The sequence below is a fragment of the Azolla caroliniana genome, unplaced genomic scaffold (assembly GCF_043228905.1).
Source record: "Azolla caroliniana isolate FFs.n. ecotype wild unplaced genomic scaffold, voAzoCaro1.0.p SCAF_15, whole genome shotgun sequence".
Lineage (NCBI taxonomy): Eukaryota > Viridiplantae > Streptophyta > Polypodiopsida > Salviniales > Salviniaceae > Azolla > Azolla caroliniana.
The window spans coordinates 20162073-20234161 of record NW_028230450.1 but is presented as its reverse complement, the minus strand read 5'-3'; the positions used below and the strand labels follow the sequence as shown (position 1 = coordinate 20234161).

The window sequence follows — 72089 nt, the reverse complement described above, 5'->3', positions numbered from 1 at the left end:
ATAGTTGTAGTTTCAAACAATAGATTTAAAGCATTTTATAAAAATGTTTTAAGAACACAAGTACTTGTTTTGAACTACTTGAAGATTACTCTATAAACCTTTGCGTTGACGAGAGATGATGTCACACTAGGTAATCAAATGAGCTAATGGTTGACTTCATGTTAGATCATAGCAAGGAATTAGGTGAACATACACCCTTTTGCGGGTGAGGTAGGACAAAAGTGGGTGTCAACCGTTCTTGAGTATATCTAGTGAGATCACCTAGTTTGTTTAGGCATGAACTTATATACCAATTCTATAGCTAATTTTAATGGGTTAAGGATACATATTTAGGAACCCAATTATCCTAGCATTTGGGACAATTTCTCGACTATCCTACCCTTAACCCATTAAGATTAGCTATAGGATTGGTTTGTAAGGTTATGCCTATAATATAAGCTATCTAAGCAAACACCACAATAATGTACCTCTATCAAGTAAAAAGATTACCTTACTGGATCACTTAACTCATGCGTAAACATTAAACTAAAAGAGAAAACATAAGAAATCAAACATAGAGATTAACTAACACATCTCTGTATATCTACTAGCCACACTTACATGAAATGGAGCACAAGTGTTGGTTAAAAGCTTAATACTTACGCTTGGGCACAAAGAGTTCAACTAAGATGAAGACTACGAGAGGGAGAGCATAGATTTTAAAGGAGAGCTCTAGCTTAAAGGGTAATCTCTCAACATGAAGGAAATATATATATAAAGTTTATATTTCCATCTTTGTACTTCTTTTGCATTTCACTATTTACAATACTGTCATAATCCTATTTCCTCCCCTAAGCCTCAACTACTCTCCTTATCACACAAAAAGAAAAGGAGTGGTTGTTCTAAGTTGTACCAAACATAGAAGGGAACAATTACAAGCCAATGAGTTGAAGTTGTGGGGAAGATGAGGTGATGGAATTGGGTGGAGGTGAAGTTGGAAGAGATCGACATAGGTCATCAACAAGGAGTATAGACTATAGTGGTGTGTTGTTGCTCTATTGAGTTGGTGGGGAGTTGCATTGGGGGTTGGTTGTGGCAAAGGTATTGGACGGTAAAGGAAGGCGTATGTGTCTCTAGTAGTCGTGCTAAAAGGGATAGGAAATTAGGGATTTTGGGCGAACGGGCTTGAAAGATGTTTTATCTAGATGAAAGGCATGAAGATTGCCCACCAATATCACAATAAGCTTGGACAAAACTTGTATTCAGCATGGTCTCAAACTCACACAAATATGAAGACTAATATGATTTGCACTTGAATTCCAAGGATGATTCATTTCTTCCAAGTTGGTCCATGATTGAGTCAAATTCCTAACCCTATTCAAAATTATCAAATTGGTGGTAATGAGAAGATTATTTCTTCGCCCGAGAACTTACAGAAAACTCAATAAGACACTTGTTGTTACGGACATGACCATATAATATCCCGTGGTAAGATTATACCATAGTATAAGATTATACCATAGTGTGAGGGTTAAACGAGAGTGTAAAGAAGGGAATTATTACTTTTAATCACTGGGATTGAGACAACCCATTAAGGCCAAGTGTGAACTTGCCCGGGGGCCTTAGGTCTAGCTATAAATATGAGGCCTAGCTACCCTCATTTGGCACATTATTGACTACATCGAGACTATGTCCTTGTGGTGATCAACTCTTGAAGCGAGCGTGCCAATATCATGTATGACTCAATGCCACAACGGTGGTATGGGATGCCAATCGAGGCTCGAGTCTGTCTCGATCCCTTTGCTCGGGGGTGGTCGGGTGGATCAACACCCTTCTTTATCTCTCTCCTCTCTTATCTAGTTATATTATATTTCCATATCATATGCTTACATTAGGATCAAGCTCTAACAGTTGGTATCAGAGCTTTTCTTCTAATGTTTCATTTGTTGATGGTTTTTTTTTGTTGGATGATGATCGATCGATGTGCGATCAAGCTTGATCCAAAACAGCATTAACAAGCAAACGTCGGTAACTCTTTCTTCTTCTTTTTCTATTCTTTCCTCTCCCAATCTAATCATGTATACTCAAAATGTGATTTCTTTTTTCATTGATTCAATTATGTTGTAGTGGTAAGCGATTGGTTGTATAAAACGTACATATGTATGCGTATGAGGTCAATACCTCGATTGCTATATATTTATATACGATTTGTGTTGTATGCGTAAGATTTCAATACCTCGGTTGCGTATTACATTCACTTACATATGTTACGTATATGTATGAGGTCAATACCTCAATTGTTATATATAGGATATACAATTTGTGTCGTATACGTAAGAGGTCAATACCTCGATTGCGTATACGTTCACCCTTATTTTGGATGTTTCGTGTGCATAGAGGCTATATGCCTCAATGATGTATCTCGATTACATCATTCGTTGGCTATGTTATGTTAACGATTCTTTAATATATACATATGTAATCACGTGTATACGTATTTGATCGTATACATGTGATAAACATATCTATGTTAGAACACATATATATACATGGTATCCAATTGTCAAAGATGATCCTAATATAACTAGATAAGAGAGGAGAGAGAGAAAGAAGGGTGCCGATCCACCCGCCCACCCCCGAGCGAAGGGATCGAGACGGACTCAAACCTTGATCGGCATCCCATACCACCATCGTGGCATCGAGTCGTACCTCGTACTGGCATGCTCGCTTCAAGAGTTGATCACCACGAGGATATAGTCTCGATGTAGTCGATAATATGTCAAATGAGGGTAGCTAGACCTAAGGCCCCCAGGCAAGTTCACACTTGGCCTTAATGGGTTGTCTCAATCCCAAGGATTAAAAGTAATCATTCCCTTCTTTACACTCTTGTTTAACCCTCACACTTTATCCACGTGTATAGAATACTATGGTATAATCTTACCACAAGATATTATATGGTCATGACCGTAACACTTGTGGACATCAATCTAACCCCCTATTAGTAGAACTAATATCATGTTGGTTCAACACAATGAGATATTACATATTGGTCAACTTCATGTTAAATCATTGCAAGGGATCATGCATATGTGCACAGGTTTGGCAAGTGAGAGGTGGGTGTAAACCAATCTCAAACATATTATATGAGATCCTCTAGCCTACCTAAGAAAAATCCCTTATCATGTACTTCTCGCAAATAACAAATAAAATAGAAAGATTAACATAGTGGATGACTTAATTCACACTTAAAGCACTTAACATAAACACAAGAAACCAAACACAATGGTTAACCACCAACATCTCCATATTTCCATTAGCCATACTTAACATGAAATTGAGCTTTAAGTGTTTGAAGCTAAAAACTTAAGTCTTAAGGTTGGACATAAAACAATTCAACTAAAATTAGGTTTGAGAGAGGAAGAGCACAAGAGATTAAGAAAACGCTTTAGCTTAAGTGTAGACTCCAAAATGATGAAGAAGTGTATAAAGACCTTATATTTTCATCTTTGCACTGATTTTGCATTTGAGTATTTAGAATTACGTCCCTTTTCACATATTTGGACATCAGCTCTCCTATAATGTTCAAATAGGATGCTTATTGGTGTGTCCCATACTTGAGTTACATGTCTTCATCTTCTTGATAAGAATTATGCCTCATAGAGCTCGCTTTTAGGTTTGGATAGTGAACTACCCTATTGGCAATGTATCATGACCCAAACCATCAATGCACTTGTTGTCCAAGTATGATGGGGTCCCTCCTTGGTTGACGTAGTTGTGAGACTTGGCAATGGGAGTGGGGTGGTGAAGGTTGTTGGTTTTCGAACATGTGTAAACATGACAAGTATGCCATAATATGTATATGTATGTATGTATGTATGCATGTAGGATATATGCTATATTAGGAAAAAAGGTCTTTAAATAGGAAAGTTCCCATTGAAGATAAAGGTGATTGATGTTGGGATGTTGACGTGCCTAAAATATATAAATATTGATTTATGTAACATGAAAATATAAAAATATTGATTCTTATTAACTCCAAAGCTTTTATTGTGTATAGTAGGACCTATATACATTTTTGTGTAATATAATTTGATCACGAATCGTAACCAAGGCCCCACCTAACCAGGGTCACATTGACCACACCCAAATTAGGCCCCTACCAAGCCCCCATAATTAGAAGAGCTAATTGGAGTGGGAAAACACCCACCATGCTAAGAGTAGCCTATAAGATGTAACTTAGAACGTAATGGAAAAGGAGCTATTTTGAGAGCATTTCACATCTTGGTGGAGAAGACGGACAAAACAACCCCAATTCAGGACCCCAACAACACACGCCACGATGTAACACGACAACAATAGCGGCAACGCAAACTCCATGAATCCAAAATTCCTACAACAACAAACTCAAGAACATCAACCCACATCACCAATCGACCAACTAGTTCAGGCCCTATCCAACATTATTTTACAAGTTAACCATACTAACCAAGCCATGTTGTCATTCCTCTCAACACGATCCGAGCCACAATAGAATCTCCCGGACCACCGAGTTCGCCCAAAACCATTCTTCGGCCTACCATCGGAAGACGTCCTCTCTTGGCTAGATCATTTCGAAATGGTGGCCAGTTACCACTAGTGGCCACACCCCCGGAAGGCAATGGAAATGAAGACACTCCTCGAGAATATCGCTGCAACATGGCTCTTACAACAACCCGAGGAGACACGCAACGACTAGGATCTGTTACGGGCAGCCATGATTCAGAATTTTGCTCATCAGAACTCCCATCAAATGGCCCTACAACAACTCGAGTCAATCGCCCAACAGCCACGCGAACCCATCACCCAGTTCGCGGTTCGGTTTGTACAGATCCTACATCGGGCTGACACCAACATGTCAGAAGACATGAAGTTGTTTTTCTTTTGGCCACGTATCCGACACGACCTTCGCCGCCATGTACGCGATCAAGGCCCGAAGACACTACATGAAGCCATCCTCACCGCTCAACACATCGAAGTTGTAAACACACATGACCTGCACACACCAAGTAATCTCAGTCACGATCATACAAACACTATGCCAATCGCCACTCCCATGGACGTCGACATCCAGAACGCGCAGTTACGCACCAAGTGTGCATTGCCCGAACGAGACAGCCAGGGACGCCCCAAATATTTCTACTGCAACAACTATGGCCACATCCGGCGTCACTGCCAAAAGTGGCAAAATCAACAACAGAAGCAAAACGTCCAATTAGCCGACGTTGCCTCCCTCTCTGAGCTCTCGGAAAACTAATGCGCGGGGTGCCGCAGTGAGAGCCGCCCCCGCATGTCCATGCCTCCACATCATCTTCTCCCGTTTGTACCACGATCGCCCGCCTCCAGCACATGAACCAAGAAGTTCTCCTCGACTCCGGCAACAACATCTCTTCCATCAACGCAAATTTAGTCACCCAATTGCAACTTCCCACGAGCCACACACCGCCCATTAAAATCCTCTTCGGCGACCAGCAGCGGTTGTACCACTCACATACACAAGTCATGTGCATGCTAACCATCAGTTCCGCCTGGATCCAACATCGTTTCTACGTCCTCCCGCGCCAATGGTTCCCAATCACCCTAGGCTGCGATTGGTTCCTCCATAGTCAAGCCTGTCTCAATTTCTCCTCGCAACAACTCGTCCTCCCCAATCACCTTCCGATCGCGCTCTTCACTAATCCGCGAGATACCACCAACATTAGCAACACACAGTACCTAGTATCACCGACAGAACGCATCCACGACATCTGACGGCTCCTAGCCACCTTTCCCTCGCTGTTTACACCACCTGCAAAACCTCCCTCGGTCCGCTTTCCGATCCACCACATGATTCCTACAGGCAACGCCCGCCCCATCAACATAGCTCCACGACATCGCTCCCCTCTCAACCACGAGCGCATCGACAATGCCGTCAAAACTATGCTACAATAGGGGATTACCACACCTTCCAAGAGCGAGTGGATCTCGGAGCCACACATGGTAAAAAAGGGGGATGGCTCTTACCATTTTTGTGTCAACTTCCGACAACTGAACCATATCACCACCCATGACTGATATCCTCTCCCTCGTATCGACGACCAGCTCGGCAAATCAAAGTACTTCTCCTCCCTCGATCTGGCCTCGGGATATTGGCAGATCCCTATGAATCTTGAAGATGCCCACAAAACTGCAGTCCGCACTAGGAAAGGCATTTTTCAGTTCACACGGATGCCCTTCGGCATATCTGGCGATGGGAGCACATTCCAACGAATGGCTAACGCCATCTTCGACGATCTCATCACCCGCCGCGTCGTCATCGTCTATCTGGATGATATTCTGATACATACAAGCACCTGGGCGAAACACCTCCAAGTCCTTCAAGAGGTCCTAACTTGTGTTCAACGAGCCTATCGATTGCAGTTGCAGTGGAAGAAGTGTCGTTGGGGTAGTACGCGCCTCCGCTTCCTCGAGTACGTCATCTCCTCCGATGGAACATAGATGGACCCAAAGAAGACGGAAGCAGTCCAAAAATTCCCACGCCCCACCACAATCAAGCAGCTTCAACGTTTCCTCGGCCTCCTCACGTTCTCTCTCTGCTTCATCCCACAGCTAGCCGACCTGTCAGCCCCACTACGCGTGCTCCTGCAAAAAGACACACCCTTCCTATGAACCGACGCCTGCAAATCCAACTTCTTGCAGCTCAAGCGAACGCTCCAAGCCTCTGACCACTTGACACACCCTGATTTCACGAAGCCTTTCCATCTGCAGACGGATGCCTCCAACATCGCCCTTGGCTCAGTCCTGCTCCAATCCGACGACAACGACCAACTACGCCCGATTGCCTACATAGGCCAATCACTTACCAAAGCCGAACAAAATTACTCGACAACCGAAAAAGAGTTGCACGCCATCGTATGGGCATTCCATCGTTTCCACCCATATGTACACGGATCAAACACATCAGTTGAACCAAGATGTGAAATGCTCTCAAAATAGCTCCTTTTCCATTACGTTCTAAGTTACATCTTATAGGCTACTCTTAGTAAATCTTATAGGATACTCTTAGCGTCATAGGTGTTTTCCCGCTCCAATTAGCTCTTCTAATTATGGGGGCTTGGTAGGGGCCTACTTTGGGTGTGGTCAATGTGACCCTGGTTAGGTGGGGCCTTGGTCCGTGGTAATACCACAATATTTATGTCTTTATTATTTTACTTCGCATTTCTCTACGAAACATCATCACTAGTGAAGAGTTTATGAGAGAGACTAAACTAGTAAATATTGTGTGTGTGAATGTGAGAATTGGGGGCAACAATGTGATGGTTGTAAGGGCTTGTGATACCATCATTGGGGCACAAGCAAGATCTATTAGGACTCAATACCAATGAAGGTAAGACTACTAAATCTGTTTGTGAAGTTTGCTAGAGCTTATCATCACTTCAAAGTTCATAGGTTTCATCAACTAAATGAAGTTTGTGATGTAGGTTCACCGTCAAAATTATCCTTCGACACAACGAAAGTAGGCATGGTTGGAACTTTGCTTGCATGAATTGCCCTTCCTTGGTTTGCTCTATTGATCTATTAGTCTTCTCTCCTCAACTATTTCAAAGCCTTGTTGATCGAGATGGTGTCCATTTTTTGCACAAATGACAACCAATATGCATTTGCATATAAAATATGAAACCTTTGTCGAGGCAATCGGCCAATTCCTATTTTCTTTGTTGATTTTCAACATTTGTTTGCAATCATGATTGGAATGAAGAAGTTATAATATCCTAGTTTTCAACTGGTTTTAGGACGAAATCAAGAATTACTCTTTATGTGTACTTCTTCAATGTGTAATTTCTACATCCATTCAATGTGATAATCATCCCTTTGAATGCTACAAGGAGTGGAGGAGAAACCAACCAACCTTCACCTACACATGCACCCTCTATTTATTTCACCATCAACACCATTAGATGAACAAGGCCCCATGCAAATTGATGTTAGGAAGACACATAGACCCATCTTAAAAATGGAAAACAATGACGCCACAACCAAATCCATTGTCCTCATTGTCGAGAGCCTAGCCAAATTGTTCGTACCTACGCAATTAAGCAAATAGGAAGAATCAACCATATACAACATTGGTTGAGAGTTGGATTAGGCAACTTTTAAGATTTAGGTAATTAACTATGGGTTAATTAGTACCTAATTATGTGATTAAGCAGCTGTGAAAGATTAGGTGCTATGTGTGTGTATGTGTGTGAGAGGAAGAGAGAGAGGAGGTTAACACTTATGAACAACGAGACAAGCTGGGGGATGATTAACTATATTAAAAAGCATCTCATGTGCAAAGGTGCACATGTGTGAGTCGAATATAGGTACAAAGGTGTAAGTCCTATATTAAATGAACATGGGAGTGAAGGATCTACAATGTATCCCACTCAAGTACAAAATCCTATTTAAGGCTTTAAGGTCAACACACTAACTAGATTCTATCTAGGTAACTACTAAGTTACGCGTGTTGACTAAACGACTAAACTAAGTTGAGCTTGATATCTCAACACGCCCCCTCAAAATCAAGTGTGAGGTGTCCGACATCTGGTGTTGCTTTCGGCATTGTCTAGTTTTCGGTATCGATATTTTCGTGCCAATTTCGCTTCCTCCCCCTCAAGCCTGTGACGAAGGCTTGGGTCAACTACTTTCACCCATCGTGGGTCACGAGCCACTTCTGTAGAGCTCTCGGGCTCTTGTTCGGCCGCTACCTTCATTGTGAAGGCATAATAATGGGCCATATACTTGTTGTTGAGATACAAGCTCAACATTGGCTGGATCGGTTGTGCAAGCCGGGAACCGGATTGGTTAGGACCGATCGATTAGGCCGGACCAGTGCGTAAACCGGTGCGTAACGAGAAGCCACACCGGTGCGTAAACCGTGAGGCCGTTGGAAAGATATTTTGCATAGGAATATATTTTGGGAGTTAGTGTAGAGCTCATTTATGAGCATGGAAGTGCGTGTCAATACTTCTGTCAGTCCATATGGACTTGTATAAAAGTGCTCACTGAGCACATCCTATGTACAGACTAAGTATTATTTTTTAATTGAGTTGTGTGTATTGTCTCTCTCTCTTTGTCTCTACCACGTACTCAGTGTGTGTGTCCAAGCTCTCCATTAAACCTGTGTTTTCCTACGTTCTGCTTTCTGTTGCTTCCGCATGTTGTTCTTTTCACATGGTATCAAAGCGCGAGGGTTGAGAACCTCTGTAGCCAACCTTAGTTCGAGAAGAAAACCTAACCTTCGTAAAGAACAGGAAAAACAAATGGATAGAGACATGGCTAGCTCGCTTCCGACCGAGAAGCTTGACAGAAACAACTACGCATCTTGGTCGTACAAGATGCACCAGTACCTGCTCGGACATGGATACTGGAGCTATGTCGATGGAGCAAATGACACAACACCCAATTCGACACACAAAGACTTCCTGGCTTGGGAATAGTCGGCAAGTAAAGTTCTCTATTACTTCACGTCTTGTGTGGGCGAATAGCTTCTAAGCTATATTCGGGATGCAAAAACGTCGAAGGATGCTTGGGGAAATCTGAAAAAGATTTTTGCCACAAGCACCATAGCCAGAAAGCTCCAACTCCGACAGGAGTTGAGCAACTTGCGACAACGCGATTTGTTGGTGGCTGATTACATCTCGAAGATCAAAGATATATGCGACTCCTTAGCCTCCATCGATGTGAACGTCAAGGAAGGCGAGATGGTGCAGATCTGTCTCGGGGGACTGGCATCGAAGTTCGGAGCATTCCGAACTGCTATGTGCACACGGGAGAATACGTCATCGTTTTTCGACCTACAGTCGATGCTCCTTATAGAGGAGAACCACGCGGGTGCGTCGAGGAGTACGCACACCGATAGCAAGATGTTGTACACGGAGGAAGATAGGCCCCGTGTTCATGGCGGACAACGTGAATCGGTGCGCAATGGAAGTGGCCGACAGGATCAAGGAAGAAGGCACCGAAGTGATACAGACAGCAATTCCGGACCCTTTGGAAACAAGGGGAATCGAGGCGATGAGAACCAGCAAGGGAAATCAGTCGCGGAATGCTGGTATTGTGGCAAGAAAGGCCACAAGGAGTGTGAGTGCTGGAAGAAGCGCGCTGATTCTGAGAAAACCAGATCCGGATTCAGACAAACCGACAAAGGAAATCGGCAGCGATCGCACTACGCCGATGGATCCGAAAAAGTTGGAAAGGGGGCAGCCTTTGTGACGAGACACGAAGCGAACTCGATGAACAAGAGCACCCCGAAATTGAACGAGGTGTGGTACGTAGACTCCGGCGCGTCAAACCACATGACAAGCCATAAGGAGTGGTTCTCATACCTTGAGAAACCGATGCAACCGGGAGTAGTCGCAACAGGAGACGACACTCCGCATCCGATCAAGAATGTCGGTGAAGTTCCCCTGAGCCATGTCGGGCAAAAAGGGAAACTGATGAACGTGTTACACGTCCCGACAATCACGAAGAATCTGGTGTCGGTCGGGTAGATCGTCGACTAGGGGATGCAAGTCCGGTTCACGCATCTCGGGTGCTTCATCGAGGAGGAAGGCCAAGTTATTGTGCAAGGGCGCAGAGACGGGAGGATGTTTATCCTCAACACAAATGATATTGGCACCGCAATGTTCGCAAAAGGACAAAAAATCGTGTCGGACATCGACTTGTGGCACAAGTGGATAAGCCACGTCAAATATCAAAGGCTTCACGACTTGCATTCGAAACAAGTTGTGTTCAGATTGCCCAAATTAAGTGGCCAGAAGGCCCAAATTGTGAAGCCTTCTAGCTAGGGAAGCAACACCGACTTCCTTTCCCCAACAAGCATAACCGGAGCCGGAACAAGCTCGACTTGACACATTCAGATGTATGCAGGTCGGCACAGAACGTTATCTTGGCGGGAGTCGATATTTTGTTTCCTTCATCGACGACTACACGCGACACACGTGGATCTATCTCATTGAAAAGAAGAGTGAAGTCTTTGACTGTTTCCGGGACCTCAAAGGCTTCGTAGAAAGGGAAACATGGAGAAAGATCTGCGGTCGGATGGCGGAAAAGAGTACTTTTCCGGTCAATTGAGCAGTTATCTGCAACAAATGGGAATTCGGCGCGAATTCAGTTCTAGGTATACGCCAGAGCAAAACGGTGTAACTGAAAGGAAAAATTGGTCGAGTGTGGAAGCGGCGCGGGCAATGCTGGAAGAAAAGAGCTTGCCCAAGTTCTATTGGGCCGAAACGGTACGAACCGCGGTCTACATCCTGAATCGGATCGGAGACAAAGTGTCGGCGCATGAGTTGTACTTTGGAAGAAAGCCGAATCTACAACGGTTGAGAGTTTTCGGTAGCATTGCGTATGTGCATGTGCCGAAGGAGAAACGGAGGAAGTTGGACGCGAAAGCCGAGAAGTGTATCTTGGTCGGCTATTCGGACAAACAGAAGGGTTATAAGTGTTATAACCCCCGAACCAAACAAGCTCGCTTGAGCCGCGATGTTGTGTTTGACGAGTCCGCGTCCTGGTACTTGCCTCTGACTCCGGACCTCAACTCCAACTCCGGATCTCCGGACCCGAGTTCCGATGATGAGGTAAACGAGGTTGAAATGCCTCCGAATGACCGCGAAATTGAGACCCTCAATGAGAGTCCGATTTCATTTCGGCTAAGTGGACTGAACGAGCGACTAGGTCGGTTTGACCAGTCCAAAGAAGAGCCAGATTCCCCGCACAGGAAGCCGAGGAGACAGTTTACGTGCAAGGAAAAAGGGAAGAAGAAGATGTCGGAGTATGGCACGAATAAGGGCGAGTCGGATCGACGTGAAATCGACTCCGAGAAGAGCGATGACAGGCCTTCGAGAGTGAAGTCCACGTCAGTCAAAAAAGCCTCAACATCGGCTAATGAGCAATTACGCTGATCTACCCGCCAGAAGAACCATGTTGTGTGGTTCGGATACAACGAGTACATGGCCCATCATTACACATACATGACGCGTGTAGGGGAAGTGCGTGAGCCCGAGAGCTACGCAGAAGCGGCGAAGGACGCAAATTGGCGTACCGCAATGGAGGAAGAGATGCACTCCTTGGCGAAGAATGAAACCTGCGACCTGGTTGACGCATGGATGGGTGTGAAGCTGATCAAATGTAGGTGGGTGTACAAGGTCAAGTACAACACCGACAGCTCGGTCAACCGATACAAGGCATGGTTAGTAGCGAAAAGCTACGCGCAACAACACGGCATCGACTACGATGAAACATTTGCGCCGGTCGCAAAGATGACGATCGTTCATGTCTGGCTTGCGGTAGCTGTGCCGAAGGGGTGGTTTTTATATTAGATGGATGTCAAGAATGTGTTCCTGCAAGGCGAGCTTCAGGAACAGGTGTACATGGTACAGCCCCCCGGATTTCACTCCGGAATGAACACCTCGGCGGTCTGCCAGTTGAAGAAGTCCCTTTACGGACTAAAGCAAGCCCCACCTACTTGGAACGCGAAAATCACGTAGCGATTGCGTCGGATGGGATTTGCGACGTCCAAATCAGACTCTTCATTGTTCATTCGGAAAGCTCGCCTCAGGCCGGTTAGTATTTTACTTTATGTTGATGACTTGATCATCACCGGCGCCAACCTAAGTGAAATTGACCGCGTCAAGCTCTAGCTCACGGCATCATTTGACATGAAGGACCTGGGGCACCTTCATTACTTCCTCAGGATCAAACTAATCCGTACCCCCGAAGGCATACTGATCACCCAACGGCATTACGTGTTGGGTATGCTCTTCAAGTTTGGGATGGCAGATTGTAAGTCTGTCTCGACTCCTCTAGATAGAACCGTCAAGCTTCGCCCCGACTCCGGAAAGGTTTGCGACCCGAAGAGGTTCCGACATATTGTCGGAAGCCTCATCTACTTGACTATCACTCGACCAGACCTCAATTACCCGGTCGGTGTGATTAGTCAGTTCATGGCGCGGCCAACCGAGGAGCACCTTCAGTGCGCACAACGCGTACTCCGGTACGTCAGTGGCATTAAGGACCAGGGGCTACTATATCGGACTGGTGTTTCCGCGCAGATAGTCGGTTACTTCGATATTGATTGGGCCGGAAACGCCAACGACCGCCGATCCACATCTGGATTCACGTTCTCTCTTGGGAGCACTATGATCGCGTGGAGTAGCAAGAAGCAGCCGACAGTTGCACTGTCGAGCACCGAAGTCGAGTATAGAGGAGCAGTTTTCACCACATGCGAAACCATCTAGCTGAAACGGCTATTTAAGGATCTGCAAGTGGAGGTATCCGATCCGACGATGATCTACTACGACAACCTCAGCAGCATCCAGTTAGCGAAGAACCCTGTCTTCCACACCTGGACTAAGCCCATTGAGGTGCACTACCACTTTGTCCGCAAGCGTGTCCTCTCCGGTGAAGTCGAACTTGAGTATGTTCCGACAGATCGGCAGACCGCCGACATTTTCACAAAGCCCCTTGGTCTCGACAAGTTACGGCAATTCTCGGGTGCGCTTGGGTTACGCCACCTCGATGTGCCGAACTTGAGGGGGAGAGAAGTCTCGGATGACCACGGAAGGGAGCAGGAAAGGAGCGGAAGATACCGTGACGCCGAGTCGGATGACGAATTCAATTTCGGTTCGGCTGAAGAAGCCGAGGGCGGATCCGCGAAAGAGTTCGAAAGCGGACGTGAGGGTAGCAGCCGAAAGGAAGAGCCGGAGCCAACCAAGCATGGAGGAGATGAATCCAACTCAGACAAGAGCGAAAACCGATCAGAGGAAGCTGATTCGGTTCGCATGTTTGATTCGGAGACGCCGAATCAACCGAGGGCCAATTGGAAGAAAGGGCAGCCAAAGAGGGGCCAACACTGCGATAGCAAGCGAGCTGAGAAGGGCCGCACGAGCACACAAACCGACCTCGACTTTCAAGGGTCGAGGCGGGCGGAATCGAACAGATCGAGGAGCGCGAGCAAGGCGTGAAGTTAGAAGAAACCGGAGCGGTGACCCGGAAGAACCAGAAGAGCCTCAAGTTGAGCTTGAGGGGGAATGTTGAGATACGAGTTCAACATTGGCCGGATCGGTTGTGCAAGACGAGAACCAGATCGGTTAGGCCAGACCAGTGCGTAAACCAGGTGCGTAAACCGGTGCGCAACGAGATGTCAGGAATAGTACTAAAACAGAGATGGAATTAGTACTAAAGAAGAGCAGTACTCTTAGTACTAAGAGGACGGGACTGCGTAAGACTCCCGAGAGAGGAAGTGAGAAGAGGAGAGAGAGAGATAGCGAGAATGAGAGAGAGAGAGAAAGATGATGACAACAGCTAATATATTATGTGAAAGATAAGTACAAAGCGGCTAAGAGGCTTAAGACTGGCGTTGAACCAATTTGGTTCAAAACAATGCCTTGTGCCTCCTTTTATAGTGTTTTTAGGAATAATCCTGAAGCTTCTAGAATGTTCCAGAGAGATCTAGAATATACATCAATTTTCTATGATAAAGCATAAATGAAAATAATATCTTACAAATTACAATTCATAGTCTAATGGTAAGAGCTCGACCCATGTAGCATAAGTTCATGGGTTCGAGTCTTGCCATATCATGACACTATCTCCCCCTTAAAGACGACGAGTGGAACGAGTCGGTGCTGATTGCGGACCGGGTTTGTCCGGGTACTCAAGGCGGAATGTGACATCATTAATCTTACCCGTAATACGGAAGGGACCGAGTCGTCGATAATCCAACTTGTCGCACGGTCGAGTAGTCTTGATGTGACGAAGTAAGAGCCATACTCGATCTCCGATGGCAAAAGAGGAGAGAATCCGATGACGATCCGCATAAGTCTTCTATGTGTTGAGCATGACGAAGGTGAGTAGAGAGATCCATCTGGATCTTGTGTAGCCTCTCCAAATGATCCTCGGCACGAGGGTTGGTATGTAGCTCCGGGGTGTCGATCACCGACCAGCGAGGATGGAAACCGGTAGAAGCGAAAAATGGGGAGACCCGAGTCGAGGAGTGAATAGCATTATTATACGCAAACTCCGCAAAGTGGAGAATCTAGGCCCAATCGTCCTGTTGATAACTCAGGAAACACCGGAGATATTGCTCCAGCGTTTGTTTTGTTCATTCCGCCTGCCCGTCGGTCTGAAGATGGTAGTCGGAGGAGAGGTTGCAGGAGACCTTGAGCATCTTGAAGAGATGCTGCCAAAATTTGGAGACAAATTGCGGTCCTCGGTCACTGATGATACTGTTTGGGAGGCCATGATGCCGAAATACCTCACGCATAACAAGGGCGGCGGTTTCCTCGCTAGTGATGGCTTTAGTACACGGCACAAAATGTGCTATCTTCGTATATCGATCGACGACAGTTAGGATAGCATCAAACCCTTTCGAGACCGGCAGATCTGTGATAAAATCAAGACAAATAGACTGCCACGGCTTACTTGGAATCGGTAAGGGTTCCAACAAGCCATATGGATGGTGTCGTGGCATCTTTGCTCGGTAGCAAACATCACAGGTCCAAACGTAGTCGTCGACAAAACGGCGCATGTGGGGCCACCAAAAAGATCGTTGCACTAGCTCCAACATCTTAGTACTACCGAAATGTCCCGTCGTATGGGTGTCATGACAATGCTGGACGATTTGAACGCGACAGGAGCAATCGGGGACATATATGCGCTTTTAAAAGAATAACAAACCATCATGATATTCGAATTGTCGGTAGTCAATACCTGGTTGTTCAGACTGAGAACAGGATGCCCGAGAAGTATCAATGTGCGCCAAGATGTCTTGAGCAAAACTATCCGTCTTCAAGGTTGCACGTATGTCATCGGTAATCCGTGAATCCATCGGGGTGTGAAAAATCTGCGTCGTGTGCAATCGTGTTGGTCCCAAGATTACTTGCTTTTGATTATCAAATGTTGCATCACCAGGACGAGGTGCAAGATATGAACGTCGTGATAGTGCATCTACTTTTCCTTGTTGGTTCCCCGGTCGATATGTGATTTTGAAGTCAAAACGCGTGAGGAATTGCGCCCACCGAGCTTGCTGTTGATTTAGTACATGAGCATTCTGAAAATAAGCAAGATTTTTATGATCGCTAAAGACAATGACCTGATATGGAGAGCCCTCTAAGAAATGCCACCATTGCACAAATGAATCCACGATGGCTAATAACTCCTTGCCATGTATTTCGTAGTTGATTTCTGCGACATCGAATTTGCGCGAATGGAAAGCCACCGGATGCAACTCTTCTTTATCTCCTTGTTGAGAAAGGATGCTACCGAGGGCGAAATCTGATGCGTCGGCCTCCATGATGAATGGTTTGCTTGTATCCACATGAGCTAGAATCGGTGCTGATGTAAAGGCTTTCTTAAGATGCCGAAAAGCCATATTTGCTTCGATGGGCCAAAGAAATGCTTGGCCCTTCTTTGTAAGTTGTGTGAGAGGTAAAATAATCTTCAAGTAATCCTGTATAAACTTACGGTAGAAGTTAGCAAAACCTAGAAAACATTGTACATCTCGTACCGACCGTGGAATTTGCCACTCTAGTACAATTTGGATTTTAGCTGGATCCATGGCGATGCCCTTTGAGGAGATGACGTAGCCTAGAAATTCCACTTGCTTGCAGTCAAAGCTACATTTTTCTAGCTTGGCATAAAGACCATTCTCGCGGAGTCACTTTAGTACTAATAGTACATGAGAATCGTGCTCTTCTTGGGCCTTCCAATAAATCAATAGATCATCCAGATAGATGATCAAACAGATATCCAAGAGGTCTCTGAATATATCATTTGCCATGTGTTGGAAGTCTGCGGGTGCATTGGTTAGGCCGAACGACATAACAGTATACTTGAAATGCCCATACCACGTGCGAAAGGCAGTCTTCCATTCATCTCCCGATCGGATCCGCACGAGGTTATACGCTCCTCGTAGGTCGATTTTAGTAAAAAACTTGGCACCATTAACTCGCTCTAAAAGACTTGATATAAGAGGAAGTGCATACCTATTCCGGATGGTGACTTTATTCAATCCGCGGTAATCAACGACGAGACGAAGTGAGCCATCTTTCTTCTTGACAAAGAAGATGGGTGCACCGGCCAGAGATTTCGAATGATGGATGAACCCGCTTGCCAAGTTCTCCTCTATGTAGGCTCGAAGGACTTCTAACTCGGTAGGTGACAAGTTGTAAATTGGTCCCCATGGTGGCTCGGTTCCTGGTTGTAAATCAATGGGACAGTCATAGGGACAGTGATGAGGAAGGGTACCGGCTTTTACCTTGTCAAATACATCGGCATAAGGATGATATTTTGCCGGAAGTTGTACTGAGGAGTCCTTCTTAATAGTGCTGGAAGGATGTACTGATATTGCAAATAGGAACACTGCCTCCTTGGGTCCTTCTTCGCGTAGTTGATGGAGTGAAATGGTCGAAACTCGGTGAGTTGATTCTTGGGGTGGTCGATATCGGACTTCTCTTGTTCTCCAATCTATGGCTGGATTATGTAATTCAAACCAAGGTAATCCTAGGACAATGGGATGCTCTGGACTACTAATTATATTAAATGATATTATACACACAAAACTACCTAGGACAACTTGAATGGGTTCTGATTCTTCTACAATATTCCCGGAAGCAATGGGACGACCATCAATGACTACTACAGATGCGGGACAAGGAAGTTTTCTTAAGGATATCTGAGAAGCTTGGGCAAAATTTCGATCCATGAAACAAGAATTAGCTCCGGAATCTAAAAGTGTTGGGACGGGTACTGGGGGAGTACTTTTAGTACTAACAATGACTTGGGCTAGGAACACATTGCTAACTTGCTTGGAAGGAATGGAACCACTAATGGGCTGTACAGATCTAGGGCTGTTGTCCAACCAAACGGCTCCTATTTTGGCTGGACTCAATAGTTTAACTCTTCATCTAATTGACTAAGGATTTCAAATTTATTTGAGATACTTGGGCTATTAGTACTATGAATACTATCTAACACTCTATTAGTACTATTAATACTATCAGACACTCCAAAGGGATGAATTGGCTTGGGTTTAGTACAGGTGATGATTTGATTTACCTGTCTTCTTGGCCTATGGGGACAATTGATGGCAATATGCCCTGGTCCACCGCAATAAAGACATAATCGATTGGCACGTCGTCGCTGCTTTTCTTCTTCCGATAACGGGCCGCGTCGACGCATGGTGTCGATCTCCATCGGTGTCGGAATATTGGCTTGAGGTACATCGCGTGCAAACGGTTTAGCCGTGACTGAGGCGTATGTGGGTTCCGGCCGAGAGCGTGGTATTTGTAACTGACGTTCCGAACGTCGTTCGAAAAGGCGGTTGTCGCATCGGACCGCTCGACTGATTGCCTCCGTAAGAGACTTTGGTTCTTCGGGGAAGGTTAAAAGCAAGTCTTTGACATCGTTGCGCAAGCCGTAGCGAAACTGCTCCATGAGGGCCTGATCATCCCAGGGGATATCTGAGACGAGTAGACGGAAATCTGCCGCGTAGGCAGAGGCTAGACGATCGCCTTGACGCAATCTTCGGATCTTGTTGATCATTGTCCTGATGTTGTCAGTATCTCCAAAGCAGGCTTTAAACTCACCAATAAAATCTTCAAAGTGATTAAGCAAGGGCAATTGTTTTTCTAGAAGCAGAGCAAACCATGGCAAGGTTGAGCCGCTAAGTAGCGTGCCTATTAGGCCGACTCAAGATGCATCAGTGGGATATCAGGAAGGATGCATCTGGATGACTAAGCGTACCTGATTAAGGAATCCCCGGAATTGCGATCGCGTTCCATCAAATTTCACAGGAAGTCCAATCTTGGGTTCTTTATGAAATCCTTGGGGACTTGATCCTTGTTGTTGCAACGTTGCTTCGAGTTGTTGTACCCGTAACACTAACTCCCCATGTTGTTGTTGCGTTTGTTGTTTTTCTAGAGCGATTTGTTGCAGATCCCCTATCAACCGTTGGTTTTCTTGTTCCAGGGCAACAAACTTTTCTTTTAGGCATTGTAGCTCGGAGAAAACAGATTGGTATTCTTGGGCGCTAACAATAGCCATAGTATAGGGAAAAGGGTAGGAGGATCAGGGAGAGTGACAAGTAGGCTGGAGGAGAGCAAATTGGTTCAAACTGTCAGGAATAATACTAAAACAGAGATGGAATTAGTACTAAAGAAGAGCAGTACTATTAGTACTAAGAGGACGGGACTGCGTAAGACTCCCGAGAGAGGAAGTGAGAAGAGGAGAGAGAGAGATAGCGAGAATGAGAGAGAGAGAAAGATGATGACAGCAGCTAATATATTATGTGAAAGATAAGTACAAAGCGGCTAAGAGGCTTAAGACTGGCGTTGAACCAATTTGGTTCAAAACAATGCCTTGTGCCTCCTTTTATAGTGTTTTTAGGAATAATCCTGAAGCTTCTAGAATGTTCCAGAGAGATCTGGAATATACATCAATTTTCTATGATAAAGTATAAATGAAAATAATATCCTATAAATTACAATTCATAGTCTAATGGTAAGAGCTTGACCCATGTAGCATAAGGTTATGGGTTCGAGTCTTGCCATATCATGACACGAGAAGCCGTAGTGGTACATAAACCGCGAGCCCGTTGGAAAGATATTCTGCGTAGGAATATATTTTGGGAGTTGGTGTAGAGCTCATTTATGAGCATTGAAGTACGTGTCAATACTTCTGTTAGTCCGTATGGACTTGTATAAAAGTGCTCACTAAGCACATCCTATGTACAAACTGAGTATTATTTTTTAATTGAGTTGTGTGTATTGTCTCTCTCACGTACTGTGTGTGTGTCCAAGCTCTCCATTAAACCTATGTTTTCCTACGTTCTCCTTTCTATGGCTTCCGCACGTTGTTCTTTTCACACTTGTTACGACCAAGCTGAGTGACAGGATTCTTCTCTCTAGAAGAATGTCGAAGTTTTTCGCCCGCCGATGTGAGCGCCTTCTTTACTCCGGGTGTCCACATGATGGGTACACCAAAACTCACTATCTAGTGAGCGCACCGATACATCTGAATCACTGTCGTCGGGATGGTTGACTTCATAGTCGGGCATCTTCCCTTTGCCTTTGTCCAAGGTCGTACTTGGCCGCAACGTGCTTGGAATGCTTGAAGGCTCAGGAGGGCTTGGATTGTCCTTTGGTAGAGAACTTGTCCAAATATCTTCCTCTGAGTTGACGTTCAACTCTTCCTCGGTCAAGTCAGGTGGAGCAGAATCAGGCTTATACCATGATGTCGATTCGTCAAAGACTATGTCTCAACTCACCTGAACCGGTTGAGTCGAAGGGTTATAGCACTTGTATGCCTTCTTCTCGGACCACTATCCTACGAGAATACATTTCTCTGACTTCACGTCGGGCTTCAATCAATTTTCGTTCAGGATGCGTACATTCGCAATGCTTCCGAACACCTTGAGGTGCGACAGGATCGGCTTCCTTCTGACAAGGAGCTCGTAGGGAGTTAGCTTATGCACTCCACTAGCGGTGCATCGATACATGAGATAGACGACCGTGGATGCCGCTTCAGCCCAATAGAAATTCGCCATGTGCTTCTCATGCATCATGGCGCGTGCTGTCATGATATGGCAAGAAATGAGCCATCTTCGTGTATCGATCGACCACCGTTAGAATCGCATTGAACCCCTTAGAGACTGGAAGATCTGTGATGAAGTCTAGAGCAATGGATTGCCACGGCTTGCTTGGAATTGGTAATGGTTCTAATAAACCATATGGATGATGCCTTGGCATTTTCGCTCTGCAACATGTATCACAAGTCCGAACAAAATCCTCGACAAATTGTCGCATACAGGGCCACCAGAATGATCGTTGTACTAAATGTAATGTTTTAGTACTACCAAAATGCCCAGCTATATATGTGTCATGGCAGTTTTGAACTACTCGAAGGCGGCAAGAACCATTAGGAACATACAAAAGTTCTTTAAAGAAGAGTAATCCATCATGGTATTTGAATTGTCGATAGTCCGTACCTGGTGGTTGCGACTATGAACACGACGCTCGAGAGGGATAAATTTGTGCTAGTATAGCTTGGGCGAACGCATCTGTCTTCAAGTCTTCACGTATGGTATCGATAACGCGGGAATCCATGGGCATGTCAAAGATCTGTGTTGCTTGTAGTCGTGCCGGTCCCAAGATGACTTGTTTTTTGTTATCGAAAGTTGGCTCGCCGGGACGGGGTGCTAGATACGAACGTCGTGATAATGCATCTGCCTTCCCTTGGTGCTTCCCCAGATGATATGTAATTTTGAAGTCGAAACGCGTGAAGAAGTGGGCCCACCAAGCTTGACGTCGATTCAACACACAAGCATCCTGAAAGTAGGCAAGATTCTTGTGATCATTAAATACGGTGACTGGATGAGAGGATCCCTCCAGAAAATGCCTCCATTGCATAAAAGAATCCACTATTGCCAATAGCTCCTTATCATGAATTTCGTAGTTAATTTCGGCGGCGTCAAACTTGCGTGAGTGAAAAGCCACTGGATGTAGCTTCTCATCATTCCCCTGTTGTGACAGAATGCTCCCCAATGCAAAATCCGATGCGTCAGCTTCGATAATGAATGCTTTTTCCGGATCGACATGAGCTAGAATTGGAGCCGATGTAAATGCCTTTTTAAGACTCTCGAAATCCATGTCCGTTTCTTCAGACCAGATGAACGGTTGTCCCTTCCTGGTAAGTTGTGTGAGAGGTAGAACGATCTTTGAGTAATTTTGTATGAACTTCCGGTAAAAATTGGCAAAGCCTAGGAAGCATTGCACATCCCGCACTGAACGCGGAGTCTGCCATTCTACCACCGTTTTGACCTTAGCTGGGTCCATGGAGATGCCTTCTGACGAAATGATGTAGCCCAGAAATTCCACTTGGTTGCACCCGAAACTACATTTTTCCAGCTTTGCATACAAACCATGTTCTCGAAGTCGTTTTAGTACTGATAGTACATGAGAATCATGTTCTTCTTGGGTCTTTGAATAAACTAGTAGATAATCCAAATAGATGATCAAACAATCATCCAATAGATCTCGGAATATATCATTAGCCATGTGCTGGAAGACTGTCGACGCATTAGTGAGGCCGAACAGTATGACCGTATACTCGAAGTGCCCATATCTGGTGCGAAACGCGGTCTTCCATTCATCTCCTGGTCGGATCCGTACGAGGTTATATGCTCCCCGTAAGTCGATCTTCGTGAAGAACCTGGCACCATTGATCCGTTCTAAAAGACTTGAGATAAGGGGAAGAGCATACCTATTCCTGATTGTAACCTTATTCAAGCCACGGTAATCTACAACAAGACGAAGCGATCCATCTTTTTTCTTGACGAAGAAAATGGGCGTGCCGACTGGAGATTTCGAATGTCGAATGAAACCATTTTCCAAATTCTCCTCGATATAGGCCCGAAGGACTTCCAGCTCGGTTGGTGACAAATTGTAGATCGGTCCCCATGGCGGCTCTTTTCCCGGTTGTAAATCGATGGGGCAATCGTACGGTCGATGATGAGGAAGTGTGTTGGCTTGTACTTTATCGAACACATCGGCGTAATGACGATACTTCTCGGGAAGTTGAACAGTGGATTCTTCTTTAGTGGTGCTGGAGGGGTTTACTGATATTGCAAAGAGGAACATTTCCTCCTCGCCCCCTTCTTTACACAACTGACGTAGCGAAATGGTTGCCATCTTCTGAGTTGTCCCTTGGGTTTGTCGACATCGGATTTCTCTTGTTCTCCAATCTATGTCTGGGTTATGTAACTCGAACCACGGTAATCCTAAAACTATAGGATGTTCTGGGATACTAATAATATTAAATGATACTACACATGCTAAGTTATCTAGGATAATATTAATGGGCTCTGACTCTTCTATGATATTTCCGGAAGCAATGGGACGTCCATCAATGACTACTACAGAGGCTGGACACTAGAGTTTTCTTAGGGATATCTTATGAACTTGAGCAAATTTCTTATCCATAAAGCAAGAGCTAGCTCCGGAATCTAGGAGTGCTAGGACATGTACTGGAGGGGTACTTTTAGTACTAACTATTACTTCGGCTACGAACACATCACTAACTTGCTTAGAGGGAATGGAACCACTAATGGGTTGCACAGATCTAGGGTTGTCCAACCAAACGGCTCCTATTTTGGCTGGACTTAGTCGTTTAACTCTTCTTCTAACTGACTAAGGACATCAAATTTGTTTGCTAGATCTAGGCTATTAGTACTATTAGGACTATCAGATATCCCTACTGAAATAGGCTCGGGTTTAGTACAATTAGAACTAGCGACTATTTGGTTTACCTGTCTTCTTGGCCTATGGGGGCAATTTATTGCGATATGTCTTGGTCCACCGCAGTAAAGACATAGTCGATTTGTACGGCATCGCTGCTTTTCTTCTTCGGATAATGGCCCTCGACGACGTCTAGTGTCAATCTCCATCGGAGTCGGAGTATTTGCTGGAGGCGCATTATATGACTCCCTCGGAAAAGGTCTTGCTACCACTGAGGCGTAGGTGGGCTCTGATCTTGGCCTCGGCATCTGTAACTGTCTTTCCGAACGTCGCTCAAAGAGGCGGTTGTCACATCTCACCGCGCGACTGATTGCTTCTGTTAAGGACTTTGGCTCTTTGGGGAAGTTCAAGAGTAAATCCTTGACGTCGTTGCGTAAACCATAACGGAATTGCTCCATCAACGCTTGATCATCCCAAGGGATATCGGCGGCGAGTAGACGAAAATCTACAGCGTATGCGGAGGCTGAACGGTCACCATGGCGTAATCGCCGAATTTTGTTGATTGCAGTCCTGATGCTGTTAGTATCTCCGAAACATGCTTTAAACTCACCTAGAAACTCTTCAAAATTGTTGAGTAACGGAGATTCCTTTTCTAATAGTGGAGCGAACCATGACAATGTTGAGCCACTTAACAAAGTGCCTACTAAACCCACTCTAGAAGGATGCATTTGGATAACTAATCGTACCTGGTTAAGGAACCCTCTAAACTGCGATCGCGTTCCATCGAACTTCGTGGGAAGGCCAATCTTGGGTTCTTTATGAATCCCTTGTGTTCTGGGCCCTTGTTGTTGCATCGCTACGATGGTTGCTTCGAGTTGTTGCACGCGTAACGCAAGTTCCCCATGTTGTTGTTGCGTTTGCTGCTTTTCTAAGGAGATTTGTTGAAGATCCCCCAGCAACCGTTGGTTTACTTGTTCCAAAGCATGGAACTTCTCTTTCAAGCATTGAAATTCCGAGAAAACAGATTGATATTCTTCAGCGCTAACAGTTGCCATGGGATGAAAGAAAAGAGGAATAAGAGATTAGTAGGAAATGAGAGAGATAGAAGGTAGGGAAAATTGGTTCAAACTGTCAGGAACAGTACTGAGACAGAGAAGGAATTAGTACTAAACGAAGGATTAGTACTATGAGAGGTGTAGAACTTCTTCGAGAGAAGGAAGGAGTGAGCGAGACGGAGAGGAAGAGAGAGAGAGAGAGAGAGTGATGATAAGAAAGATATGTATTATATGAAGAGAATATACAATGGTGGCTAAAAGGCTTAAGACTGGCGTTGAACTAATTTGGTTCAACATAATGCCTAGTGCCCTCTTTTATAGTGTTTTCAGGAGTAATCCTAAAGCTTCTAGAATGTTCCAGAGAAATCTGGAATATACACTAATTTCCTATAATAAAATGTAAATGAAAATAATATTCTATGTATTACAATAGATGGTCTAATGGTCAAGAGCTCGACCCATATAACCTAAGGTCATGGGTTCGAGTCTTGCCATATCATGACACTGGGTCGAGCTCTTGACATATCATGACACGTGCTAACCTCGAGTATTTGCCGATTCTTCCTTTCGGCAACTCCATTTTGTTGGGGTGTGTGTCAGCATGAGAATTCTCTCTGAATGCCTTCACCTTGGAGGTAGGAAATGAATTCATTAGAGAAGTACTCCTTGCCTCCATCCGATCGTAGACATTGAATGTGCCGACCGGTTTCTTTTTCGACTTGGCCCTTGAGCTTTTGGAAGTGGGAGAGCACTTCGTTCTTCTTCTTCATAGGAAAGATCCGCGTGTAGTGGGAATAGTCATTGATGAAGGTGACATAGTATCAGCATCCGCAAATCGTCAGCATTTGAGTTGTTCCCCATACATCCGAGTGTATGACATCAAGGAGGCCTTTGCTCGCAGAGCTCTCCTTCGAGAATGGGAGTCAATAAAGTTTGCCAAGTTGACATGCTTCGCATACTCGAATGTCGAAAGTCCAATGACAACTCCCTTGGATTGCATCGTTTGGAGCTGTTGGAGGTTGATGTGGCCGATTCTCTTGTGCCCCAACTCAATGTTCGTCTCGGTTTTGAGACCTTTGGCATACATGGGTGATTTCACCTCGTTCGAATCAAGAATGAACATTTGACCATCTCTCCGTCCCTTAGCTATGAGTCAGCCATCTTTCTCAATGAAGCATCCTTCATTGTTGAAATGAACTTGCATGCCTTCCTCACGATTTGGCCTACGGAGGCCAAATTCTTTGTTATTGTGGCCACGTGCAAGACATTCTTGATGCAATTATTTTGGCCATCTCTCCCGAATGGGACATTGCCGATGTGCCGAATGGGATGTGTGGTGTCGTCTCCCATCTCTATGAAGCTGAGTCAGTCAGGTGTGTGCAAATCATTGAACCACTCTTCGTGGGATGTCATGTGATGTGAGGTGCCGGAATCGACGAACCACGCGTCTTCCGAGTTGGAGGTGCTTGCTGAGTCGGAAGCTAACATAGAATTCGCTCTATGTCTCATTACAAATAGCCCACCATAATCGTCGTATTCGGAGTTGGTGGCATGGTTTGTGAGTTGTCGGCTTGTCGAAGCCGACTCGCTTCTTCTTTTTCGGCACTCCTCCTCACGGTGGCCGATTTTTCCGCAATAGTTCCAAGTAATGGGTCACATTTGCCGACCTTGTTCGGCATGGAAGCTCCCCCTTCTTTCGAAGATTCCTCGATGGCTTCTGTCTTTTTGTCAAAGCTTTGAGTTCCCTTCATATGATGGGTCGAATCGAACTCTTCTACCGCCTTGACCTCTTCCTCGGCCACCATCCGAATTTGAGAAGGACATTTGTCCTTCCGACGTCTTGTTCTTGATTCGGACGTGGTTCTCCTCAACCAATAGTGTTGATTGAAGGTCGAAGAATGAAGGACAGCTTTCCCTCACCAAAATTGTTGTCCTTAATGGGTCGAATCGTTGTGCGAGGCCACCCAAGCATACTTGAACCATCTCATCTTCGTCGGCGTTTATGTTGATCGAGCCAAGCGAGTCACAAATGCTCTTGATCTTGGTTGTGTAGTCCAACACGAGCATATCTTTTTGTCGTAGGTTGTTCAACTCTAGTCGGAGTTGAAGCTTTCGGGCGGTCGTGTTGGTGGCAAAAAGTTTCTTTAAGTTCGCCCACGCTTCTTTAGGCGTCTTGGCGTCTCGAATGTGGCTAAGCATGTGGTCATGGATACATGTTGCCAAGCAATACATTACCCGACTCGCTCCTTGGTCCCACATCGGGTAGTTGGCGTTTGTGATGTCGGGTTTGTTTTCGAGTGTGTCGTTGATGTAGCTCTAATACCCTTGGCCGACAAGGTATTGGTTCATCTTGTACTCCCAAGATGAATAATTGTTTTGATCTAGCTTTTCACTAGGGAGAGAGCTACCCATTTGTGTGTTCATGTTGATTTGTGTCTTCCCTTTTGTCTTTTCTTCCTTTGGTCAGATACACTTGCTACATAGCGGCAGTATGATGGCCGATAACCGGATTTTGTTGTCGACGTCTCGAACACACAATCATATACTCGGGTGGGCTTAGTGGATTTTCTAAACCACACGCTTTGATACCATGTTAAGATTCAAGTAATTAACTACGGGTTAATTAGTACCTAATTATGTGATTAAACAACGAAAGCTTAGGTGATTGTTACGGATTAGGAACACTGTCTATGGTCAGTCCTTCGACCTAGACTTCCAAGTGATTGTGTGCCAACGAATGGTAGCATCTGTGCGTAATGCTTAGGGGGATACTTCCCGTAACCTAGCAGTGTATACGGGAGATGGCTACAACCGAGCTCCTTAGACAGTGGGCTAGTGCGCACACCGCCACACACTCCTACGCTCTTAAGAATTACAGACACACAATATATTAACCACAGATGCACACAGATATCAGAGAAGATAGAACTCTATTACGATACGCCTTTTCATTCAAAATTACACACTACCTCTCTCTGAGGTTTTCTACCCTTTATATACACAGGGTCTTTTAGCCGCTCACGCTTCCCGCGTGAACCGTTACATGCGTTACAATATTAGTTTCTTTCCATATTACTGCGCTCTTCGTCCGTCGGTTACTATTCCGGCAGACAACACCTGGCACGCATGTGGAACAGTGCCATGGCACGTCGGACCCATCCCTTTAATCTTCCTCCAAAATGGCCCTGATGTTTGGTTCTGCTACGGTATCCTTGTCCGAGGACAGCGGAGGACTCGTAGGCGCGTCGTTGTGAGGTTCCCCTATCTGGTCTAGAGAGTTTCTCCTGGTTTCGCGGTCGTCCTGTGTGGGTGGACCGAGTTCTGTGGGGTCTTCTTGGGCTAGGGGGTTCAGTTCAGCCGTCCGCAGGCTTGCGATAGGTCGCGGTTCTGTTCCTTCCATCACTTCCCCCGTGATGTCAGCCGCCGTTGTACGCTCTGGGAGCAGGTTTGCGGTTCCCCTTGGTCCGGGACGTTCTCTGTGTGGTCGGTCGTAAGCATAAGCTCCGGTAGGTGGGGTTCCACTTGGACGGTGGTGTCACTGTCTGGTATTGTCGGGGACTCCGCTCGCCATTCCGCGTTGTTCACCGTAGTGGTAATGGTGACTTGGCCTGAGGTTCCTCTTGCTCGACAGTATCCTGAATTGGTGTCGCGACGGATTCCTCGTTTGTTCACGTGTTGCCAGCTTGCGTGATCTGGTGAAACAGATCCTCCTGACTTTCGCCAAAATCATCTAGTAGTTGCGCGAGTTCTTCGGAATGTTGGTCCGCTAGCGTGCGATAGTCCTGCGCTAGGTCCTCGCATACTGCCGCAATGCTTTCCTCATTGATTTTATAGAAGCCTCGGCCGTCTTTCCTCCGGTTCTCCCAGTCCGCTTGATACGCATGCAATTCCGCCGCTTGTGCAGCCCACACCATCCATCCTTTGTCTAGCATCGTTTTCAATTGCGCCGTAAACCTCTCCCGATTCGTTTGTAGAAGGATACGTTGTCTGTGATGGCTTGGCAACGGTTGCGTGCTTCTTCCACGGAGTTCTTGAGGTTTGCAATTTCTTGTTGACTAACTGTCGTCGCTTCTTCATACGTGCTCTTCATACCTACCCAAAGCTGGGATTCCTTCGCATGTAGTTCTTCTAGTTTTCCCATTTCATTGTTCAGGCAGATTTCGAGCTAATGCCTTCTCTCCTGTTCGCCCACCAGCTGCTCGTCAAACCATGCTTTCTTTTTCTCCAATAAGGCCCGGAGTCCCGCGATTGCCGCCTCCGATTTTTTCATTGTGTGCATCTGTGGTTAATATACTATGTGTCTGTAATTCTTAAGAGCGTAGGAGTGAGTGGCGGTGTGCGCACTAGCCCACTATCTAAGGAGCTCGGTTGTAGTCGTCTCCCGTATACACTACTAGGTTACGGGAAGTATCCCCCTAAGCATTACGCACAGATGCTACCATTCGTTGGCACACAGTCACTTGGAAGTCCAGGTTGAAGGACTGACCATAGATAGTGTTCCTAATCGGTAACACTTTTGGCACGCCCGAACGGCCAACCCTCCTTTGAGAAGAAGTCTCACTCTCCCTCACGCTCCCCTTCCATCACTAATCTCTCTGTGTCACAACCAATCTGAGATGAAAATGGTGATTTACAACTTCAACTCTCTACACGTTTGTGTGTTTGCTTGAGCTTGTGTTGTGTGTGTTGTGTCTCTCTTGTTCCCCTCAGGCTCATCGGTTGGTTTCTATCTATGCTATGAAAACTCTAAGTCCTCATAGAAGTGGTAGAAGAAGAAGAACATGGACGTGGAGTGGAGACCATTAGGTATGCGGCTTCTTCAACAATGGCAATATGAAGCTGTGGAAATGGGAGGGCACGATGGCTTCCATGGTAGCTCCTATGTGTCAAGAGCTCTGCAGCTAAGCTCAACTTCTAGATCATCAGATTCATGTCTCTACAAATATTCAAAAGAACATAAACGAGCATCAACGGGCTCAGCTTCGGACAATCAATCCCTTGAGTCAATGGTTGAGTGAAGAAGATGGAGAAAAGAAAGATATGGAAGAGGACAAACAGTCATCAGCAGTCGGCTTTTGACGACGATGAAGAACGACGACCACCAGACACAAAGGCAGGCTCGAACAGAGACAACCAACGTCCGACAGCTAGCCAAACAACCGGCGGATAGCGTCTGGTCGGCGAATAGGCAACGGCTAGACAAAAGGTCCGGTAGCCGGCCGAACAGAGAGACGGCGGCCAGACAAACGGCGACGACCTAGAGACACGCCTAGAGACATTCGGTCGTCGAATAGACAGACAACCATGGCCAAAAGGCAAAGACCACCGGACACAGCCGACCGACGGACAATGTCGGCAGACAGTACAGGCAGAGCCGGCCACTCAAGCAGACAGCACCGGCCGACGTCCGACAGAGTCGACCGGAGAAAACGGTGACAGCCGTCAAACAAAGGGTCCCACCATGCGTGCCAAAAGTGTTACCGATTAGGAACACTATCTATGGTCAATCCTTCGACCTAGACTTCCAAGTGACTGTGTGCCAATGAATGGTAGTGTCTGTGTGTAATGCTTAGGGGGATACTTCCCGTAACCTAGCAATGTATACGGGAGACGGCTACAACCGAGCTCCTTAGACAGTGGGCTAGTGCGCACACCGCCACTCACTCCTATGCTCTTAAGAATTACAGACACACAGTATATTAACCACAGATGCACACAGATATCAGAGAAGATAGAACTCTATTACGATACGCCTTTTCATTCAAAATTACACGCTACCTCTCTCTGAGGTTTTCTGCCCTTTATATACACAGGGTCTTTTAGCCGTTCACGCTTCCCACGTGAACCGTTACATGCGTTACAATATCAGTTTCTTTCCATATTACTGCGCTATTTGTCCGTCGGTTACTATTCCAGCAGACAACAGTGATATGTGTGTATGTGTGTGAGAGGAAGAGAGAGAGGAAGTTAACACTTATGAACAATGAGACAAGATGGGGGATGATTAACTATATTAAAAAGCATCATCAAATACAAAAATACCCACAATGAGGTATATATGCATCTCATGTGCAAAGGTGCACATGTGTGAGTCGAATATAGGTACAAAGGTGTAAGTCCTATATTAAATGAAAATGGGAGTGAAGGATTTACAATGTATCTCACTCAAGGACAAAATCCTATTTAAGGCTTTAAGGTAAACACACTAACTAGATTCTATCTAGGGTACTACTAAGTTACATGTGTTGACTAAACGACTAAACTAAGTTGAGCTTGATATCTCAACAATAACATTACTCCAAAAGACTCTCTTAATCTGATTGTCTGTGGGCTGCAGGTCCATCTTTGTCACACCCCAAAGGTCATTTATGTTTCAAAATATTTTTATCCAAAAAGATGTCTTATCCCATGCAACCTTGGAACCTAACAATCAATAGCTTTGAATATCTAGTCACCTTACTCTTGCTAAGAACATTCTTGTCCAAACTTCTATTCTAATAAACTATGGAGAAACCTCTATATTCATGGATGCCAAAATGCATAATGAACTAGTTAGTGAGGCTTGAGCTTGAAGTGACCAATGAACCGGTCATGAAAAAAACACTCCCTAAATAGATGGACGTCATAAACTAGTGTGAGGAAAGAGTGCTCAACATTATAACCACAACCCATAGCCTTCTAGTTCTCGCTATATCATGGCTCTCAGCACACAATTTGGAATATCAATTGGAAAGAATGCACCTTGACATTTTTTAAGCCAACCACCTCCATTTATGGTTCCTTAAACTTCCCTCAAGTTTTAGTGTTAATCACCTCTGATCCACAACTAGCTCTAGCCGTTATGATGCCACAAACAAAAATTCTAACATCCCCTCCAAAGGATATGTTTGTCAGTGAAGCCTTGGTAATGCAATCAAGTAATATTTATAATGGCCCAAATGGGTTAGGCATGTTTCACATGATGTTAATCTCCTTTTGTGTGAAGCTAGGTTGTCATTTACCCTATTCTTAGCAACACATGTAGAAGTTGCAATCAATCATTGTTAAGCAACTAAATTATAACACTAATTACTAAGATGAACTCAATCTACCTCTTTCACAATAATTAACTAGAATAGAGACAAGCACTTAAAATGAAAGAAAGACACATCAAGAATAATGACACACTTATTAATTAAGTTAACTATATTTAATACAAGTGACCAAAGTAAGGCTCAAGGTAAATCACTTAATAATAATCTTGTGGGTGTGTGTGAGTGAGAAAAACTAAAGTCAGGAATGTGAAGAACATGTGAGTAGTAGCCAAAAAGTTTGTGTTTATATTTCCCTTACATTTGAGGTTCAAAGTCTGGCCCATTGTTTGCTTCAAATTAATAAATCTTTCCTAAGCTATGATCAAAATTCAAATACATAACCCATCAACATTGCATCACAATGTGGTTTCAAAGAATTTGTTATATGCTTGATTTATCTCGAGCGTTCTTTGTCCCCTACCTCAACTAATGCATGTCCTGGCATTTTTTAGCCCAACATTGCAGGCAAACAACATATACACTTTTTTAATTTGTTGCTTGTGACACGAACAACACATGCTCACAGGGGGTGTGTTAGCATCCCCCCTATTGTACGTCATGTGACAATCAATTATGCACATAAGGAATGGCTTGAAATGTATGTTGTGTGTGTGTGTGTGTGTGTGCGCGCGCGCGTGTGTGTATGTATGTAGCTCGTGTGTAACTGCTACCAAATAATAAATAGGGTTGGTGAGGGAATCACAGCCACGGATGGTGCAAGTCTCTCAGTGAGGGCGTGTGTGATCTGCACCATATGATGTGGATAAAAAGCCAACAACGTTTGTCACAAGGAACTTGACTTTGACAACCTCTATCACCAAGGGTGATTGACCTAGGGCAGGAGCCCGATTAAAAAACAAACATAAAAAACTACAAAAAATTCTAAGTATAAAACAAAAATTTGTCATCAAAATGTTACATAAAAATTACTCTAAAAAACCCTAAGCTTCCAATTGCACAAAACTTAAAACTTAAAACTCAAAAATCACACAAACTTATGTCTTCTTTGTTCAAGCTTCAAATAACAAATCAACTGAAAACTTAAAGCTTCAAATTACCTATACATTAAAGTTTGAAACTTCTGAAGTTCAAAATGTCTAAAATCCAAGTCAAAAAACCTAAAATGAAATCTGAAAGCAAAGATTATGGCTCATGTGGGAATGGTGGCAAAATGGAGCAACATATAACATTTGAGTTCCTTGAAGTCAAGGTCAAGCCATCACAACACAAACACCAAACTTTCTCACGGTCACATATTGGCAATCACCTCCTAGCCCAACTTGCACCTCTTCGTAGTTTTCCAGTGTGGAATTTGGAAGTGTTGGGGGAGTTGCCAATAAGTTATTGCGAGATGTTAACCGTTGCTCCTCTTTTGGTGTCGATTTGTTGGCTTTGACTTTTTGGTCTACCGTATTCTTCACTGGTTGATTTTGGTGCACAAGCGCAATACACCTTCTCAGTTAGATCGTCCAATGTTTGCATACATTCCCAAATAGTTGCACCATCGAAGGATCGTAACTCTTGCCGGAGACATTAAATAGCTTCCTTAGTTGTTTGTAATTTGGACTCCCATAATTCCATTTCTGATGTTGTAGGGTTTGTCTCTTCAACTCATTTTACTTTTGTCTCCACTTCTATTTTTGTGATATGCTCCATTTGCATTTGGGTCGTTGATCTATAAAAGGCAACAACCCTACCACAACCATCATCCAATGCATGCAATCGGGAGGTAAAACCCTAACCTAAACCCAGATACAACCATGATTATCCAATGCATTCAAGTTATCAAAATGCACAATCCTTGCATATTCAAAAATCATCAAATGCATGCAATAGAGATCTAAACCCTGATCTAAACCTAGATGCAACCATCAATCAATGCATTCAAGTTATCAAAATGTATAAACGAAGCATTTTCAATAACATTTTAACATTTACCCTACAACCAACAAGTTTCATAGTTACTATATATGTACCCCCCACAAAAGTAAAAAGCATTAAAATACATACCTCCCAACTCAGGTTTTGTTGATCGAATGCGATTCGGTTGTAGGTGGTTGGCAGGTGCTCGTTGACAGTAGGTGGTGCTCCAAGCAGATTCTTCCCTCCTAAAACGCTCATCGTCTGTTTGAAAAATGGATCCAAATGACAAGGATTAGGGTTTTAGTCGACAAAAATAATGAGTAGGGCTCTTGCCTCAGGTGAGTCGGGCTCCCAATAAAGTGAGAAGGGCTCCTGCCTTCACCTCAGTTGGGCTCCCCATAAAGTGAAAATTTGATGGCCTCTTTATGTATTGTACATATTGTACGTACGTACGTATGTATGTATGTATGTATGTATATGTATGTATGTATGTATGTATGTATGTATGTATGTATATGTATGTATGTATGTATGTATGTATGTGCTGTATGTATTTATGTATTTATGTTATTATATGTATGTTTGTATGTATGTATGTATGTATGTGTATATTGTATGTATATATGTATTTATGTTATTGTATGTGTGTTTGTGAAAGTTCGAATGAAGCACAGCGAATGGAGACAGAGCTAGGGTTTTACACAGAGCAACAAGACGAAGAAATGGCTAGAATTGTTCACCGTGGTGCCTTCATAGCCATAGCAGGAGAAAAGTCTCCTCAAGATTACTGAAAAGGTATCTTGCTTCTTTGTATTTATCAGACGAAGCGGAAGAAAAAAGCTCCTTTTTTTCTGTTTCCTTTCATTTTTCCCTGGCATGGACCCCTCAATGATGAACAATGATGGTTTGAGTAAAGAGATGAATAGTAATAACAACAGTGATGGTAATGGTAATAAGCTTCCTGTGAGAAGGTGTTATGATCGAGCTATGTTTGACGCTGAAATGAATGATTCTGATATAATGTTCACTACCAGAGGGGAAGATAATGAAGGTCTCTTCTCAGCTATGGCTATGAATTCCAAGAAGGAAACTATGGAAATTCCCTCTGTTGCTACAACTGCCGTGGAAAGCCCTCCTGTGGAGAATCCTTCTGGTTAGTATGTGTGATTTGCTGGCTATTTATGTATATGTATTTATAGAATGTAAATGCAAACGCATTTTTCTGTTCATATAGTGTATAAATACCAAGTTATTTGATATGTGTGCTATGGCATGCATATAAGATATATGTGGTATAGTATGTGTGTATCTACTTATGTGTATGATATGTATTGCTGGGTTTACATTGCATTATACAAGAAAAAATAGTGAAATTAATTCATGAACTATTCAATGCATGTACTAAGTAGGGGTTTGGCTAAATTGCTTTGTTAACTGCAAAAATGAAAATATTTTTTTCTGCAAATCAAGCCGGATCGATGATGACAATGGAACACACATATTTGTTTGAAATAATGCTCTCGAGTATCATAATGAAAAATTCAATAACCACAACATTGCATATTTGTTCGGTTTATTTTATTGATGTTGACATTAATAACAAAGAACACAACTATCTTACATCCTCTGATAAGAGAAACGAAATCTTGTCTTTAAAATGATGTGATCTTTTTTATGGTAGATCTTTTTCATTTCTTTTTCTATCAGATCACTAAAAAAGTTTAAATCACATAAATTTTGTTATTTCATATTGAGCAATACAGCATCTTGAGTTGAACTTCATGCAATCATATTGTTGACATGTAATGAATGACATAGGGTTATGTTTGATTGATATTCACTTACGAAATTCCATGTATTGTAAAGTTTTTTCATATGGGAGTTTAAAGTTTTTCTGTAAATTCCATTAACGTATGGAGGTGGGAACTTAACATCACATTTGAAAATCCCCCTAAAGCACAAAATTTGCTATAAATACAGGAACATATGGGAGTGGGAACTTTACATTTGTTTCTTGTGAAGAGAAGAATGGAGTGCCAACTTCAAGTGCAAGGAAGAAGCGGAAACATACTGCCGAAGATGAATTACACGATGAAATAAAGACTCAACTTTACTCCTTACTGGAAAACAATAGCAGGGTATTGGAATCTCACATCGAATCACAAAATCTTAATTCTCAGCTAGATAGGAATCAAAGAAAAGAACATGCAGAAAACCTTGTTTCTGTCCTCAGCAAACTTGCTGATGCTATGGAAAAGATAGCTGATCGACTGTAAGGCATATTGTCAAAGCTAGCAAATTTTGTACTCATTTTTTTTACTCAATCGTTAATGCTAATCGTGTACTCTTGTCTATATCATTATGTATTTTGTTATCCTATTCATGCTTCTTGTTTGTTTTTCATGCTTTTGGTATATGTATGAACCCATTGCATTTAATGTTAATGCTATATCAAACAACACCTGTGAGGGGATGTGATAAGTCGTTATAACATAGCTCTGTGGCGAGATTAAATCATTCGATTAATGGCCATTATGCTATATTTTTATTATCCTTGTGTTACATCTGGATTACATGTTTCTTAGTTTTTTGTTGTCACATTGGCACGGAAATAGTCATATATATGTCAATATGGTTACTAAAAGTGTCTTTTAATGGCAAAGCTGTTGTTTATAACTTTTACTGAGCAAATTTCTAGACCTCAAACTACAATCATGGCTGCTGTTTTTTTTCACTCTTTGGATGTATTTTGGGAGAAAATATCTAGATGATCTCAAACTAAAATTGTGGACAAGATTTTCAAATGTGTCGGACACCGTATTATTAAGTAGAAAGCTTAAAAACCTTAATGCTGCGAACCATAGCTTTATTGGCTCACTGTCCCACCAAGTAGATGAATTTTCTTTAGAACCTCGATGTTGCAAATCACAAGCTTTAGTGGTAGATGGTCAGACTCACTGTTATGTATGTACATTGGAGCATACAATTTTGATGAGGTAAACCTATTGGGATCCAAACAATGGTATCTAACGTTAGTCCGTGTATCACATAGTTTACTGAAAGTAACCATTATGGAAAACCTATCTCATTATTTACCAAAGTACCCTGAAGTTTTTCATACTTCTACACATTTTTGCTATCCATCTCTTTCATTGAATTTAGCCTTGGATGGTGGGATTGATCACTTACTTTTCAAGGCTTCAATGTCAAAACAGCCTATCTATCTCCCCCCCCCCCCACTCAGAAAACCAAAAAACATTGATAAATAGGGTTGGGGCCTGTTTTTGGCATAAATAACGAGAACTGGGGAGGGGAGGGGTATTTCAGTGAAATTGTGGAAGGGTATTCTGGGAATAAATGTTTTTTTATTTTATATTTCCTCTATTTATTATTATTGCCTATTTTATTTTTTGTCCCATTTTTGAAAAAAAATGAATATTCTGCCGTATTCTCTCTCTAGAATCTGGGGGGACACTCTCTCTCTTCCGCGCATCGCACCTTCCCTGGTTGCCTCTGTTTCTTTCTCGCATGAAAAGAAGAAGAAGAAGAAACCGAAGAGGATGATGATGATGGCGATGAAGGACGAGATACTTCCACTTGTCCAAATGTTTATCTCCCTTTCTCATCAGAGAAGAAGAAAACTATGAAGAAATAGACGAAACCCTAGTTCATTCATGCATTCTTCCATCTTGCGGAAACGTTTTGAACCCCAAATTCACTCATTCCCTTCTCATTTAACATTTGAAACCCTAATTTAATTCCTCTTCAATGCCATCGCCAATAGAAACCCCGATTGCAGACAAGTATCGGCTCGGCCGCAAGCTCGGCAGTGGTTCGTTTGGTGAGATATATCTCGGTAATTTCCTCTCCCTAACCATTGTAAATTTTCGTTATTCTTTAATCGGGACGTTATTCATAGATGCGAAGAAATTTGATATCTTTGTCTCTAATTTGTTATCCCTCTCTAACTATTTTAAATGTCTTTTCTTTCTGATTTCTGTGTCCAACTCTTTTATTTTTTTCTGATTTCCTACTCTTTAATCTTTTGTTTCATTGTCTGAAACCTTTTTTGCTCTCTCTTTCTCCCTATCCAGGAACCAATATCCATACTAATGAGGAGGTTGGAATCAAATTGGTTAGTTCATCTATTTCTCATCATCATTAATTGGTTAACATTTTCGTATTAAATTATCAAAGAAACCGTGCAGTAGTATATTTTTCATTCACAACTTCAATTTGTAACATTGTCGTAAACCCTTCTGCTGGGTGTGGCATTGTCATGTAACGGGGTAGGTTAATATCGCTGTATTAGATTGTTAATGGGTTTATGTAACCAAGATGATGCTAAAGAAGTCATAATCTGCAACATCAAATGGGCATAAAGTTTCCATTCGGGATTGGCAAATCATTAATTGGTTAACATCTCTGTATGAGGTTATTTTTGTGGACGAAATCCAGATTAGTTTAAACTCACCTGAAACATTTACAAGTGATAATCGCAAATAAACGGGCCTAAATTTTACTGCGATGTTGGTTTTGTTAATCAGTTTACCTCATCAACAATTACAATGATTTGTTCCCATCATGATCAAATTTAACAGTCAAAAGCAATGCCACGATGATGAGGTTAAAGTTTATTAATGGCATCGACATATTATCCCCATCATGATGAGACTAAACATCAATAATTGCTGAAACTTTGAAACAGTTCAATTGTCACAATGACCTGTTATCCTCCATCACGATGAAGTGAAAGGTGATGATATAATGATCATCGGGAGGCAATAAAATGTCAATTATTGCAACAGCTATGTCCTCATCACGATAAATGTCAAAAGATTGCCCCATCTCATAATGGTGTCACATCAATTAAATGCTTCGACAAAAAGTCACACCATAACTTTGAAAACCCAATACTGTGTCATGTTTGGACGCATAAGTACTTACCATTGATAAGATCCCCTTAATATCTGCTTCTGATGGTTTGAAAGAATGAATCAGGAAAATGTGAAAACAAACCACCCTCAGCTTGCATACGAGGCAAAGATTTACAAAATACTCCAAGGAGGCAGTAAGAGAACTTCGTCTTTCTTAAATGTTCTTTTTGGGAAGAGCAACTCAATTGGTTTTAGATTGTTTTCATGTATTTCTTGTTATGTTCACAGCCGGTGTACCAAATATAAGATGGTGTGGCGTGGAAGGGGACTACAATGTGTTAGTTTTAGATTTACTGGGACCGAGTCTTGAGGATCTCTTCAACTTTTGTAGTGGAAAATTCTCCCTTAAAACAGCACTCATGCTTGCAGATCAAATGGTGAGTACTTGTACCTTTTTCATTCTGTTAATGATGGGTATAACAAATCAACTCTCTCTCATCATTGTCTTGGTGGTATACTGTGGCATCCAAAGTAATAAAATTGAAAAAACTCAAGTGTGAACGTCACCATGGGCTCAGCCCCGTCCCATAGATCATGTTTCAGTCTCCCAAGGACAGCATTAAGAAATCTATCTATCTACCTCAAGGTCATAATGTAGAATAGTGCCATGATGGTGACGATGATCTTTATCACCACGTTTCTTTTAAGTTCTTTCCCAAAATGTGTGTAGCTTAATAGGATCGAGTATGTGCACGCAAAGAGCTTCCTTCACCGAGATATCAAACCCGACAATTTTCTGATGGGCCTTGGAAGGAAAGGAAACCAGGCATACCCAAATCTTAAACTTGAGCTCCTCCATTATTTTTATGATTCGCTTATGTCAATTTGTGTTAATAAATTCTGTTTCAATTTCAGGTTTATGTCATAGACTTTGGTCTTGCGAAAAAGTATAGAGATTCCTCAACTCACAAGCACAATGTCTACAGGTATCTCATTTTTTGTTTTCTGATTTTTGAAGGTGAACAAGAAAGAAAATCTCATTATCTCTTGCCATATTCAATGTTTGGTATTGATTAATTTCAGTTTTTTTATTTCTATTTTTTATTTTACGGTGGAAATGAAAACAGTTCAGAATTTTGGCGTGTATGCTTCTCAAGTATCATTAAGTATGAAGTAAATAATTATTTTAAAATGATCTATAGATTAGTTAGACTTTTTAATTATATTAGTCTGAAGGGTTGGTAACTGACCTAGATTTTGAGAATAAGGTCAAAATGTTAGAAACTTCAACTTAGATCTGTTATTGAGAAGGTAAACAATATAATATTATAGAGAATTATCTTATTTTAATGCCAGACCTTTTATATCTTAGATCATCCAAAAAGTTCCACTGCCATAACAAGTTTGTATTCATTTCTTCTAATAATGTCTATCTTTATTATTGGTTGTAAATCTGGACAATAATAAATGTTTGTAGCCTAACAGTCATAAATTGGTGCTGATTGGCTGTAAACATATCCTATTTTCTAATCCTTTGTCATTGGTGGATTTCAGGAGGAATATGAATTTAACTGGAACAGCACGCTATGCAAGTATCAATGCTCACTTTGGAATCGGTAATAAGATAATAACGCATTGTTATGTTCTTGGTAACTTTTGTCGTATATGTGATTTTCAAATATCTACTCCCCACAGAGCAAAGTAGACGAGATGATCTCGAGTCCCTTGGATATGTGCTCATGTACTTTCTACGAGGAAGGTGAACTTTATATGATTTTGGGGATTTGACTTTCTCTCTGTAGTTTAATGAACTTCGATTCTAACATATGAGATACAATCTTTCCTAGCTTGCCTTGGCAAGGGTTGAAAGCAGGAACAAAAAAGCAGAAGTATGAAAAGATCAGTGAGAAGAAGATGAAAACTCCGATAGAGGTATCAATTTTCTCTCCACATAAACATATTAGTGCAAAAGAAATGTTTTTGAGTGTTGCTGAAGTGGGTCTAATCCATTCTCTTCCTTCATATAGGCGTTATGCTACTCTTTCCCATCAGAGTTTGCATCTTATTTTCACTATTGTAGGTCATTGCGGTTCGATACTCAACCTGACTACTCTTATCTAAAAGGGATGTTCCGAGACCTTTTTATCCGAGAAGGTAACATTAAAAATTGGATTCTTGTGTGAGTGATGATATTATAGATGACATCTCATGTTTCAAGGGTTCTAAGCATTGATAAAAGAAATCTTGGGTTTTTTCTTTGGTCCTTTGACTTCTCAATCTTAACAGGGAAATGTGAACTATGGTTAATATACCTAGTATTGTGTGGATATTAGAATCATAAAATAGTCTCGACAAGAACTTAACAATCATGTTAAGTATCAACCAACAAACATAGGTATTGCTGTGGGTATCATGAAATTGTCTTGATAATAACTGAATAGTCATGATAAGGATTAACTAACAAGTATCTTGGGGAGTCTCAGGATTTCAATATGACTACATGTTTGATTGGACTATTCTCAAATATCAGCAATCACAATTATCCAGCTCTCCTTCAAGGCCTGTGAGTTGACTCAACCTCAAAAAAAAATCTGTAGTAGAATGCCATCAAAAATATGTTAGTTAATGTTATCGCTGGTTTGATGTATATTGTACTGTAATAAATCCAACATAAAATTTTGGTCTTTCTAGATCGGAGCTATAAGTCCAACCAGAGGCTTTAATGTGACATCAACTACTAACACTGGGTTTCTACCAGGTTCTCTTTCTCTCTCTCTCTCTCTCTCTCTCTATATATATATATATATATATATATATATATATATACACACACACACACACACACACACACACACACACACACATGTATGTATGTATATGAATATGCAAAGGTACTATTATGCTATTCATGGGCAGCCCCACATCCCCACCCACATGACTCGTGCCCACGTGAATCCACCTTTTCTACTCCACAAAATGTAGGAAATGACTTTGATTGGTTACAATTTGGAAAGTCCCAAGATCATGATGGATTAGTACGTGATACTTTATCTATGCCAATCACAGTTTGCTCCCATTGCTAGCACACATATTTAATAGAGCTGTGTTAAGATTTCAATATTAGCTGGAGAGAACATAGCATGTGTCTATCTTCAAAAGTGGATACCCCATTATGATTGGCCATTACTTGGCTAAACCATATGGCTCAATCCTAGAGTCAAAATATAGCTTGGATTGTTTACATACCCTTCACTTATGTTTTGTAAATATTAGTGACCTCCCCTCACTTACGTTATGTGTGCATAACACATATACACGAGACTACATGTACCTAGGAGTAACATTCACAAGGCCTTAGTTTTTCTTACATAAGGCTGCTTTTGCTCAACTTTCTTCTGGATATACAGAACTTGGTGCTCTTGAAAGACAACGTGCACATTTGCAATTCCAAGAGTCATGAGCTAAATTGTGACCATTTCATACACTTGTCACATCAAATCTTCTCTATAGAGTAGAAACCAAGGGACCAATTGTTAATAAGGAAAATAGCTGGAAAGATTTAGGAAGACCTTTAGTCTTAATTATTGCCCACATTATGAGCAAAGCATTGGTGCACCATTAATCCAGGTAGACATTGGAGCAACCCTAATAATCATTGAGCCATTATTCCAATCAGTGACTAGTATCCAGCAGCTTTGGAAGCTCCCTAAACAAAGGTACTCAAGGTTAGCACTTATGTCCTCAAAAGGACTTGCTGAACATGGACACATTCATTGTTGGTCTGTTGAAATGCAACAAAGGTGTGACTCACATGGCATAAGCAAACATTCGCTACCCTATTCCAATATAGCTTGGATTGTTTACATGATCCGAGCTGAGATTATCAACTTGGAAAACACCAAAAAATTGATCAGTTCCACAACATATCTTTGTAGTAAGATCATCCAATATAAGACACTTTTTACACACATCAGAGGATGGATTCGTCAGCAGGCCTTATTATATGTACATACATCTATCATATGCCCTGTGCAGTATGATAGGGCAGCTGCAAACTTCTTCACATCAATTGCAAATGGAAGTATGCAGATATGCACGAATACCTCTAGAAGAAAAAAAATTCCACTTGTATCACCAGGTAGTGGAATCTGAAGAACAGTAAGTTTGTCATTTTACTGTTTTTTATCAAATAAGAGGGAGATACCATTGCCTCTTTAAGGCTTTGGCCCACTGTGCAAGGTAGATGGAATATGAGGACCAACCATGCCTAGGAAATTTCTTTCTAGAACTCAAGAGACTAGGAGAAGTTGTTGAAGGATAACAATACGGTCACACAAGTTCATCAAGAATGAACAATCACATCTTTATTTATCCCCATCACTCCTTCCCTACAAGTCAATCAAGGGCTACACAACTTGGTTCCTGACCAGGACTTAACAAAGGGGTTACAATAGATTGGGCAATAGCAATTTTTCATGTACATGGGCCCAACCTTATGGACAAATATAGGCCATTATCTCCTGGCATTGGAAGTGCTTCCCTTGCTTCAGGAACCTCTCCATTCTAGATCGACATTTGTTAGACAAGGGCCATTATATCCCACCATCACTGGTGCTTCCCTTGCTTCAAAGACCTCTCTATGCTGGATGCATTTATGCTAGACATCTTTCAAAGACAAAATTACAATATATCTGACTTGAGAATCTTACATTTATAGATGATGATATTCTTTAGTCACGTTTTATTCTATTTCTATTTACTTTTTAGTTATATTTATTTTGACTTGTTCTCAAAGACGAGACAGCATTTTAAGATGTAATCTCTTGTTTGGCCTTATGGGGCATTGTGGCCTCTTAGAAGGCGTTAATATATTTGTCTTTCATTCTTTCTCCTCTGCATCCCTTTATTCAACAGGAAAAAATGTTCTGTTCACCAAATATAGTTTGCCCATGAAATGCCTTCTTTTTTGCAGATGTAAGTTGCCGACAAAGAGGCATTAATGGGGAGGCCACAAGATGTCCATCTAATGGTTTAAACGTCATGGTCAGTGAGTTTATCCAAATATAAATTATAGTTAAATTATTCATTTAATATCCTGTCCTGCCTTTTTCAAGTTTTGAGAAATTTTCATAAAACATTTAATAATACCCTCTCATGAAGTTACATTTAGTGTCTAAGTGTTAGATAGAGCTTTGCATCTAATCAAATTGTAGTGATTTATTTGTGAACTCTAACTATCAATTATTTTCCTTTTCATCAAACTTAGTGCATTCAAAGATCATAGCACTTTTTGTTTATTTTGGAGCATTATTTCCCACATGGTTATCAAAGGTTTACATGAGTACATGAGAAACCGTTGGCATAGACAGTTGTTACATCTCAAATTAAACTTTCACGGAAAAGTTTAGAAACTTGTTTGAAATATTGTGATTTGAAGCCTTCATAGACCAGAAAAATGAAGCTTAAGCTTAGCTGGTAAGGTTGTTCGCCAGAGGCCAGAGGGTCGCCCATTCAATCCCTACCTTCCCTACTATCATCCATTAAATCAATGCAGTGAGGGAGATTAGAACCCTGGTGCAAGGATAATTAAAACATTCTTACCTCTAAGGTACAACCATGATACTCAAAAAACCATATTTATGAGATTTCCATATTTCTGCAGAATGCAACTGAACTCCAAAATGGACGAAATTCAGTATTGGGCAGAGGTGGGATGATGAGTCCATCAAGGAGAGGTGGGGCAAGTCCAAGGAGACCAGCATTTGTATGTAGCAATAGTGCCATCAATCATGGTTTACCGGATCCTTCTCTTCAAAATGGACGACATTCAGTATTGACAGGAAGTGGGTCGAGTCCATCACGGAGGGGAATCACAAGTTGTCAAGGCTTATCAAAGGAAGTGGCGGCAGATCCTGCTCGATTGCTAAAGAGTAAAGTTACTTTGCCTATCAATATTCGAGCATCCATACAATCTGAGAATGGACGAAATTCAATATTTTCTGGAGGTGGGATAAGTCCATCAAGGATTGATTCATCTAGGAAAGCGTTTGCATGCCATGGTGATCGCAGAAAAGGCTCATCTAATGAAGTGGAAGCAGATCAGTGTCGATCACCAAAAACTAAAGTTTCTTCACCCACCAATTTTCGAGCATCAATGCAATCTAAAGTTTCTTCCCCCACCAATCTTCGAGCGTCGATGCAATCTAAACTTTCTTCAGCCTCTAATCTTCGTGCATCAATGCAATCTAAAGGCCCTTCACCCATCAATCTCCGAGCATCAATGCAATCCGAATTTTCTTCACCTAGTAATTTTCGCGCATCGGTGCAATCGATGTACAAAGCGGTTTCATCAGATACAAAGCATCCCATACACAAACGGAATCCACATGTTGGTTCTAACCATAGAGATTCACTTAAAGGTTTTCAGTTTCTCTCTATGGATGTTGATCATAGACAGTAGGTAATGGAATGGAATGTTTGGAGCAAGTAACTGTGTCATATTCTTATGGCAATCTAGATTAATGATAGAAATCTCTTGTAATTCATGCTATAAAACTTGTAAATAGTAGAGCATGTTTTGTGCTCCACTAGATACAATTGAGCACATTTTGTGCTACACAAGGTTAAAGCTGTGTAAATACTTTCAGAGCTCATAACTGACAGATGTTTAGAATCTATTTGCACGCATGTCAACAAGCAAGCATTTGCAATGGGTGTGTAAGACAGAAGAGATACTTGTTGTCTAGTTTCTCTTTGCTATGATAAGTTTTCTACTGGTTAAGCTTTCATTTTCTTGAGAAAATGTGGCCATTGTCTCATCTGTAGAATACGGTTCATTGCATCTCTAATATTAGAATACTCTTAGCCAATTACGAGATTTTTTTATGGGCTGTGATTGGAAATATAAATACTACTCTGAATGAGGGGATCCTTCCAAAAGATCTTCATCAAAATCTAAACCAAATTTCACAGTATGAAGACTTTCTGCCAAAAACTCTGTGATACTTGAAAGACCTACCATCAATGTATTACCCAAGATGTTAGAACCAATTTACTGTAATGCATGTATTTGATATCTAATTAATGTGTAAGTATACATTGGTTACACATAATAACATACACAAGTCTTTACCTTTTCAACAGAAGCATCAAGTTATTGAAGCATTAAAAAAGAACTATTTTCTCATCAAGAAATATATGGTTTACAGTGACTTTTCAAACTGGACAGACTGTCACTATAAACTAAAACTAATGCCCAACAATCTGTCTTTTTTAATGTCTCCAAAATACAGAAAAGATATCGACCCTAGCCTTTAGGCGGCCATCTGATGAGTTAAAATATATATTTTATCACACAACAAATGTGAATAATAGCAATGATTGGCCTTGGTAAATTAACTATTATCTAATTGAGTTGGAGGTATCAGAACTTGCCACAATCCATCCATTTCTTTACAATGTGAAATCTAGTGTGAAATGCTGAAGAATCTTATTAAAGATGTGCAAGCGGGCCCATCTTTATTCAGCTCTTATGAGACAACACTACATATTGAAGTGTTTTCTTGAGCTCTTCTTTGCTTCATGCTCTGCATGACACAGAATTTAAAAAGGCTTCGAATTATGAGGAAGGTGAATCAAATGCAGATGTGATTCCACCATCAATAATAAGACTTGATCCAGTCATGAAGGAGCTATCTGAAGATGCCAAAAATAATGCAGCTTTTGCAACTTCTGCTGCTTCACCAAATCTTCCCATTGGTATGTACTTTAGTAACCGTTCTAGCCTCTCGTTCAATTTGAGATGCTGAAACAAAAGTACTCAAACATTAAATCCGTTTGACATAATCTTGTCATCACTGTCCTATACTTAGCATTCTTTATATTCTGTACAACCTGCATCAGGAGATTCGTTCTCAAAGGCCCAGGGCATAAGGCATTTATTCGGATACCTTCACGTGCATGGAAGACTGCTAGTTCCCGAGTCAGGGCAAGTATTGCTCCTTTGCTGGCTGTGTAGGCAATCTGCAAGGGAATATTACTTTTTAAGTGAAAGAAAGAAATACAAAAATCTCTTTTGTTTTTTGTAAATGTATCGTAATAATGCAGAAATCTCTCTTTCTTTCTTTTTTACATGGAGTGGCTTATTCGTGACTAGCCAATGGCAACCTAGGGGGCAATACCATTGTGATTAGACAATCGCCTTAGTTTCAAATTTTCAACCCACACGCTTCCCTGTCAAAAGAGAGACAGTACAATGGATTTTGCCATATGCTTCCAGAATCTACACCACAGAATGGTTGACAAATAACATCAATGCACCAATACTAAATGCTGGTGTTGTCATGGGGTAGAGGAATAACAAGACTATTATGGTTGGACATATTTGTGGGTTGTATGAAAAAACCTAAACCCTTTCAAACACTAAAATATTTGTTTGGTTCCATAGTTGCATAGAAGCCTGTTCTGTCCAAACTGAAACCAATCCCACACAAAATGGCATGTTTTGCCAAAATAAAACTGTGTTTTTTATAAAGCCAAAAACTTGTCCATTGGGTGTCTTTATGAAAAACACACTTTTTTAACATTAGAACTAAATGCATGGTCACAGTTGCTTGTTGCCTTTCCACTTTTTTCCGTCTTCTTTACGAAAATAGGCATCAAAAAAACATTAGGCAACAACATTCTGAGGATTCAAAGATGGTTCGTTGCCCTAGATGACTGGCTAAGGTACTCAACTCAAAACAAAGGGATGATAAGGTTGAGAGGCAATGTTCCTTATATGAGTAGCTCATACAGGAAGATAAATTAACGTGTCAAAATGTGTAATTAATGGATATATTCTTCATGTCACACATATTATCTACTTTATTCCACAGCAATATCTATTATCATATAATGCAGTAAATGAATAGACCTTGGGAGATGACGATCCAACAAGGCAAGCCGTTGATGAAACATTTATAACTGAACCACCACCAGATCTTTTGATGGCTGGAATACCATATTTACATCCATATATTGTACCCTAATATAAAAAAGAAAAAAATGAAACCAAGGACTTTTCTGAAAAAAAAATTGATTTAGTCAACTTGGGATGTGACATTAGTCAACACTCATAATCAAAAAACAAACTAGGCATATAAAGATGCCAATCACAGAAAGAGAACAATAACTGCAACATTTACAATATATGATAATGAAGCATACATGCACCATCTTAAGTTAATGAGAACTCCTAATATGAAAAAGGAAAAAAATGAAACCAAGGGCTATTGCAAAGCAGGAAAATAATTTTTTTGGTCAACTTTGTATGTGACACCTAATCAGCACTCATAATCAAGAAAACAAAATAAGCATATAAAGATACCAACCACAGAAAAAGAACAATAACAGCAACAATTATAATATATGATTATTAAAGCATACATGCACCCTCTTAAGTAAATGAGGCCCCTTCAATTACAGACATAGAACTCGACTTTCTGCAAGAAAAGGCAGCAACGCATGAAAAAATGAGATAAATACTTTTGAGACTAATCAGAATGACATAATTGACACCTTGAGATTCACTGATAAAGTTCTGTCTATAACTTCACTTGGAGTACTAATTGCATCATAGTCCAGTTCATCCAATATCCCAGCATTATTGAATACGATGTGGAGACCTCCAAAGGTTTCCTAAGAAGGAAATAAACGTTCATGTTAGACAGGCCAAGTTGCATTTTCCTTGTTACAAATTTTAAATAAAAATGTTAGACGGGTGAAAGAATGACGGAGCACAAACGAGTACCTCAGCTTTTGACACCATAGCTTCCACTTCTTCTGGATTTGAAACATCTCCACAAAAACCTACACATCTTCCACCAAACTCTTTCACTGCATCGGATGCCCTTGCAACTGCTGAGATGCTATTATCAGCAACAACAACTGAAGCCCCTTCTTGAGCAAAAAGGAAAGCAGTGTGTCGGCCAATGCCACTGAAATGATGTTTCCAACCTCTCTCTCTCACTCTCACTCTCTCATTCTGTCTCTCTCTCACTCTCTCGTTTTTAATGAAATGAGAGGGATAATATTGCCTCTTTAAGGAAGGCTTTGGCCCACTGCGCAAGGTAATGGAAAATGAGAACCAAGAGTACATGAGGCTTTTCTTGCTAGAACTGAAGCAACACAGGGAGAAGCTGAAGAACAACATGGCCACACAAGCTCATCAACAAAGAACAATCACAGCTTTCTTTAACCCCATCACTCCTCATGCTAAAAATCAATCAAGGGCTACACAAATCGGCTACCAACTAGGACATTGCAATGGGGTTACAACAGATCAGGCAATAGCAATTTTGCTATGCACATGAGCCCCAGCCTCATAGATGAGGATCTCACCACCCTCGTCATCAACAGATGAAGGCCATTATTTCCCGCCATTGTAGGTGTTTCCATCGCTTCAGAGACCTCTCCATTCTGGATCAACCTATGGTAGAGATCACTCAAAGAAAAAAAGTAAAATGTATAGCTATGCCTTAGAAGTATTTTATATGTACAAAGGTTTGTCAATAAACATAGATAAAACTAAAGTGATGGTGTTTAACGCCACGGAATCATGGGCAACAAGATCAAAACCAAAATTCTTCTTGGGAGAGGAAAAGGTAGCATACATATGATCCTTGAAGTAACATTTAAAGGCTGTATGTGCTCAAGTTTTTCATGAATATGCAGCCCTTGGTGCTCTTGAAAGACAATGTGCACATTTGCAGTTCCAAGAGGCAGAAATTGAATTGTGGCTATTTGATATACTTGTCATACCAACTCTTCTCTATGAAGTAGAAACCTGGGGACCGAGTTTTAACAACGCAAATAAAAAGAAGGATGACCTTTAGTCTCCATGATTGCCCACATGATCCTCGGAGTAACATTTAAAGTCTGCTTGTGCTTGATTTTATTGTGAGTGCTCTTGAAATACAATGTGCACATATGCAATTCCAAGAGCCACGATTGAATTGTGTCTATTTGATACACTTGTCACACCAAATCTTCTCTATGAAGTAGAAACCTCAGAACTAAGTCTTAACAAGGGAAATAACTGGAAAGATTTGGAGAGAACTTTAGTTTCAATGATTACATGCATGGTAAGAAGTAAAGCATTGGTGCCCCATGATATAATCCAAGCGGAGGTTGGAGCAACTCCTATAATCATCGAGGCATTACTCTGATCAATGACCTGTATCCAACAGCTTTAGGAGCTCCCTGAACTGATATTATCAAGTTGTTAAACAGAATAACATGGATCAGCCTCACAACATCTCTTGGTAAGAAGATGGACAACTATACGACACACTTTTTACACACATCAGAGGATGGACTCATTATCAGGCCCTTTTATATGGACATACATCTATTCTATGCGCTACACCATGTGATAGAGCAGCTGCAAACTTCTTCCCATCAATTAAAGATTGATGGTAGGCAGACATGCACGAACACCCATAGAAGAAAGAATTTGTCAATTGTGTCATTGGGGATTGGAATATGAAGAGCACTATGTTTTGTCATTGTAATGTTTTTATGAACTAAGAGGGAGATCACATTGCCTCTTTAAGCAAGGCTTTGGCCCACTATACAATGTGATCTAAAACGAGAACCAATGGTGCTTGGGACTGTTTTTGCTAGAACTCAAGAGACACCGGGAGAAGTTGAAGGGAAAAAATACAATCACACAAGCTCATCAACAAAGAAAAATCACACCTTCTAAGTTGAAGGTCACAGGTACTCCTTCTCATGCTACAAGTAAATCAAGGGCTACACAAATGGGTTCCAAGCAGGACATTGCAAAAGGTTACAATAGATTGGGTAATAGCAATTTTTCATGTATGTAGGCCCCAGCCTTGTGGACCACGATCTCACTACCCTTGTCGTCAACAAATAAAGGCCATTATCTCCTCCCATCGCCGGTGCTTCCCTCGCATCAAAGACCCATCATTCTAGGTTGATTTATGCTAGACATCTCTCAAAAGACAAAATTACGACATACCTAACTTGAGAATCTTACATGTATAGATGACAAGTTCTTTAACCAAGTCGAGGTTCTTTATTTACTATTTTACTTAGTTACTTAGTCAAAGACAAGACAAATTTTAAGATGTGATCTCTTGTTTGGTCTTATAGACCACTCTGGCCTCTTAAAAGATATTTAATTTCTCTTTCTCTCTCTCTCTTTGGTGAAAACACACAAGTATATTAATAAATGTATGTGAAAAAACACTACTTGCAATGGGTGTCATAGTGGAGTACGGTCACCCACTAATTACGTGGGTAGGGAACATGTTGAATTGCCAATAAGCAAGATGAACACTCCACCGTGGAAAGAATTTCCACTTGCTCCAATAAAGAAAATTGTCACATTAGTAATCCCTACAACTCTCGTAGATATGCTTTGACTCCATGCCTGCCATCAACTACAAAAGCATTGTGCATATCCCAATTATGGCGCAATCCCCAATACCTCAAAAAAAAGGAATAGGATCTCTTATCTCTGATTTTGGGTCAACCTATGTGAATTGTGCAAACATCCACTACCTTGGCATCAAATACCACTATGATAAAACTTGCCAAATTTGAGAAATATAACTTCAAACCTAACAAGCAATCAAACACGGTATGAAACAATGAGTACTATCTTCCATTTGAATAGTGCAAAAGAAGCAATGTCCCGTTGCTAGTCCACGTCGCTTTAGAACTAATCCCAAAGGCAAACCCCCAATCAAATCACTCCAAATGAAACCCCCAATATTTATTTTATTTTGATTTGTTCTCAAAGACGAGACAACACTTAAGATGTAATCTCTTGTGTGGTCTTATAGGCCCTTTTGGCCTCTTAAAAGACGTTAATATATCTTTCTTTCTCTCTCTATGACATTGTTCCATGTGCTCAGCTTATGCAACGGCTAGAAGCCCTTGGTGTTTCTACATATATGCAATGGGGAATCCATGCACTCTATGAATCTGTGTCAGGAAAAGTGTGGTCTTCCATAGGTTTGTCAAAGGCGGTGGCTAGCACTATTGGAGTGAAGCAAGGATGCCCAATATTGCCCACTCTCTTCAGTCTCTATATAGATGAGGTGTCATATTACATAGAGAGATTTGAGGGTTTAGGAGCATGCCTAGCAGGTATAGCTATACAAATATCATTATATGTTGATGATATTGTGTTGTTTTCTGACTATCCAGAGGGACTACAAAGATATCTAAATGCCTTAAAACTATTTTGTACGGACAAAGATTTGTCGATAGCTATGGATAAAACTAAAGTGATAGTGTTCAACACCACTCAAGCATTGATAACAAGATCAGAACCAAAATTCTTCTTAGGAGAGAAAAAGGTGACATTTACAGTGCCTAGGTTCTCCTTACGGGAGGCCGCTTGTGCCCGACTTTCTTGTGGATATGCAACCCTTGGTGCTCTTGAAAGACAATGTCCACATTTGCAGTTCCAAGAGCCACAAACTAAGTTCTGGTTATTTGATACACTTGTCATACCAACTCTTCTCTATGGAGTAGAAATGTGGGGTCCAAGTTTTAACAAGGTAAATCATTGGAAAGATTTAGAGAGACCTTTAGTGTCAATGATTGCATGCATGATAAGGAGCAAAGCATCGGTGCCCCACGATATATTCCGAGCAGAGATGGGCGAAGCCCTTATAATCACTAAGGCATTCTTCCGATCAGTGACCTATATCCAACGTCTTTGGGAGCTCCCTAAACAAAGGTACCCAAGGTTAGCACTTATGTCATCACGACAACTGGCTGAAAATGGAGAGGTTCATTGTTGGTATACTGAAATGCAACAATGGTTCGAGTCACATCGCATAAGCATAAATGCTCTATCCCCATTCCAATATAGCTTGGATTGTCCTCATCTAAATATGACCAAAGTGAAAAAGAATAGAGTGATCCAAACTAATAATATTAAATTGGAAAACAAGATAAAATGGATCAGCCCCAAAATATCACTTGGTACGAAGATGACCCACTACAAGACACTTTTTACACACATCGGAGGATGGATTCATCGTCAGGCCACCTTATATGGACATACATCTATCCTATATGTTGCGCAATGTGATAGGGCAGTTGCAAACTTCATCACAGCAGTTAGTGATTGAGGTAGGCAGATATACACAAATACCTCTAGAAGAAAAATTTTGCCAATTGTGTCATCAAGGAGTGGAATCCGAAGAACACTATGTTTATCATTGTAGTGCCTTGTATGAAATAAGAGGAAATACCATTGCCTCTCTAAACAAGGCTTTCGCCCACTACACAAAGTAATGGAATATGAGGACCAGTGGTGCCTGGGACTTTTCTTGCTAGAACTCAAGAGACATAGGGAAAAGTTGTTGCAGGACAATAGTACAGCCACACAACCTCATCCACAAAGAACAATCACAATTTTCTTTAGCCCCATCGCTCCTACTAATGGTACATATGAATCAAGGGGTACACAAATGGGCTCTCAACCAGGACATAACAAAGGGGTTACAGTAGATCGGGCTATGGCAATTTGTCGAGCACGTAGGCCTTGGCCCCACGGACCATGACCTCACAACAGAGGATGAATGTCACTTGCTCGTCTTTCACATGCGTGGCATACAGTGCAATTCATTCAAGATATGATGACATATTAAGAGGGAGTGATAACTTAATTTCCATACTTAAGACACCACCTAGAAGGTTGAGCTCATATGTGTATGCCTTATTCACGCATAGAGACTTTGTACTTCAATGTATGAATACCCCTTTTTAGGAAGTAGACACATATCAAGAACACATGTATACTCTGGTCCCATAGGTCAAAACTGGCCTCTTTATGGATGATAAAAAGAAATCTACATTCTAAATTCTCTCCATATGTGTGATCATCCCGAAGACACCCAGATGCACTTGAGTAACTTCACAATAACCTCCTTCTACCATACCAAGCAACATTGGATACCATGTCCTCTCCACATTACTCATACCATGCATATCAATTATGCACTTCATGCTTATCCACCATGAACTATCAATTATATTGACTCCCATGCATTAAGATCGTTGCCATGGATCTTTAGGAAACCTAGAGCTTTTATTTTTGTTTCAGTATGGATAACATGACATCATCAATATTTGCAGTCATGAATTGTCTTATAGGCCAATATTGGCATCTAATTGATGTTAATATATATCTCTCTGTCTCTGTCTCTTGGGTTTACCCTAGTGGCAAGCTATGTATTCTATGAATATAGTTCAGATACTTTCACACATAGTACAAATAGCCGAATTAAACAGTTTCCTCAGAACTTGTGATGAAAAGATGGGACAAAAACAATTTTTTTTGAAATATCTTTTATAATTAAAAAACCAAAGCAAATCTCACAAAAAAATAAAAACAAAAAAGCCCTACTTTCCAGCACCAGTGATTAGAGCCGTCTTCCCAAGCAGCTTTCCAGGTCCGTAGTGAGAGTGCATGCCAGCTTTGTATGAAGGTGAAGACGAGGAGAGCTTCTGATCATCATTGTCTGAGGATTCTGAGCTGAAGAAAGAAACGATGGAAGAAGAAGAAGAAGAAGAAGAAGACCCATCACAATTTAGGCCTTTGCAGAGTGCTCTGTTACAGAGAACAGAGCTTAGATTTGTTATTCTTGACCCTTGTATTCTCTGCATCCTGGGAGGAGTAACAAAAAGGAAAGAGTGTATGCATAAAAAAACGCCTTGTATCATGTATGTATGAATCCGCAACGGTTCGGTTTTGGCTCAACCGGTTTGGGAGATTTCCAACTTGAATCGAGCCGGTTCCTAAACCGGTAAAGGCTTTAACCGGTTTATCCAAACCGATAAGCCTTAACTGGTTGGGGAACCGGTTTAGCCCAAAACAGTTTGGTTCAGCTTGAAGCATCCCAAACCAAGTTCAAACTAGTTAAGGAAGCTCAAGTCTAAACTGAACCAAACCACCAAATCGATTAAAAACAGTTTAACAATTCGGTTTAGGCTTGAGCCGAGCCGGTGCCGACTTAGTCACCACAACGTTGGGCTTCAGCATTCTAATGACTCCTCACGAGAGGAGAATGTATGTTTCTACCGCCATCGCATCCTTTGGATCTATCTTGACCATGTGTTGAGTATACCAAGCCAGGTGTATTGAGATGCAATGGCATCATTGACCCTTAAAAGGCCATTCATAAGGACGATGGTTATATGATGCTTATGAGTGAGGTGGTGCATGTTTGCATGAACTCTAGTGGGTTGCAACTAGGACAAAAAAGTAAATTCAAGGGTTGAGTGAAGTGTACTTACATGTGAACATGGTCAATAATGAGATGGTCCTATTGAAAGTCAATGCCTCATCGATCTTATAAAAAAGTAGTTATGACCAATGGTTGATGTGCAACATGGATGATTTGTGTGTCCCCAAAGTGAAAGATAAAATGATTTTGTTATGGAGCAACCAATTATTTCCTCGCCTACTTTATTGATGCTTTGTCCATCCTCAAATACTTGGACAAAAAGACTTTCTTTTCCAGCATTATGGAGAAGGTGTTTTCTCCTTGGTTAGGATTTCTCCACCCTCATACAATTAATATATAACAGCTCATTTGTTTTGCACCCAATGATTGTTTCCTTTATATCTAGTTTTTGTTGTCACTTCCCAAATCCCTTCATGCCAAAATAACTTCCTATTGCCGCAAACAAAAATTGTTTGCCATGAAACCCTTGATTCTACCTATCACTAGTGGTTTAAAAATTGTTCCCGAAAAGAATCGGCCACACCCTAATACAACCTATATTCATTTGCTAGGAATGCTTCTCTATTCAACATATTGGAGACGATGAGTCAATGTTGCCTCTCATTTATACCCTTTGGATATACATATACATAACATTCACCGAACCACAATTTAGCACTTGTTCATTCCAAAGCTAATTCCCTGGACAAAAACAATTGATGCTTTTGCTACCCATAGTGGAGATGCTTTTGCTACCCATAGTGGATAGACATTTTCATGCAACAGAGCACACCACTTTCACTGTAATATGCAAAATCACAATCAACACTCGCTCATCTGAGAGATGATTCCCAGACAAAAATCATATAATCTATGCTTTCGCCACCTCTTATCAGTTGTCATGTCGAGGCAGCCCAACGGGAACCCGACGTTTCCACATGGTAATGTTCCAATTCGTTATAAATGTAAAATACCAAAATACCCCTAGCTTTATGTATATTTGCCATAATACCCCTGTCTAGGAGCACCTCAGTGTGCTCCAGAGGGGGGTGCTTTGTGGAAACGCTCAGGATTACCAAATTTTGAGACTGTGATGGAAACTGTAATGGAGCAGAAGAATTGTAGAATCCCTCTGTTCATTGTGACCCCTAAAGATATTATCCTGCTTTTCCCCTGCTATGAAGCAGAATGTTAACTCAAGATTCTAGATAAAAGGTCAAATTTTATGCACTGATATTAACAAGGATGAAACATATGAAGTCATTGTGTGCTAGATTATGAGATTTAAGAGGACGAGCTTACCCAATAAGGAAAGTCTTCTTAAAGCTATTGAGAACCTTGATTGCAGCATATTGGAAGGTTTCCATGTCTATGTAGATATCATACATGAATGCATAATGTCGAACGAACTTGTGGAAGGAAGGTGTGTTCACATCCACGTGAGTAAACGAGGCCTTGAGAAAGACACATTCATAGAGAATAAGCTCATTAATTTGTATGCTAAATGTGGTAACATGATCGATGCATCTCGAGTTTTCCATACCATGACTCATCAAGACGTTGTCGCATGGAGTTCGATCATTTCTGGATATGCTCAACGTGGTGGTTTCAGTGATGAGGCATTCAGAACCTTCCAGAAAATGAGAAAAGAATGCCGTATAATGCCAAACAAGGTCACCTTTCTATGCATCTTAGAATCACTTGATGGTGTCTCGGCTGTAGAAAGAGGTAAGTTGGTCCATTTCGACATAGTTAATCAGGACATGGAGCTGGACATTATGTTGGGAACTTCTCTTGTCAACATGTATGGTAAATGTGGTAGTGTGGAGGATGCATTTTGTGTGTTTGATAGAATACATGTTCGAGATGTAGTCTTGTGGACTGCGATGATAACAGTCTACACTCAACATGGGCACGGGGAGGAAACATTGCAGCTGTTTAAGCATATGGAATGTCAAGGTATTGAGCCAAACGAGTTTACATTCACCAGTATTCTTTGTGTATGTTGTGACTCTACCATGGATCTTATGTGGAGCTCAAGAGTACATGTAATGCTTTTAGTATCCAGAATTGAAATTGATGGTTTTGTGGGGGCTGCCCTTCTCAGCATGTATGCAAAATCGGGGAGGTTACACCATGCACGCCAAGTCTTTGATAAACTCGAAAGAAGAGACGTTGCTTCCTGGACAGCATTGATCACGGGTTATGCCCACCATGGCTTCTTAAAAGAAGCTCTCACACTCTTTCAAGCAATGCGATTGGAAGGGTTGAAATCAGATGTGGTGGTCGGAAATGCACTCATCGACTTGTATGCAAAATCAGGAGACTTGGATTTGGCAAGGAGAGTTTTTGAGAATATGCACACACGAGATGCTATATCGTGGTCTACCCTAGTTTCTGGCTATGTCCAAGAAGGCTTTCATAACGATGCAATCGAGCTTTACGTGCACATGTTGTGGAAGAGAGTTTATCCTGATGAATACACTGTTAGCAGTGTTCTTTGTGCTTGTGCCAATCTTATGACATCACATGAAGGTAAATGGATTCATGCTTATATAATTGAGTATGAACTTGAAGCAGATACCTTTGTTGGGAATGCTTTGGTGAACATGTATGCAAAATGTGACAGCATGGAGGATGCTAATTCAGTGTTCAAGCGAGTGGATGAAACCGATTTAGTATCGTGGAATGCGATGATTTTAGGTTACGGACGCCATGGTTGTGCAAAAGCTGCATATAGCATGTTATGGGATGCCCTAAAACAAGGGTTAAAACCTGATGAGTTTACATTGAGTGGTGTCCTCAACGCATGTGCAAACGTTGGCATGCTCGCTGAAGGCAAGGAGGTTCACAAATATATAGTGAAAACAGGATTTAAGGTGAATAATGTGGTGGGAAACGCACTCATTGATATGTATGCAGCATGCGGAAGCTTACGTGAAGCTCATACAATTTTCGAGGACATGTGTACAAGGGATGTGATCTCATGGTCATCTATCATAGGAGGTTGGGCCCAACATGGTGATGGAAAGCAGGTTCTAGCCCTATCCCAGAGGATGCAGCAACAGGGGTTGAAACCTGACGAGTTTACTTTTAGTAGCTTATTAATTGCATGCAATCATGCCGGACTCATCGAGGAGGGTTGGCATTGTTTCCAGATGATGGTGATGGGGGTGCAAGATGATGCCATGTCTCTGGCTTTTGAGCACTATGCAGCAATGGTCGATCTTTTTGGTCGGTCAGGTTGTTTAAATGAGGCGGTACAATTTATCGACATGCTACCAATTCAACCTCATTGTGCGATATGGATGAGTTTACTAGCTGCATGTCGCAATCACGGAAATCTTGAGCTTGCGAAAGCATCGGCTCAACATGCTTTCGTCTTGGGCTCGGAAAATGCAGGAGCATATGTGTTGTTATCGAATATCTATGCTATGACCAATGCACACACCCAAACGATGCAAAATCAGATGGATAATGATTGGTCAGATGTTGACATAGCATCAACATGGATCGCTGATTCCATGGAGGAGTAACGAAACTAGCCATTCACTCTCTTTGAGGAAACAAGATATATTTGAGATGGGTAACTAACTACTAACCTCATGAGTGTGTTTACTCGAGTCATGAAATATTGGAAACGAAGAGGGAATAAAACCCAACATGGTGAAGAGAGCACTAGAGACTCAGTAGACAGGTTGAAATGAAGAATGGGGTGCTTTTTGACCTGAGGAAATGCTCTTTTAGGTTATTTCAAATTGATTTAGTTCACAAAAGGATGCTCATACACTACCCCCATAACTTGTTGTACAATTGTCATCGAAACAACATACATTTGTACATGATGTCATTTTGTGCATATAAAAAGCATTGGTATGCTTGCAAATTGGTAGCAAGATATTCATTTAAATCAAGTTTTTTCTTAATCGTGAACTGAGATTGGACATGATGTCATTTTGTGCATATAAAAAGCATTGGTATGCTTGCAAATTGGTAGCAAGATATTCATTTAAATCAAGTTTTTTCTTAATCTTGAACTGAGATTGGGACCTAAATGAGACATCGTTTTTCACCTCTACTTCCTAAACCGAGTTTTCAGCATATTACAACGTAGACTAAACACAAAAGGTTTAAGGAAGTCTATAAATATTTTCTGAGTGTTCCTTCGAATTAAAAATTTGCATTTTGCTTCATGTGAGAGTCTTTTTCGTCATTGTGATAATAAGCCACATTATTTCTCCATCTTGTTCTTTTCATCCTTAGTGATAAGCCATAGTTTCTTATCAAACAATATCGTAGGGGTCAAATATCACTTAGTGTACTAATGACTAGACATTAGGAAATGTAGGTGTTGAATGCATAAACAACTTTTATTTTGGTTTCAATGTCGATATTTAAAATCATGATTTGTCTCAAAGGTTGATTTTGGTCTCTAGTATACCTTAATCTCTCAATCTATGAGACTTTGCATAAAAAGCATCTCAAAAACTCACCCAAAGCAATTAAGTTTCATTTTACATAAATACTCCCTTTGAAAAACATTGGGTCATTCCCACCAAGAGGGCAATCCGATTTGTTATGGACATTATTACAACTAATCATCTTCAATCCAAATATATATAAAGGAAATTTAAATATTAAAATGAAGGCTACATAACTCTACTATTTGAAAATCACCTCACATAAAACACTTTGATTTAACAACCCTCGATATCACCAAAAACATTTTCCCAAACAAGAGGGTGGATGATTTTGCATGTGTATTGACAATTTTGTAGTACTCATTTTTTGTGAGATTTGACCTCATTTTGAGGTTTCTTGTAAGATTTATAATGTATTACAAAAAGAAGAAGAGAACATGTGTGTTTTCAACCACCACCACCGATAGAACTTGATGAAGGGCTATGGGGCTCATAACATAGATACACTCCAGCTCACCCATAGAAGCTCATAACAGTCCAAAGCATGGAGATTGAACAATAGAGTTAACCAAAAAAACTGATTTCTTTTCACTAGTTGAACCACAATGGCATCGTGCTAGACTTTATTTCTTTAGTTTATCGGTCATAGTGAGTTGTTCCAACTATTGTTATATGTGATTCACCATCATTCTCACAATGTCTAGAGCCTTCAATCTTTTATTCACTACAAGTGTTTGTTGGAGCTTTGTGCTTCAATTTTATTTCATACAATGAGTTGTTGCATTGATCTTTTGGTTTTCTACCATATTTGCACAATGGTTGATTAACGAAGTACGTTTAGCATGGGGGAATACACCACATACATTTCCTTTATGTTTGTTAAACATGTTAAGGATAAAATAAAAGGTAAAGAGATATTAAAGAAGGATAAAGGGTCAATGTATTAGAAGAAAATATATCTTATTAAAGAAAGTTCAATATCAATGAGTCCCGTAGCTCAGTTGGTTAGAGCGTTGGTCTTATGAGCCGAAGGTCGCGGGTTCGAGCCCCGCCGGGACTAGCCCACCTTCACCTATATACATGCACTCATCAATATCAAGCAATCTTCATCATTGTTCCTTAGAATTGCTTGGCTATTTCAATTGACTGATTTTATGGCAATCACATCTCGTTCGTTTAATTGCATTTTGCAAACAACTACTCTACGTCTTGATTGTTAATAGATTTCTAGACCAACTTAAATTTACTTGACACTTTCTAAAACACCATCAATATACCTCCCCCTTCCCACACATTGTGTGATAATATATTTCTTTTGGTTGTTCACCATGGCGCAAAATGTTACACGTTTAAATATCTACATTCCAAAGTGTCAAATTGCACAATAATGCAATTACATGCATAGAGTTGTTCAACGGAAAGTAGAAAGTCCCGCATTCAAGCCATGCATTCCACAGACTAGTAAATTAAGGAAAATATATTTGGTCTAGTAGAACCCAATGCCGAAAATTAGTAGTCTAGCAACTTACCACAAGAGAGAGAGAGAGAAAGGGAGCATAGTAATTACTATATTGTACACAATGGAAAACTTGAAATGGAAATGACCTTAAAGATTTTGTAGGCTTCAATGGACCACAACGAGTAGCCTCCTAAATTGTTTTACTAATTACTTGAAGGCTTTCTAGGCTTGATGATTGAAACCTCACAACCACCCGTGTGATAATTTTACATCAATTAGTGTCACTCACACATACACACTCAATGATTTTCAATCTAGATCTTGAGTTTCTAGCTTATAACCTTCTAAACTTTGTCTTCTCTCTTTATGATTGTGGATTATGGCCTTCTTTTAGTTTTTTCTCTTTCCCTTGATTCCATGATGGCTCTCCAAGTGAGAAGCTTAATAATGCATTCCTTCCTATTTTTGTCTTCTTTGAAAACAACCTCAAAAAGCTAGCCCATTGCTAAAAGTAGACCACACGCATGAATGCAAATATCTTCATGGCTTGCCTCTCTTTTGCAGTTGCCACATTTCCTCTCTTTGTTCATGGATAAAGCATTCAAAGTTTTTTTACATTGGTATGACGCATCATCAAACAACATTCTCAAGATGCGAGAGGATATGCATATACATTTGTCCAACATACGGGGATGAAAAAGAGTTGAAACTATGTGGAAACCCACAACTATGCATTCAATATTGACATAGTGAAATACCCATGGGTGCACCTATGGGGTTTGTTGGTAGTTCACACAAATCACACATGATGTCACATGTCAACTTAATCACACTTACAAAAAAACAACAAGGTGCCCTATCTAAAGAAGAATATGAGATGGAAAACCATGACCATTGAAAACCCAATCGTTGTCACATCACAAGTACTACAAAATTGGAGCATATTCACACAATGATACATGGAAATGGGATGAGGTAGCTAAGGCAAGGCAATTTTTAACTAGTGCAATGACAAAATTAATGTATTCGATTTTATATCTCTCCAAGCATTCTCACAATGTTTATATAGTTTAGACTTTAAGAAGTACAATCTAGTAACAATCATTTAGTTCCCAATTGTTGGGTCTTTTAATGAGGGTTCCTTTCTATTCTTAAATTTCAGTGACATATGCTAAGTAACCTAGGTATTTCATGCACTTATTTACAAGCTTATTTATAAAACTAGCATTACAAATCACCATCAGACACCCAACAAACATAGAAATAGGCTAAAGGCATTCAATTTGGCGAGCACCTTAGATACATTAACAAGGTGATTGTCCATGGCATGTTTCATGTTGTGTGCTCGGCCCACTGTAGTATGTGTCATCTTTGTTGCACACTATGAATATAAGCTTGGTTTAATCTGTCAATATATGCAGATAGAGAGAGAACGAGTGAGTGAACGAGCGAGCGAGCGAGTGTCATAGTATTGGTGGCATCCTTGATTACGCTTCGTCCATGTAAATGAATAGCGAGTGTCAATGAACTTTGTGTGTTTCATGATGAGAGATGCTGTGTAATCAAGTGGAGGAATGGAAAGGAAAAAAGAGTAAGACATTATTTGGGTCCAATACCCATAGTGAGAGCTTTAGCTGAACATCAATGAAGTAGGGGCACCATGAGAGAAGATTAATCAAATATGCATGTCTTGTGTTGAACAAGTTTATGAGCTCAATGCACAAGACTACTATGATGCTCCATCAATCACATTCAATCCCAACTTTCATTACATAGTCAACCCTAACCTAACCGTAGACACATAATATGTTAGTCACAATTTGCCCTCTGAATTGTGGGTTTCATTAATAGGGATTCTTGTATATTAAAAGTCAATTATCAAGTTACCTCACACTAACAAATATTTACCATTACTCTCAATTGTCATAATTGGCGGTCGAGGATGATAATAAAATATATTTCCTCTCATTTATTTGAATTTTCAAAATACTCTTCCCTCTCTACACATTCTTTCCTTCTCATTCTACGACCTCTCTATAAGAACAAAGGACAATTGAAGATTATTGAGAGTTAATTTGGTGGATTTTGGTCCATTTCTTTTGGACATTTGATTGAATAGACAAAAAAGTAATAATAAACAATCTTTTATTAGAATACCCAAATTTCGAATGCCTGTGGGATAATATAAGGCATTGCCTTCAAAAAGAAGGCAAAAGATTGATCATTGGCGTGTTTCGTAGCAACACAATATATTGGCAAAAGAAGGCTAGTCGATGATCTTCCTTTTTCGTTGTACAAATTTTGTGAGATATTGATAGCATTTATGTGGGTTTGGAAACCAACTATGTTTACTTTTTGAATTACATACAAGACATTATTGTGAAAGCTTGGGTGTGAATCCAAATGTAGAAATACAAACATAGAAAGCATAACTTATTATTGTTCCAAAATGCAAAAGAAGATGTAACTAAGCGAGATTCAAGTACACAATAAGGTTTACCTTTCCACATAATTGTGCCTTGTAGGAATCAAAGTTGATGTAAAACTAATCCACAAGTCCCTTCCAACATTTACACACTCGAATACCAAAGTGTCCTTTGAGATAGGAATAAAATATTCCTACCATAATATTTGGGATATGTGACGTCATACATAAATGGGATATGGCCTAATATATACGTATAGTTAGCTCTTATCAATTTCACTATGATGAGGGCTTCATACATCCGAGAACACTTGATCGACTATAATGTCAACAAATTTATTGCTTAAAATCACCACATCATATTGAAGTCGAGCGTGATAGATATGAATCTCTCTTACATGCACATATAAATGCACCCATGCACGTGTAGAATGAAATTGTAAATAAGCATAAATAAGATGGATAAAACACTTTCTTTCACATTTATGTTTGATTTTGAAAACAAAAACCACCCCAATCATTAGTTTGTGTAGTTTTGGATTAAGAAAAAAGAATCATTTTGCACATTGATGAGTTGTGCTCATCAAAACCCCGTGATATCCATTTGTAAAGAGGTCGTCGTATTTTGTACTCCATTCAATTTTGGAGTTCATATGAAGTTGCAATTGTTTATCTAAAAGAGGCTCACTCAGCTCTTGCTTTATATATTTGACCATACATGTTGGTTTTCATATTGCTTTATTCCTACTCACGTTGATGGTGAAGGCCCCTATCTTTGTCAGTTTTTCACTGAGGGTAGAAATGAAACTACAAACGGAGTTAGTTTGTCATCCCTTGACAAGAGGAAGGCCAACTGCAACCACAAGTAGTGTGGATGGGAAGCCAAAGAGTAAATGTGAGAAGAATGTGAGTTCATAACCAAGGAATCGAGCCTTCATAGCTTCCTCACTCACGATGAGATTTGCTGCCGACCCAACCAAAGTAAGATTTCCAGCAATTGTGCTCACCCATGCTAAGATTAGCCATGATCTTGTCACATTCGCCCCACTATGGATTGCAGATTCAGCAACACGTGATCCAAGCAATAACACTATACAATATACAACACACATGTGTCATGTCCAAAACAAGATTGTAACAATATAAAAAATGAATTCCCGTGTCATGGTGTGAATCAACAAGACATTCTCTTTTGTATGCAAATAATGGTGTCCTTACCAAGTCTAACATAAACACGTAAATAAATATTGTTGTAGGATTTTTTCTCATAGGCCAAATTTGAGCATTGTAAATTCGAATGGGATGCGTCTCCATTGAACATTCTAGCCCTAGATAAAATTTCTATTACAACATGTTCATTTGTGATCTCAAACTATGACTCTTATTGGATATCAATACCCATTTCAAATTTGCGGTATCTTTAAGATGAACTTAGTAAAATTGCATCCTTCAATGTGCACAATGGAATAAAAGATACATAGAACACAAAAACTATAGAGATAAATATATCGTATCTAACGAAACAACTAATGAATATCAAAACCTTTGAAAAAGTACCATTGCTTCACAAACTTTATGCAATCTTCACCTCCTACAAGTTGTGTTTCCCCAAAATGCATATATCAATCATGAAATACATGTTTCATTTTCATGTGGCCTATGCAACGAGAAAAGTCGCGTAGAATAAAATGAAATATGTCTAAGAGGTGGCAAGAAATGAAACATAGAGACTCCCTTTCATGAGTCTTAAGAGAATGTTGCGACGAACCATTAGGTTTCCAAAGAATGCTCATCATTTGGCAGCTTGACAACCATAAATGTGATAACGCTAATAGTATATAGATATATCTTTATTATAAAACCATCAAATTTTTTTGGATTTATTAGTTCAATGAATGTACAAGCGATGAGTAACCATGACCTAGGTGGTTGAAATTCGAAACCAATCACCATACCCTTAAGTGGCAAAATTGACCCTAAGTCCTTTGGTACAATAAAAATGGGCATAATAAACCAATCTAAAATGGACATATCAGATTAATTATATTCCAGCTTAGGTTTCCTTCCTATTAGTTTGGATTGACATTCATTGACATTAATTCCTAGTTGACCTCATCCATATACAAAACATTTGAAATGACTAACCTGTCGGAACATTCGATGCCACGTTCGCCAAAATAATCACAACAAGCGAGAGGACCACGACACCGTTTGCAGTATTGGTACGTGCATGGGGTTCAACGAGCTCCCAAAATGTGCTCGGAATACCAGTTTCATTGAACCCATCAATAGTAATGAACATTCCGACAAAGAACACGAGAAGCACATATGATACCTGATACCATATATGATATCATCATTATCACACAATCAAATAAATGACAAATACAAATATACATGCATATACCTTTGAAGCACATAGGACACCTGATACCATATCACCATTATCACACAATCAAATAAATGACAAATAGAAATATACATGCATACATATATATGCATGTGCATGTATACTACCTTTTGAAGATTTGAACTGGCATCACAGAAATCCAGAACCATTAAAGTAACTGATGCAGTCAGTGCTGTCCATGATAAATCCAATCCACACAGCAATGCTGCAAGCATTCCTGCTGCCACCAAATACACTGCCAATTTATGTAACTTTCTCTTCCATTCCTTCTTTGTAGCTTCCATTGCCACTGTAGAATCCAGAGAACAAGAGACCACCATGATGCTCGGCAATGATGATGATGATGATGCAAGTTGGTTACCATTGCTCCCATGATTTTCTTTGATCACTGAATCTAAATGTTGAGAATGAGAGAGATCTTTAGTGCTACAAATCCTATCTTGCATTTGATGGACACTCTGGTCGGATTCCACTTCTAGACTTGAAGATCGAAGACATCTAGTCAATTGTGGACATGATTCTTCATGTGAATTGTGACATGAAGTACTACTGCCGTCCACATGAGATCGTGGTACCATTTTGATGCTTAGTTTGTCATAATTATCCAACGAGGCGAGGTGAGCTATATCATTATTGTGACTTATCTCAATATGTTTTTTGCCTTTTGCAAGACCCGGGCTAGAACCAAAAGTCGTGTCCAATCTCTCGGAACTACTAGTACTCCTCCGAATAGGGAACTTTGGTATCGAAGTAGTCAAATCTTCTCTCTTGTTTAACTGGTCATTGATACCAACCACGGTGCTCGATAACTCATGGTGATCACCATTGATTGATCGAATCACCATTGAGTCTCGGACATTGACACCCTCGGAGGAAAGTTGCTTCCCGAAAGCTAAAAGCAATAGGGAAGTGTTGAGGAACATGCCCACGAGCATCGAAGGAAGCAAGCCAATGAGGAACGTACCGAAGGAGACACCGCTCTTGATGGCAACCACTAGGTTTTGAGGGTTTCCGATTGGTGTCGCGGCCGACCCAATGTTTGCACTTGTTGCAAGAGCGATGAGGAATGGTTTTGGATGCAAATTCTTCTGCCTACAAATCTTCAAGACGAACCCGGTCAAGATCACGCAACACGTGTCATTGGTGAAGAGTGCACTAGAAATTGCACTTAGCAAGCAAACCCTACATAGCAAGTCCATCCCTCCTCTGCTATTCCATGAGAGCAAATGCCCTAAGTACTTGAACAAATCGGCTTTTTGGAGGTATACACTTACTACCATGGTCCCGAAGAGAAGGCCGAGAATCGATAGGTCTATCGATCCATATGCTTCGGACGGAGTTAACACTCCGAATATCACTGTGAGAACTGATGCCAACAATGCTCCCGCAGTTCTTCCGATCGGCAGAAGCTTGAAGGAAGGAAACACTGCAAGAACCCAAAACACAAAAAACGCAAAACTACCCAAAATCACCACTCTAAGTGATGCAAGAGCCATTTAGTATGTTATTGCAAATTTAAATAAATAAAATGTATATATAAATTATATATACATATAGAGAGAGATCCAAGTATATGAATAGATACTTGAGGGAATTATGATTTTACTCTGCTTTTTTTAAAATATGAACATAACCCATGATTTTACTCTGTTTTTTTATAAACATGAACATAACCCATAAAGGAAGCCTCTTCATACGCCTCACAAAAGAAACACCTCTCACTCAATACATGAGTCATGCAAGAGAAGCCATAGATTGTAAAATTAAGTATTGTGTTAATATATGTTCTAGACACAAAACAGACAAACAAATTTGAGGCAGATTATTTGATCCTCTGGGATCGATATATCATCACATAATACACAGGAATAGATATCCATGAAGATACATGCATATCTGTATATATATATATATATATATATGATATATGTATGTATGTATGCTTGAGAGAGAGAGGCAAGTATATGAGTAGATACTTGAGGAAATTATGTAAGCAAAACAAAGAAATTGATGCAATCCTTGATACTCTGTATATAGTAAATGTGATATTACATCAGACGAAATGCATGTCCATCATGGTTCTGATAAAATCATGGCAGAGTAAATAATGCTTGGGTTATATGCATGGGATGGAACACATCATATATTTTTTGCTCTGTTTTTTCTTAATGAATGCCTCTTGGTCACTTGGTGGTCCACAAGTTTGTAAACACACGATGTTTGTTGGAATGTCACTGCGATTCAACTTACCTTGGAACGCATTCTTCATTTACGCGTATTAAGGGTTTATGGTCTAGGGTATTTACGCAGGGAGATATCACAACACGTCTTACATGCTCACGAGTTTACGGCAATGCTAGTTGCAACTCTGCATCTGTGTGATGAAACTAATTTATGTTGATTGGACATTGTTCATAGAGCAATTTTGTTTGTGATGTGAATGTCATAAAGTATTATGTTGGAAATTGCAACTAATTTGTGGCGTCTTCTTCAATGCCAATTGGATAGGGTTCATACAACAATTATTTTGTTTGTGATGTGAATGTCGTTAAATATTCGGTTGGAATTGGACAGGGTTCATACAACAATTTTGTTCATGATGTGAATGTCGCCAGAGTTTATGATGTTAATGTTGTTGTAATTGTAGTTTCAAAGTTGCAAGCCTCCTGCCTATGTTTCGCTGTCCGCAAGTTTTATAACCATGTTGTTGTAATAATGTTAACGTAGGTTCCACAAGTTTGCAACCATTATATTGTTATGCCTCGAGTTTAAATGTGAGTGTTTTGAAACCATCAAAGTGCTAATGTGCATGATTTGAAACTAAAATTATAATGAGTATGTCATGGAGCTTGAGCTTACAACCATAGTTTTACAAACAATTTGAAGCTTGTGGAAATGTTAGACGTCATGCGTTTCAAAATGGAGCTAATCGTAAGTTTTCCACAATCTATAAAGAAGCACATAGAAGCATTATTTTTTGCCCTTTATCAACATCTTGTAGTGGCCTATTTTGAATTTTCATATAGTTTGCTTGTTGTGTAGGTTGGAACTTGGTACATTGCTCTTCTTTATACGCAATGGCTTAATAAGTAGTCATTGTCTTTTAGAGTGTATTAGAAAAGTTTAGTTATCACATATCCACTTATTTATCATGAGTAATAAAGTTTCCTCTATTTCAAAACCTTAAAATATAGAGCTCCAAGATTATCCATGGTGTTCATCTATTATGATAAGGAAAAAAGACACATTTATGAATAAAGTATGTGTATTGTGAAATGCACATAAGAGATCAAAACCAGTCTAGTTAGCTTCTTACTTCTTACTCAATTTATAGTTTATACAAAGGTACCCATTTGGGTTGGCTTAGCTTAAAGGGTATGCTAAAAGGGTGGGTCGGCTTAGGTACATGCATCCTAAAAAGGGTGTGCTAAAAGAGTGGCACAAAGGCATACATGCACACCACATTTCCCCCCTGAGAGAAACAAGGAGGTTTACAACATGGGGAAAGCATGGGGGTCAGAAGATGGGCCTAGGGTGGCATGTTGGCAGGTTCGGAATGGACGTCAATGGACGATTCTTGTGGGAGGTGAGGATCACGTCCATAGAGTGCTCTAAAAGGGTTGATTCGTGCGACAACCTCCTGCTTGAGGGTCTTGTTGAGGCGTTCGGTGAAGATGGCATGGGGATGTAAACATCCACGAACACGTAGTTGAGTTGCAACGACATTGAGGACATCCCCGTGGAATTGTTGGCCTTGATAGTTGGACGGGTCTAGTTACGGAAAATGAGCTAGCAATCGGCGAATAGAGATCAATCACTCATGTGGACTGAGGGTCACCTGGACTTTGTTGAGGTGGGGGACAGGAGGGCTATTGTGTTGGAGGGGGATTGAGGAAAGATCATATGGCGGCGAAGATCAATCACTCCTGTGGACTGAGGGCCACCTGGACTTGGCTGAGGTGGGGGACAGGAGGGTTATAGGCGGATAGAGAGCAATCGCTCATGTGGATTGAGGGCCACCTGGACTTGGCTAAGGTGGGGGACATGAGGGCTATATGCGGATAGAGATCAATCACTCTTGTGGACCGAGGGCCACTTGGACTTGGCTGAGGTGGGGGACAAGAGGGCTATCGTGTCGAAGGGGGATCGAGGAAACTTGTGGGACAAGAAGTTAGTGGGCAACCTAAGGTGAGGGGGAAGAGGTGGATGCTTGGACGTGGGGGACTGGTACCCCGCATCTCCACCAATATGTGAAATGCACATAAGAGATCAAAACCAGTCTAGTTAGCTTCTTACTTCTTACTCAATTTATAGTTTATACAAAGGTACCCATTTGGGTTGGCTTAGCTTAAAAGGGTATGCTAAAAGGGTGGGTCGACTTAGGTACATGCATCCTAAAAAGGGTGTGCTAAAAGAGTGGCACAAAGGCATACATGCACACCACAGTATGATCAAAGATTTTGCGTATTTGCTTGCATTATAATTATATTCTACTAGTTATGTAGACACAATATTCCCTTGTTAAAAATATGAATGTTTTTCTTGAATAACCTTTTCATTCAACAATGTGCAATAAAAACATCTCATGGTGTCTATATAGTCGTAGATTATTTTAGGTGATATTACGTGGTCTTAGATCATTTCGTTGTTGCACTTGGTATTATTTATTGCTTGTCATGAACCTCATAAAGCATGTAAAGTACAACATTCAAATATGCACATGTTATAAGAGTTGTCATATACACATGTAGTTTGTCTTGCACAAGATACTTGTTTTTTCTAACGTTATTGCAAAGAGTGATAACAAAATAAATGTCTTCACTCTCGCCTAACAAATTGATATAGGTGCAACATCGATGTGTCTATTAAACACCAAATCATAAATAGGGTTGGTGAGGGAATTGCGGCCACGGATAGTGCAAGTCGCTCGAAGCATGGCACGTGCGATCTGCACCGTCCAATTTGGATAATAAAAAAACATGCGACCAAAAAAGTTGTCAGAGGTCGCCCAACTCTGAGTCCTCGGTCACCCAACCCTGTAAGAGGTCGCCCAACTCTGAGTCCTTGGTCGTCCAACCCTGTAAGTAGTCACCCAACTTTGTCGCCTCTGTTTGGTCGCCCAACCAAGTTTAATTGTGGTAGCCCAACTAACGTGTGGTCGCCCAACCCATTTAGTGTTGTGGTCGCCCAAACGCATGTATCCACATTTTTTTTGGTCACCCAACCGCCAACTATAAAGCCCTGAAACCTATCATTCTCCCTCATTTTTTCAAACGAGATTGACAGGGTTTTTTGCTAGGAAAGTGATTCAAGTAGCCAATTGTCAACAAAATCAATTAATCACACTTGCCCTAGCCACCCATATATTTCCTAGGTATGTATTTTTGTTTGTTTGTACTTTTTCTACATTTTTTTTTTGATGTGCAAGGATTTTTCATGTCGAGGGATTAGGGTTCGGGATCAGGTTTAGGGTTTAGCTTGATATTATGATTTTAGAAACTATTTAGGGTTTGGCTTGATCCAATGATTAGGTTATTTTTCAAAAATTGTTTAGTTTATTGATCATTGATTAGACATGATTGATTATTAAGGGTTTAGGGTTTAATGCTTTGCTTGATTAAAGATAATATTGGGTGTCCTTGAGTATTAAATTCAAAAAATGTTTGATACCATTTCTTATTTATGATTTTGCGTCATTTCTGTACGTTTTCTTTTCCTTGAATTAGGGTTTAATTTTTTTGGTGTACAACCTGCCATTTTCATGTCGAGGGTTTAGGTTTTGGGATTATGTTTAGGGTTTTGCTTGATTAGTGATTTTAGAAATTGTTTAGGGTTTTGCTTATGCTTGATTGTGTATATGGCTACCTAGTCCAAGTACAAAGAGTGGTGGGATTCTGATAACGGTGCCATATATCCAACTGAAGAGAGGTATGTAACGAACCAATTTTGATTGCTAGTGGTAATGATGTGTGATGCATGTATGCTGACTGATGATTTGTAAAGGGGTTTGTTAGAAGACATTGGAGAAGTTGTGCAACCTACATGTCTAAGGGTTTGTGGCGAAATTTATGGAGCACGAGATGACCATCTATGACTTCAAAAAGGATGAGTGGTTGGAGTGTTGAAGAAGAAGATTGCATCAGGATTGGATTCTTATGTAAGTATGAGCAAGCCTTTCATGCTTTTTTAGTGATGGAGGGTTTACTGCCATAATTAAGATAATAACATGTGTCGATTCGTGGTGAAAATGTGTAAAAAGGCGGGGATATCCACTGAAGAGTGTGGTGTGTCCACTGATACAACAGAGGGTCAAAACCCCATTGAAGATGTGTCGACACCACCGAGATGGAGACGACCAAAAATACAAGTTAGACGGAAGGAGGTCGAGTCAAACACAAATATTGTCCCATTAACATCATATTCAGATGATGTTGAACCGAATGTTTCCACGATACAAATTGAGCACGCCGAGGCCGTTAGATCGTGGATCCAAACACCAAACAAACATTTTTCTAGGTTGATGATTTGTGGATTACAATTTGTATCCTATTATCTATCATTATGTGTGGCTCGATTCATGATGCATGCATGTTTCTATGTATACAGGTACCGACTGACTAGCGCACGACTCGATATCGTCGTTGATGTTACAGAATCAAAACTTTGAGACAATGTGCAAGGATGGGGAAATGGCATCCACATGGGCGATGACATTATTCACCATGTGGACGGAGTACTCGCTGTCACATGAAGTGTCAGAATGGTTCACCATAGTTGACCCACTTTGGGTGCAACTACACAAGCAAACGGTGAAGGGGCAAGACATCCTTCGGAAGGTGGTCGAGCGTGATTTCATCTTCATGTCAATCGTGGTAGAGGGCCATTGGGTGTCGTGGACAAAGATGCGGCACAAAGTTTCTAAGCTTACTAGTGCAGTAGTCTTCTACGATCCACTAAACAACGCGACGACTAGCACCGTGTAG

General features: G+C 41.0%; 5 protein-coding genes and 1 non-coding gene across 6 annotated transcripts; 4 read left to right on the top strand and 2 right to left on the bottom strand.

Moving 5' to 3' along the window:
* The first annotated feature begins 33919 nt into the window (after positions 1–33919).
* LOC147855065 (uncharacterized) lies at positions 33920–35610 on the top strand. The gene is made up of 2 exons (XM_087330888.1): positions 33920–34411; positions 35239–35610. The coding sequence occupies exons 1-2, from the start codon at positions 34135–34137 to the stop codon at positions 35532–35534; spliced, it is 573 nt and encodes a 190-aa protein (XP_087187014.1). The 5' UTR covers positions 33920–34134; the 3' UTR covers positions 35535–35610.
* A 1149-nt stretch (positions 35611–36759) lies between these two features.
* Positions 36760–44921, top strand: LOC147855064 (casein kinase 1-like protein 12). The gene is made up of 14 exons (XM_087330915.1): positions 36760–37114; positions 37353–37393; positions 38260–38329; positions 38424–38572; positions 38866–38961; positions 39051–39121; positions 39690–39751; positions 39831–39894; positions 39983–40067; positions 40163–40289; positions 40619–40698; positions 40827–40893; positions 43108–43178; positions 43798–44921. Exons 1-14 carry the CDS (start codon positions 37027–37029, stop codon positions 44593–44595), a joined length of 1869 nt encoding a protein of 622 aa, XP_087187041.1. The 5' UTR covers positions 36760–37026; the 3' UTR covers positions 44596–44921.
* A 347-nt stretch (positions 44922–45268) lies between these two features.
* LOC147855063 (uncharacterized) lies at positions 45269–53852 on the bottom strand. Its single transcript, XM_087331422.1, has 6 exons — positions 53572–53852; positions 47926–48112; positions 47694–47813; positions 47050–47160; positions 46029–46157; positions 45269–45939 (listed from the first exon to the last, which is right to left on the bottom strand). Exons 1-6 carry the CDS (start codon positions 53829–53831, stop codon positions 45754–45756), a joined length of 993 nt encoding a protein of 330 aa, XP_087187548.1. The 5' UTR covers positions 53832–53852; the 3' UTR covers positions 45269–45753.
* A 1583-nt stretch (positions 53853–55435) lies between these two features.
* On the top strand, positions 55436–58324 carry LOC147855062 (pentatricopeptide repeat-containing protein DOT4, chloroplastic-like). The gene has a single exon (XM_087331635.1). The coding sequence runs from the start codon at positions 55669–55671 to the stop codon at positions 57925–57927; it is 2259 nt and encodes a 752-aa protein (XP_087187761.1). The 5' UTR covers positions 55436–55668; the 3' UTR covers positions 57928–58324.
* Positions 58325–59798: 1474 nt separating this feature from the next.
* TRNAI-UAU (transfer RNA isoleucine (anticodon UAU)) lies at positions 59799–59872 on the top strand. The gene has a single exon. It is a non-coding gene; the product is annotated as a tRNA-Ile (tRNA).
* Positions 59873–63523: 3651 nt separating this feature from the next.
* On the bottom strand, positions 63524–66602 carry LOC147855060 (silicon efflux transporter LSI2-like). The gene is made up of 3 exons (XM_087331007.1): positions 65214–66602; positions 64842–65031; positions 63524–63786 (listed from the first exon to the last, which is right to left on the bottom strand). Exons 1-3 carry the CDS (start codon positions 66600–66602, stop codon positions 63524–63526), a joined length of 1842 nt encoding a protein of 613 aa, XP_087187133.1.
* Between the last annotated feature and the right edge of the window lie 5487 nt (positions 66603–72089).

What these genes read in the sequence shown, in the direction of transcription:
- LOC147855065 (XM_087330888.1), top strand. Translation starts at nt 34,135, where the DNA reads ATGGACCCCTCAATGATGAACAATGATGGTTTGAGTAAAGAGATGAAT. An exon ending in TCCTGTGGAGAATCCTTCTG is followed by an intron (nt 34,412 to 35,238) that starts GTTAGTATGTGT and finishes CTATAAATACAG; the next exon opens with GAACATATGGGAGTGGGAAC.
- LOC147855064 (XM_087330915.1), top strand. Translation starts at nt 37,027, where the DNA reads ATGCCATCGCCAATAGAAACCCCGATTGCAGACAAGTATCGGCTCGGC. An exon ending in CACAAGCACAATGTCTACAG is followed by an intron (nt 39,122 to 39,689) that starts GTATCTCATTTT and finishes GGTGGATTTCAG; the next exon opens with GAGGAATATGAATTTAACTG. An exon ending in TAACACTGGGTTTCTACCAG is followed by an intron (nt 40,894 to 43,107) that starts GTTCTCTTTCTC and finishes TCTTTTTTGCAG; the next exon opens with ATGTAAGTTGCCGACAAAGA.
- LOC147855063 (XM_087331422.1), bottom strand. Translation starts at nt 53,831, where the DNA reads ATGCAGAGAATACAAGGGTCAAGAATAACAAATCTAAGCTCTGTTCTC. An exon ending in CTATGGTGTCAAAAGCTGAG is followed by an intron (nt 47,814 to 47,925) that starts GTACTCGTTTGT and finishes TTTCCTTCTTAG; the next exon opens with GAAACCTTTGGAGGTCTCCA. An exon ending in CTTTATCAGTGAATCTCAAG is followed by an intron (nt 47,161 to 47,693) that starts GTGTCAATTATG and finishes TTTTTATATTAG; the next exon opens with GGTACAATATATGGATGTAA.
- LOC147855062 (XM_087331635.1), top strand. Translation starts at nt 55,669, where the DNA reads ATGAGATTTAAGAGGACGAGCTTACCCAATAAGGAAAGTCTTCTTAAA.
- LOC147855060 (XM_087331007.1), bottom strand. Translation starts at nt 66,602, where the DNA reads ATGGCTCTTGCATCACTTAGAGTGGTGATTTTGGGTAGTTTTGCGTTT. An exon ending in CCAGTTCAAATCTTCAAAAG is followed by an intron (nt 65,032 to 65,213) that starts GTAGTATACATG and finishes ATATGGTATCAG; the next exon opens with GTATCATATGTGCTTCTCGT. An exon ending in GGCATCGAATGTTCCGACAG is followed by an intron (nt 63,787 to 64,841) that starts GTTAGTCATTTC and finishes TATATTGTATAG; the next exon opens with TGTTATTGCTTGGATCACGT.